This window comes from Sinohyriopsis cumingii, unplaced genomic scaffold, assembly GCF_028554795.1.
Source record: "Sinohyriopsis cumingii isolate HCF-2022 unplaced genomic scaffold, ASM2855479v2 utg002301l, whole genome shotgun sequence".
NCBI lineage: Eukaryota > Metazoa > Mollusca > Bivalvia > Unionida > Unionidae > Sinohyriopsis > Sinohyriopsis cumingii.
Window position 1 is genome coordinate 57,705 of NW_028316181.1, and position 72,089 is coordinate 129,793.

Genomic DNA, 72,089 nt, shown 5'->3' on the forward strand with positions numbered 1-72,089 from the left:
TACCATGATATCATCGTCTCTGACAACTCGTTGAGGTAAATATTACTTTACCATGATATCATCGTCTATGACAAGTCGTTGTGGCAAATATTACTTTACCATGACATCATCATCTATGATAACTCGTTGTGGCAAATATTAATTTCCTATGATATCATCGTCTATGACAACTCGTTGTGGCAAATATTACTGTACCATGACAGCATCGTCTATGACAACTCGTTGTGGTAAATATTACTTTACCAAAGTTCGATAAACAATGTGTACAGTGTGTCCCCATAACATGTCAAAGTTTGATACACAATATGTACAGTGTCCCCGTAACATGTTACAGTTTGATGCACAAGATGTACAGTGTCCCCATAACATATCAAAGTTTGATACGCAGTGTGTACAGTGTCCCCATAGCATGTCAAAGTTTGATAATAATGTGTACAGTGTGTCCTCATAACATGTCAAAGTTTGATACACATTATGTACAGTGTCCCCATAACATGGCAAAGCTTGATACGCAATGTGTACAGTGTCCCCATAACATGTCGAAGTTTGATAACCAATATGTATAGTGTGTCCCCATAACATGTCAAAGTTTGATGCACAATATGTACAATGGGTACATAACATGTCAAAGTTTGATACACAATGTGTTCCGTGTGTCCTTATAAAAAGTAAAAGTATTATACACAAAATGTACAGTGTCCCCATAACATGTGAAAGTTTGATGTACAATGTGAACAGTGTCCCCCATAACACTTTAGTTTGATACACAATGTATAGTGTCTACATAACATGTCAAACTTGGATACACAATGTGTACAGTGTATCCTCATATCAAAGTTTGACACACAGTATGTACAGTGTCCCAATAACATGTCAAGGTTTGATACACAGTATGTACAGAGTGTTCCCCTAAGATATCGGGTCGGATGATTCGAAATCTAATACTATGTATCAATTGATAATTTGCGGTGGGAAAAAGATGACCACAATAACATCAGTTTCTTTGTCTCATAGTGATAAAGCAGATTTATTGGTTCAATTTGTTAGATACCATTTGATACTTTGCTTATCATTTTAGTGATTTTTTGCTTTTGTCTCAGTCTGTTTAATCTTAATCCTTTGTGTAAAGTTTATATCTGCTCGAACAAAGAAAAAAATAAGACAAAAGAAAGAATGAATACTAAAAATATTTGTTTTACTTGATTAGATAATTATTGTTAAGCGAAATTGTTTCGAAAAGAAAACGAAAGTGTGGAAAATGATCCTAAGCAAACAAAGCTGTCTATTCATGGTAAAATGGCGATAAAGCAAAGATCAAAAACGCTCAAGGACCCATTAAGTTTTATTTACTTATACACACAAAGAAACACAAATATAGTTACAAATGTCTGAACGAGAACAAAAGACACTGTAATAAAATCGATCTTCTCCATGAACTGGTTCAACATTAATATTTTCTAAACTTTACATTTAAAGATATTCCGGGCTAGATGGTCGATAAAAGAGACACTGATTACATAATAGATATTTTATAATGTGAAAGCTAGCATGATCTGCCCAAAACCTGCTAGGACCAGTTGGAATAGTTATGTAGAGGCATTTTCAAGGCCATTACAATCTTTTCGAGTTCTGAACTTTATTTCCATTAACAAAAGATCGTACATATTGATTAAGATATAAGATGAAAATATTAATTTAAGAAACACTCAGCCCAAAAACCTGATATCAATAACAGGATACGAAAATTGAAAAAGATAGAATTGTATTTATTCGATAACCAGCAAAAAGATAAAATGATAAAATATATATATATATATTACGCTTACGCCTGACAGCGGTGTAGACAGCGACCGGGCTTTTTCGTTTGCAAATGCGATGAATTCAAGTTCACCACGAATTGGTATTGTACCTGAGTGTGGTTTCAACGGTTGTGTTCTATCTTTCCAAAGCATAGGTTCAGTTTCTGTATACAAAAATACGTTTAGTTTCTGTTCTTGGAAAAAGGAAAGTAAACGTTTTTATATTTATATTTGCATTTAAAAGGTTTTTGCTGTCCAGTACCGTAATATAGATCATAAAATTTGGTATCTCAAAATTATCATCTGAAACAATGAAAACAAAATTTTCTTGTTTACCAACATTTGTGTGCTTTGAATGTTCGAGGATTATTTTTAAGCAAATTCTATTCCTGACAGATTCCATATTAATCATTAAAACTCCATAGCAAACAGGTACAAAATAAATGTTTTCACGTTTCCCACCCCCTCCAAGAACCCACTGGTAATATTTTTATCAAAGAACTGGATGAAATATTTATTAAGTCAAAATCTACAAACAAGTTGGAGCATTATGGTCCCCAGGACAGCCAGGTGAGTATTATGGTCCCTAGGACAGCCAGGTGAGTATTATGGTCCCCAAGACAGCCAGGTGAGAGACATGATGTTCACATCTTCAAAACCACTTCATTTAATATTGTCGAATTTTCAAGAAATGTTTAAGGGAGAGAGAGAGAGATTTGATTATACAACATACAATTTCAATTTATAACACTTTGATATGACCCTCATGATCCAATTACACGTCTAACGGCATACAAAAACTGCGGTATTCTTAATGGAGAGCACATTATCAGGCATTAGAACTATTTCATCCCATCCGCGATATCAGACTCTTAGTATCGCATAAAATAACGTGAAAGCATCAACATCAACTCTCACGCCATAGATTCTTCTTTTGAGTTGTCACGTGATCATATTAGCATTTTGAAGCTCTACTTATAACGAGTAAACCCCTACGTTCTTCGAAGTTTGGCGATCTTTAAATGCGATTTTCAGCCTGATTAGATTGAACAGGAGCATGTGCATCTTTTCACACACGCAATCAACACCTGGTTTGTTCTGGTACACCTGATTTAAATTCTAATGTTCTTTCCTTTTTCAGAATTTTTACAAGCATCAGTTGCAGAGTCGGCCGTACTTATTGGGAACATTTAATGTGAATCTTTTCAAACGCATAATCACCGCATAGTTTGATTGGGAAAATCCCGATTTGGGTTCTGAAGGCTTTCAAAATCCCCAATACAAAAGTCGCTGTATGTACTAAGGTGAACTCAATATTAATTCTTATGCGCTCTTTTTGTTCATTACATTATGTCTTTTGGTCATTTGGCTTCGCAAAACAGAGCAAAATCTTTGTATTAGAATTAATTTAACTGATATGAATTCGTAGATTACAATAATGTACGTTTAAATGGGTAGAACTGTTTAATCAACCATCCACTAAATGAAACAATTTAGTTTCTATATTTTCACCAGAAAATTGACAAAGTCGAGAACATTTGAAAACCATTTCGAAACAACCCTTGGATATATACATGAGCGTACATGAAAGGTCACCCCACTGTCCATCTGTTTAAACCATAGTGGTCATCTATTCAAACCATACTGGTCACTGATATTACTGATGAGTGACATGAACTTAAGAACTGCATCTTGAAGGTGCACTGTAAGTGTTAATCATTTGGTCAATATTTGGTGACACTCTGAAGAAACAAAATTGTTTGTTGTAGAGGTAGTTGATTAAGTATATGTACCTATGTGATATGACATTGGTGTAATCTTCGTGTTCCTTTCAGATTTTGTGAGATACATTCAGTAAAACATGATGGAGTATGTCTTAATCCATGTACAGCAACTGGTGGTTTTGATACTCATCATACAGCAACGAAACGTAATGGGCTTAAAATTTATAAAACTAGCACTTAATGATGAAACTGGAAATCGAAACCTGCATGATTAAACAAATACAGCACATTATCATGCTTCAATTCCCGATACTTATCCCACTCCATTTCCCGATGCTTATCCCACTCCAATTCCCGATACTTATTCCACTCCAATTCCCGATACTTATCCCACTCCAATTCCCGATACTTATTCCACTCCAATTCCCGATGCTTATCCTACTCCAATTCCCGATACTTATTCCACTCCAATTCCCGATACATATCCCACTCCATTTCCCGATGCTTATCCCACTCCAATTCCCGATACTTATTCCACTCCAATTCCCGATGCTTATCCCACTCCATTTCCCGATGCTTATCCTACTCCAATTCCCGATACTTATCCCACTCCATTTCCCGATACTTATCCCACTCCAATTCCCGATGCTTATCCTACTCCAATTCCCGATACTTATTCCACTCCAATTCCCGATACATATCCCACTCCATTTCCCGATGCTTATCCCACTCCAATTCCCGATACTTATTCCACTCCAATTCCCGATGCTTATCCCACTCCATTTCCCGATGCTTATCCTACTCCAATTCCCGATACTTATCCCACTCCATTTCCCGATACTTATCCCACTCCAATTCCCGATACTTATTCCACTCCAATTCCCGATACATATCCCACTCCAATTCCCGATGCTTATCCTACTCCAATTCCCGATACTTATTCCACTCCAATTCCCGATACATATCCCACTCCATTTCCCGATGCTTATCCTACTCCAATTCCCGATACTTATATCACTCCATTTCCCGATACTTATCCCACTCCAATGACTGCTTCAATTCCCGATGCTTATCCCACTCCAATTCCCGATACTTATTCCACTCCAATTCCCGATGCTTATCCCACTCCAATTCCCGATACTTATTCCACTCCAATTCCCGATACATATCCCACTCCATTTCCCGATGCTTATCCCACTCCAATTCCCGATACTTATTCCACTCCAATTCCCGATGCTTATCCCACTCCATTTCCCGATGCTTATCCTACTCCAATTCCCGATACTTATCCCACTCCATTTCCCGATACTTATCCCACTCCAATTCCCGATGCTTATCCTACTCCAATTCCCGATACTTATTCCACTCCAATTCCCGATACATATCCCACTCCATTTCCCGATGCTTATCCCACTCCAATTCCCGATACTTATTCCACTCCAATTCCCGATGCTTATCCCACTCCATTTCCCGATGCTTATCCTACTCCAATTCCCGATACTTATCCCATTCCATTTCCCGATACTTATCCCACTCCAATGACTGCTTCAATTCCCGATGCTTATCCCACTCCAATGACTGTTCCTTATCCCATTCCAATGACTGCTCCTTATCCCACTCCAAGGACTTCTCCTTATCCCACTCCAATGGCTCCTTCTTATCATTCGAATCATCTCCCTCCAATGACTGCTTCTAATCCTACTACAATGATTGCTCTTCATCCCACTCCAATGTTTCTTTTCCCACACCTGATGCTTCTTTATTATCTGCTTCTTCTCGTATACCTTAATCTCCTCCAACGCCTGTTCCTTATCCTCATCCAAGACTTCTTCTTATCCCACTAACAAAACAACCCCAGTGGTTGCATATTATCCTCCTCCAATGATTGATTCTTATCCCAATAGTAGTGAAAAGGGTGAGATTAGCGTCAATGGGAATTAGCATTACAAACACCCCCTGGGCGAGATTAGCGTCAATGGAAATTTAACATTAACCACCCTGGGCGAGATTAGCGTCAATGGAAATTTAACATGGGCAAAAAACCCTGGTAAGATTAGCGTCAATGGAATTTAACATTGGAGAAAGGAAAAAAAAGGAAATATTGAGATTAGCGTCAAAGGCATTCGAACAATGGAAAAAAAAATATCGATTCTAGGGACAAAGGCAATTGAACATGGGGAATAGAGTTTGGGTCTGTCTAGGGACAAGGGGAATTGAACATGGGAATAAAGTGTGGGTTTGTCTAGGGCCAAAGGGGAATTGAACATGTTAGAAAAAAAAACTACTTTAGGGACAAGGGGAATTGAACATGGGATTTTTTTTCTTTTTTAAATTTTTTATAAAGGGGTAGGCAATCGAAAGGCTATCTCTTTTCGAGAAATGTGGGTGGCCCTGAAAAGGGCCTTTGGGTTTATGTTAATATTAATAATAACATAGACGGCATCTTTCACATCTTCTTCTTCTTCTTAAACTCCTTCTAACTGCAGGTCCATACACAAGTACCCTCTTGAGGCATTCTTGTCTTTCTATGTAAACTCTTCTCATCCACAGACTAGTATCTGTCCTATCAACAACAGTCCACTTGGACCGGACATACATGAGCTTATCCGTCCTAAACATCATGGAAGACACAAGGGTGGATGATTCAACTGTGGTCCACATCGTGAGGCGACGAGAACAGGTGAATCAATGCAGTGAACTGTGCTTATTTATAGGTAGAGGAAGGATTGAAACGGATTGAGTCCATTCACCAATCCGAACACGCGTTACAAAATTCAGTCAGTCCGCATCCAATCCGAAGAGAGCAGTCTGTGACGTCATGTGGTCTATATAGATTCGCTAGCGCCTGTGTGCTGTCAATCTATGCGACAGTGATTCAACATGACGGAAACTCAGAAAAAGATCCATTGGGGTGCACCAGCAGTGGAGACCACCCAAGGGAACCCGGACTTACTTTCAGAAGAGGTACATTGGGATTTTGTGGATTTTCTTACCTCGCAAGAATTTGTTCCGGAACCTTCGTCTCATTCTTCATTACCGCAAGTGGAGAATTTTAGACAGAGACAGAAAGAAGAATTGGAGAAATTTATGCAACGACAAAAGGAAGCGGAACAAGCTTTTCTCCTACAGAAACAGCAACAGCAACAAGAAGAGGTAAGAAAAAAACAACAACAAGAAGAAGTAGCAGCAAAGAAACAAGAGGGTGAAAATCAAACGGCTACGGTACTGTTGGACATTTTAGCGGAGTTAAGAAGTCTGAAACAAATGTATCAGACTTCTTTATCACGACCGAAGAGAATACGACCTTCCCGAGCTAAACATGCCAACCCTGTGACTAAGCCTATCGTACCACCCTTAGTGATTTCAACCCAATCATCAGAAGTAGGCCTCGGCCGTGGCAAAGGCTTAAGGCAGTTAAAGTTGATTGCTTAAACTCACCCCCTACACCAAAATAAAAAGGCCCTTTTCAGGGCCACCCACTTCTCCGAAAAGTGATAGCCTTTCAATTTGCCAATAACTCAAAAATCAACAACAAAAAAAAAAACATTTTACCCTTATAGTACATGTCTGTGTATGAGTGCGTGAGTGTAGCTTCTTATTTTAAAATCAAAACTCAAAGACACTTACCTTATATAATTAATGTATTCTTTTCTCCATAGTTACAATCCAATTCACAATTCACAACAGAACACTTTATAAATTGCATTCACTTCTTCTGTTTCTTTCTTTTTTACTCTCTCTTTTTTTTCAATTTCTTCACCGTCACAGTCTTTTCCTCCTCTTCCTCCTCACTTTCTTCCCTTCTTCTTTTCTTCTCCTGTTTCTTTTTCTTCACCTGGCTGCTTTCTTCCTCTGAAGAATCTCTCTCTTCTTCTGAAGAATCCCTCTTTTCTTCCGACTCCTCTTGTTTCTTTTTTGGGCAATCTTGAGACCAATGTCCTTTTTCTTGACAATAATAACAGGTATCTTGACTTTTGTCTTTTCTAGCCCCTTTTTTTTTTTTTTGACGGTCTGGACACTCTGAAGACCAATGCCCTTTCTTCTGACAGATATAGCAAGTATCTTCACTTTTATCTCGAAAGGAAGGAGAGTAGTCCGTCGGCTGGTCTGAAGAGAATTTTCTAATGACCCCTCGCAAAGCTCTGATGAAACGTTCCATCTGGGTAGTCTCTTCCATCGTTGTGCTCGGTTTGAGAGTGAAATGAATACTGAAAGGACAAGACACACACCCTTTTTATATACGCTGGTTTGTCATGACTATAAATTAGTCTATGGTGTTTAAACTTGAGTCATTTGACGTTTTGCACTCAGGATGAAACGATCCTATTCATTCGAGAAGAAAGAAGAAGAAGAAAGTAAGAGGCAGAAACGTGATCTATCGCCTCGTACCAGAGCTGAAGTCTTGGCACAAATTCATGCCAGTGATTTTGAAGAGGACATGAGTGAACCAGAATCCGAACCCTCTAAACAAAGTTCACCACCCTTAGTTAACCCTGAAAAGTACTATTCCATTCGAGAGACGGAAAAGCGCTCCTCTAGAAAATTTAGAACCACGGCTTACACCTACACAGTGAAGTTTAAAGATTTCAAGTCCGACGTACCATTGGAGAAAGCAGAAGGGTTTATCACCGAGATGTGGGATTCTTTGCTCACCGCACTCAAGCGACAATGTCAACCCAAAGAAGACGATCGCTTGACACTATCCATAGATCACGACAGCTTGAAATCCCCTGTTTGGATCGAGTTTAGCAGACCCGCAGAACTAACCCCTTCTAAAGTCATGGACAAGATTCAACACGTACAACAATCTAATGACCAGTTTGACATCACCGATGGTAAAGCCACACTGAAAATGGCCCACGTCTCTCCTCCTCAAGGGACCGGACAACGCAATAAGGTGTTATTGGTGAACGACCTTCGCAGCACCAAAAAGAGTCTCGTCCAAATTAACAACCCTCAAGACCAGATGTGCTTAGCCCGAGCCATCGTGGTGGGACGAACCTATGCCAACAAGAACGACACGGCAGAATGGAAAAGAACCTGGAAAACTATTCAACAATCGGACCGAGCCAAACAACGAAACGAAGCAGAACTCCTGTTGAAACAAGCTGGCCTGTCCAAAGACACACCCTGTGGCATTCCTGAAATGCAAAACTTGCAAGATGTCCTAGCTCCACGCTACACCTTGAAAGTGCACCCTCAAGAAGTGCGTGGGCCTCTGTTGTTTCGAGGGAAAGACTTTAAGGACGGAAAATACATTCATGTCTATTATCACGATGACCATTTCGATACCATTACCACTGTCACTGGATTCCTGGGATACAGTTATTACTGTGAGAAATGTGACTATGGCTATAACAATCGAGAGCAACACAAACATTGCGGATGGAAATGCCCAGGATGTTTGGCCTCTCCACCCTGTCTGAGCGAAGGACAAGAAAGAGTACATTGTCCTGCTTGTCTGCGCACGTTTGTCAGCCCTGCCTGTTACCAACAACATCTGAAGACGCAAGGTTCACAGCAGAAATGTGCTTGTCAACTGCTGAGACTGTGCCCTACGTGTCGACAAGGCCTACGTACCAATAATGCCAAGGCACACGTATGTTCAGGAAAGAAAAAATGTCACATTTGTCACCACATCGTGGACTTGAAACACGAATGCTACGTGCAAAAATACCAACCCCCACCAGAGAAAGAGGACGGTCACAAGAAGAAAGGCAATTTCATCTTTTTCGATTTCGAATGCATGCAAGAGACTGGCATTCACATTCCTAATTTCTGCGTGGCTCATCGAGCGTGCGAGAAGTGCATTCAAGAACCTATCTTCAGTCATTGCCCTCACTGCAGCAAGATTCCCGGAGGGCGTGAAAAAATCTTTCGAGGACCGAACACGTTAGCCGATTTTGCCCAATGGGTCTTAGATCCCATCGACAAGACGTGGAGCCAAGAGGACATCGAACGTTACGGAGATTGTCATCGTCATGCCACAGTGATGGCTCACAATTTCTCCGGATACGATGGACAGTTTCTTCTCAGATACTATACGGAACAAGGCACCGAACGTCCTAAAGTCACTTTGAACGGAGCCAAAATCATTTTCATGCAAGTGGGACAAGTGCAGTTTAAAGATTCGATGAGCTATTTGGCCATGCCTTTGAGTCGAATGCCTAAAACGTTTGGAATGACAGAAATGACTAAAGGGTACTTTCCACACTTTTTCAATACGGAAGCCAATCAACACGCCGTTCTACCCCATTTGCCTGAGGCTCACTATTACGACCCCGACAACATGCGTACCGAACAACGAGAAGCTTTCTACGCTTGGTACCAGACTCGCGCCTCCGACCCTTTCGACTTTCAGGAAGAAATGCTAAAGTATTGTCGTTCCGACGTGGACATTTTACGGCGTTGCTGTGGAAAATTTCGAGAACTGTTCAGGGAACACGGAGGGGTCGATCCTTTGAAAGAAGCTTGCACCATTGCCAGAGCGTGTTCCTTAGTGTATCGACAACGATTCATGCCTGAAAACACCGTGGCTGTCATCAGTCCTCAAACGACCCACTATTTCAAATGTCAATACTCGGTAAAAGCCCTACGTTGGTTACATTACTTGTGCGACAAGGAAGACAAATGGATTCAGCATGCCCGCAACGGAGGAGGCGAAAAGACCATCGGAACGTATTCGGTCGATGGCTGGGACTTAGAAAACCCCAAGATCGTGTACGAGTTTAAAGGTTGCTTATTTCACGGATGTCCCGTCTGTTACCCTGATCGTAGCACTAAAAATCAGTTTTTACAACGAACCATGGAAGACTTGTACCAGGACACTTGTCAGCGACGCCTAAAGTTAGAACAGCAAGGATACCAAGTGGTGGAAATGTGGCAACACGAGTACGATCACCGTATGAAAACCGATCCCGAGTTTAAACGTGCCGTGGAAAGTTACAAGCTGATGCACCCCCTGAACCCGAGGGATAGTTTGTACGGAGGAAGGACCAATGCCACCTGTTTGCTGTACCAAGCCGACGAAGAGAAAGGAGAAGAAATCAAATACTTGGACGTGTGTTCGTTGTGTGCAAATATTGTCCCTTTCCTGCAGGGCACCCACAATTGTTCACGGAACACATCGACCTGAAAAACATTCGACAATACGAAGGCTTGATCAAGTGTAAAGTTTTGCCTCCCACGAACCTATACCATCCCGTCTTACCTCACCATTGTCAAGGCAAACTGATGTTTCCATTGTGTCGTACTTGTGCCGAAACGTGCAACCAAGACCAACCTTGTCAGCACACCCAGGAAGAACGGGCCTTGACGGGAACCTGGGTCAGCGTAGAATTGTTCAAAGCTCTGGACATGGGATACCAACTGTTAGAAGTGTACGAAATTTGCCACTTTCCCAAGACACAACAATACCACAAGGGTGACCCCAGTCAGAAAGGCATTTTCGCCGACTACGTGGATGCCTTTTTGAAACTGAAGCAAGAAGCCAGCGGCTATCCTTCCTGGTGTCACACTTCCGAAGACGAAAAGACATTCAAAGAGAAATACTATGAACAAGAAGGCATCTTTTTAGACCACATCGAGAAAAACGAAGGCAGGCGGTCGTTTGCCAAAGTGATGTTAAATTGCTTGTGGGGTAAAATGGCACAACGACCGTGTTTACCCAAGACGGAATATTTGACAGAACCTTCCCGCTACTTTCAGATGATTCACGACAAAACCAAATACATGAAACACGTGGACGTCGTTCGAGAGGATTTGATCTTGGTCAATTACGAAGAAGATCTGGACTTTGTACAAGACGACCCCTTTGGAAATGTCATCATTGCGGATTACGTGACAGCTCATGCTCGCTTAAAATTGTACGAAGCTTTAGAACTGTTAGGGGAACGTGTCCTGTACTTTGACACGGACAGTTGCATTTACATCCATCACGCGAGTCAACAGCACCCTGACATCGAAGGAGACCGTTTAGGAGCCTGGACAGACGAACACCCCGACGATAAGATTCTAAGTTTCGTCAGTGGTGGTCCCAAAAATTACGGCTACGAATACCGGGACCCACAAGGAGAATTGCACACGACGTGTAAAGTGAAAGGATTGACTCTGAATTATCGTACCAGTCGTGTGGTGAACTTTGGGGTATTGAAAGAAGCCTTGCAATCGGGAGAGGATGCAAACTTTAAAGTGACCACCTATCAACCGAACAAAATTGTACGTTTACCCACTAACCACATCGTCAGTCGACCCATGGAAAAAGTCTATCAAATCGTGTACCAGAAGCGAGTGCGACTTCCCAATCATTTCACCTTACCGTATGGACACGTCGGTATTGGTCTGTGTATAAAAAGGAACCCTAGGCAAGATCGATAGTTCATTGTGACTACCAAGACCGAGCGAACAAGATGAATACTTTCAGAGAGACACAAAACAAGTTTAGACAGGCACAATTCAAGAGTGGGGCTTCTGAAGTGGAATGCGATTGTGAGCCTTGCGACTTTTCAACCTGTGTTAGTGACGGTGCCAGAAGAACCCGTCACCCAGGACGGGACTGTCGTGGACAGGCCTGAAAGACCCTTTCGGGAGGACACTTGTGTGACCTTACCCCCCTACTATAGAACTGGTTAGAACATTACCCAAAACATGTTGTACAGACACTTGTGTTTATTCCACATTGATGGTTATCATGTGCCTTTTATCCTTATACTTAAGCCTTTGACTTTTATGTATTTTTGTCTTTCGTATTCATGTTTGAAACATTCAATAAACGTGTTCTGAAAAAAAGTATATAAACTCTTGTCTTGTTTGTTTTCGTGTCACAAGTGACATTTCTCACACTATGGCTACCTCTGCTGTCTCTGCTACCTCTTCCTCCACTGTCAAAGTCATCGACGAACACTTAGATCGTGCCAGTTGGGAGGCCCCCGAGGATTTGCGATTTCGTACCCACTTGTTTCACCACTGGTGCCAAGACGGAGGGCCTGTCCTGTACACGTCTCCGTCCTCGACTTCATTTCACTCCACATAAAAAAATCTATAAAAACCTCAGACTCTTTTTCGTCTGTCTCACTCACAGTGCGAACATGACGTCCCTTCAGTCTCATCTTACCGTCAAATTGATTCGTACCTTGTATGGCATCAGTCGAGAAAAAAATCCACAAATACGAGCTCGTGTCTTAGAAGCTAGTCTCAAAGAAGTCTTACGATGGTTCACGGTGACGGCACGTCAAATACTCCAAGGAATCATTCAGATTCCTCGTCAAACCAAACGCTTTTTCGATCAAAACAAAGTCGCTTTGGTCCAACTGGCCGATCCCCGCATCGACACTCAAACCAAAAAACAAATCATTTTGAAACCTGGAGGGAGTGGTACTCTAGGAGGGGTCATCATTCGCTCACTCTTAAGATGGGATCCTAATGCCCCCAAAGTTATCCCCAAGAAAAAAGTCCAACGAAGCCCCAAGAAGAAAAAGAAAAAGACCAGGTCCCCAAGAAGAACTTCTCCAGTGGCGGGACCCTCCTCTTACAAGACACCACCCCGGGAAAAGAAAAGAAGCCCCCAGAAAAAGAAAAGTCCACAGAAGAAAACTAGTCGCAAGAGAGGCACTTCAGTCAGGACGCAACCTTACACCCGCAAACCACGACCTGCCACGGCGGTTACCGCATCTCCGGCAGCCTCACGTTCATCCACTTCTCCGTTGATGACACCAAGAACTGAAGAGTACTTGGAGACGTTGATCACACCAAGAACTTCTCCGTTGATGACCCCAAAAAGAACTTCCCCAGTGGCAGGACCCTCCAATTTAGTGGCAGTGGCTGCTGCTCACAAAGTACCTTCTCCCAATATCAAAGTCCATGAAAGATCGGGTATGTTACAAAGTTTACTGGATTTGTCTAAGCAAGAACTGGCTCGATTTAGTACCTTCTCCCAATATCAAAGTCCATGAAAGATCGGGTATGTTACAAAGTTTACTGGATTTGTCTAAGCAAGAACTGGCTCGATTTAGTCCGTTGCGTACCCCTCCACGACGTGTCATGCCTGTCCTCAAACTGATACGCCGTAAAGACAATCAGTGGAGACGCGTTCCAGTATAAAAAAGACCTGTGACCAAGTCGGGGGTATCAGTGGTTTTTTCTGGTGCTCCTGAAGACTCAAAGATGTCACCCTCCAGAAAACCCCAAGGAAAGAAAAGAAAAGGACTACCACCACGTTTAGTCAAACATGGGGACATGTTATCTGTCCTGTACAAAGCTTCTTCACCTCTACGAAAAAAACTCATTCAATCGGCCTCCAAAGAGGCCATCGGTACCGTCTGCGAATGTTGTTTGAACGTTTTGAAAGGCACGATCCCTTTGACCAAACACCAGAAACAATGTTTAAGCAAACATCGTCACGTTCTTCGCCAAATGGTTCGAAAGAAAATTCCCATTCGTCTAAAGAAGAAGATGTTGGTCCAACGTGGAGGCATTTTGCCTCTCTTGTTAGGCCCCATACTGAAAGGAGTCTTGGGAACCATGTTGGGAGGACTGGTGGGAGCAAGATAAAAAGGCCCTCGGAAGTCCCAAGATCTCAGAATCGACCCCTGACAACCCTATGGAAGGACGAAAACTAGCTTTAGTGCCTTACAAACGATGGATGGAATACCATCGGTGGCAAGAACAACGCACCCCGCATTTACCCCCCAATTCCCATTTGAGCGAGATGTCCCAGTTACAACACGAATTGCAAGATTTGTCCGAAACAGAAAAATCGCAAAAGTACGGTCAACTCTTGCAACGACTGCAACTCTTTCACCAGAAAGCTTTAGACGAAACAGCTCTACCCACTCTGAAAGATTTTAAGACCTTGATGAAAAGTCCAGCACCATCACCAGTACCAGTACCAGTACCACCACTACCAGTGACCAAGACAGAAAAAGGAGAAGAAGAAGAAGGGTTTCAAACTCCACCAGAAAAAGTACGCAAGTTAACAACACCACCTACCTCCAGAATTGGATGGATTAAAAAGATGATGGCCACCCCTTCTTCATCACAAGAGAAAAAGAAAGTGAAGACAGAAGTGAAGACAGAAGTGAAACAAGAACCGATATCCCCCGCTCAGATATCCTCCTCTTCAACACCTATTGCTGGTCGCACACGCAAAGCATTGCAATCCAAGAAAGTACCCCAAGAGATAAAGAGTAGCATCTTCCAAGAGTGGGTGCCTTATTAACACACCAACCAACATAAAAAATGGAAAAAGTCAGCATTTACTACGATCCCTCGCATCCTGCAGGTTACGCAGGAGTTCAAAAATTGTATCGTGCTGCCAAAACGCGACTGAAAAGTCTCCGTTTACCTCAAGTGCAACGATGGTTACAAGAACAAGCTACCTACACTTTACACAAACCCATTCGACGCAAGTTTTCCAGAAGTCGCACCCAAGTGGAAGGCATCGATCATCAATAGCAAGCCGATTTAGTCGATGTCTCTCATTTGGTCAGCTACAATCGTGGCTACAAATATTTGTTTTGTGTCATCGACGTCTTTTCCAAATTTGCCTGGGTCGTGCCCTTGACTTCCAAATCGAGCAGCGAGTTAGTGCGAGCCCTGCAACGGGTGTTGAAACAAAGCGGTCGTCACCCTCTTCGATGGCAAACGGACAAAGGCACCGAATTTCTGAACTAAGCTTTCCAAAAAGAATTAAAGAAACGTGACATTCATTTTTTTACCACCGAGAATCCCGAAACCAAAGCCAGCATCGTGGAACGTTTTCAACGCACTTTGAAAGAACGCATGTGGAAATATTTTACGCATCACCACACTCTGAAGTACATCGACATCTTACCGCACCTGGTGCAAGCGTACAACCAATCTTACCATCGAAGCATCGGACGTGCCCCGCAAGACGTGACTCCCGACAACGAAGTGTTGGTGTTTGAGCGTCTGTTCGGTACGTCCCCGACGAGGGCTGTCCCCAAGAAAAGTGGAGAGTTGGCCGTAGGAGATTGGGTGCGCATTGGCAAAACCAAACGCACTTTCGACAAAGGTTACTTACCTAACTGGACGACCGAATTGTTTCGCGTCACTGGACGAGTGCATGGCCGTCATCCTGCCGTCTATAAATTGGAAGACATGAACGGAGAAGTGCTCAAAGGAACGTTTTATTTGCCCGAGTTACAACGTGTGACCAAAAAAGAAGACGACGTGTACGACATCGAAAGCATTCTCGAACGCAGAACCCGTAAAGTGGGCAAACGACGTGTCAAAGAAGTCAAAGTACGTTGGAAAGGATATCCGCCCAGTTTTGATTCTTGGATCGACGCTTCGCAAGTCATCGACTATAAAAAGAAGTGACCATCATGCCCTTTCACACAGACGCAGCTACGTCGACCACTCCTCCTTCACCTAATTCTTCTGTGCAAGATTTACAAAAACAACCCTTGTGGGTGTGGTGTGGAGAACGTGTGCCTAAAACGCAAATCGTCTTTTTCTGCCAAATCTTCGTGGTGTATTGTGTCATCGGGGCAGCCATTGCCAATTTGAGTTTGCAACAAGGAGACAAACAATTGTGGACCATTTTATTGAGCAGCTGCATCGGTTACCTGCTTCCCAATCCCTCCCTGAAATTCTCCTCGAACGGGAACCACGGGAACCTTGTATCCAGTGCCAGTGCCAGTCACCACTCCAACAACAACCACAACCAGAACCCCATTTTGGGCGGAGACACGCCTCTGACATCCACTAACCCCTCTGACAGCCACAGAACTCTGGAATTATGAGTCACGAAAACCAATTTTACTTAACCTTACCCAGTGACAGTTCCATGGAGGTGTTTCCCCACAACACGTTGTGCTGTTACACGGCTAAATTACCTCAAGCCATCCAGTTAGATCACGAAGCCCATTGGGAAGTGGCTTTAGTAGAAATGATTCACCCTACACAAATCCAAAACATCACCGAAAAGCAAAACACTTTTGAGGTCGAAATCATGAACCAACAATTACAAGAAACCATGAATGACATCGGGTTTTCAGGGGACACAAGACCATCCAACAATTCACCCTTCAATATCTACACCTTGAAAATTCCGGCAGGGTTTTATTTTAGTGGCCAACATTTGGTGGATACCATTACTTCCAGGTTCGAGTTCGCCTTTGGCAAAGCCCTGAACAGAGTCATAAAAAGTGTCACCCTCGAGTACCATAAAGTGGCTCGTCGCTTACTGATGAAATTTCAGGATACCCAAACGTTGTCCATCAGTTTTAATCGTGACTTGTTTGATATTTTAGGTGGAGACACAAAAATGGCTCCAAATTTTAAACCGAAGATCAACAGCAATACGGAATTTTACAAGTTTTTTCGACTCCCTGTAGAACTGAACCAAGGACTGAATTTGATGTTCGTGTACTCCGATGTGGTGGAGTATAACGTGGTGGGACACACCTCTGTACCGTTACTGCGTGTCATTCCTTTCAAAGTGGATAGTACCACGACCAGTGACCAGGAAGGTGGGAACACCTATCACGTCCACCGGGAATTTGTGCATCCTCATTATTTGCCTGTCAGCAAGTCGTATTTGGACACGGTCAACATTGCTATAAAAGGAGATTTGGGACAAAATATTCCATTCACCAAAGGAAAAGTCACGGTGAAACTCCATTTTCGAAAACGGTTCTCTCACGACTCGTAAGTCATGTATCCAGTGTATCGAGGGGTTGCACGACAGCGAGGACACGGTTTAGGAGATATGTTAAAATCGGCCTTTCGTTCGGTGGCCCCGGTGTTGAAACCGATGGTGACACGCGGATTGCACGCCTTGAAAGATGCGGCACTGACACGAGGCAAAGAATTTCTCCAAAATGTCATCATCGACAAATAAAACCCTAAAGAAGCCTTCATGAGGGCAGGCAAAAATGTCTTGCTGAAAACGGGTAAAGACCTTTTGGGCCGACAAGACACACCTATAAATGCCCTGCACGCTACCGAGTCAATCATTCAGCAAGGACAAGGCAGAAAGACACGACGAAGAAAACACCCTTTCACCAGACTTCAAGCTAGAAAGGCCAAGAAAAGAAGAACCGTTCGAGACTTAGACGTTTTCGATTATTGAGACACTGCAACAAAAAAATGATGCACCGAGAGTCTTGCGCCTGTTCCAAGACGGAACTGGATCTGTTTGCCATGCCCCCCACCATGATGACCATGCAAGAATCCCAATGGGTGGAATTTCATCCCGTCTCCTCATTGACCGATTCCGCTCCCATCGAGTTTGAAATCAAGGGACAGACCGAAGATTACATCGATCTGAATAGCAGTTACTTGTACCTGAAAGTAAAAGTTCTAGATAAGGATGGAAATGCTATAGACACTGAGCCAGTAGCTCCCGTCAACAATTTCATGCATTCCTTGTTCAGCTCAGTGGACTTGTACTTGAACAACAAACTGGTTAGCAGCAGCATGGATACTTACCCTTACCGTGCCTACCTGGAAAATCTCTTGACGTACGGAATAGACGCCAAGAACACTCATCTCAATGCCTGCGTGCTATGGGAACCTGACGAAGCGGGCGAATTTGATAAAACAGGTCTTGAAGCTGACCCCAAATCAAAAACAACCACCAATGAGGGATTTGTAGAACGAAGAAAGAGAATCATAGGACCCAACCAAAGTTTAGAACTGATGGATCGTTTGCATTTGGACATGTGGTTGCAAGAAAAATATTTGCTGAACGGGGTGGATGTCCGCCTGAGACTGAATCGGAGCAGTACCGCTTTCCATTTATTGGCTGATGCTGGCGAGTACAAAACCAAAATCCAAGAAGCCAGACTCTACGTACGTCGTGTGGAAGTGTTACCTAAAGTAGGTAACGACATCAGTCAGACGTTGAGCAGAACGACCGCCAAGTATCCGATCCGACGCGTAGAAGTGAAAACTTTCACCATTCCTAGGGGACAGCGATCCATGATCGAAGATCATCTGTTCCAAGGACAGCTACCCAAACGTTTGATCCTTGGTATGGTCTCGAATGAAGCCTTCAACGGAGCTATCACTAAAAATCCTTTCAACTTTCATCACTTCAACGTGTCCAAGATTGAAGTCAGTCGCGATGGCAAGACCTTGTGTACCCGACCTTTCGAACCTGACTTTGAGAAGAAGAATTACTTGAGATCGTACTTGTCCTTGTACGAAGCCACGGGACAGTTAGGAACCAACACCAGTCACGGCATTACGTACGACGATTATGACGGAGGCTATGTTTTGTGGGCTTTTGATTTCACTCCAGACCAAGGCAGCGACTAGGGACATTTCCACCCTATAAAATCCGGCCAGATTCGTGTGGAAATTCAGTTCGGAAACAGAATCGGTGATGATGATGTAACGTTGAACGTCATCCTGTATGCAGAATTCGATAATACCATAGAAATCAACAGTTTGAGAGAAGTCATTCTAGATTACTAGAAACCATGGAAGACTGTTATCCCTCTTTACCTAGTGGAGAAGCTTTGAAGATGGAATGTGAGGAGACCGTGGAAGGAGAATCCCAACACAAAGACGAAAAGGACATCGTGATCAAGTCGAGATGGCCAGAACAAGAACAGCAATTGGTCTCCTACTGTGCTACATACCTGGCAGACACAATTACGACATGGATGAAGCATGATTACTATGGATGTCAAAACATCAGTCAAGAAGAAAAATTCAACGAATATCTGGACGAAGCTTGGAGTCTGTTTAAAAAAGACGTGTTACGTTGGTGGTATAAAGACTTGCGTGAACATTTCTGTCCTCCATTAACGACTCGAGACATCCATTACATCAAAACCCTCCTTGACAAATTCAAAGAGAAAGTCGAGATCGAAATTGATCACTTATTATCAGCAAAAGAACATTTAGTGACTTATTTTGATCGTGATTTTTCTAGAAACGATGAGAAAGTAAATCGTTGATTTTTTGACTAGTATGCTTATTTTGTTGTCTTAAGCTAGGAAACGTAGTATCCATCCATGACTCAATGACTTGCAACAGTGGAAATCACAATTTCATTACAACTTTGCCAACCCTGTTTAAAGTAGAGTGTAAATTGAAAAAAATGTTTGATGTTATATTGTTGGATTATTGTTAAAAAATGTTAGAGTTGTTGGTTAGTGTTAAGTGATTTTTGAATAAAAAATGATGTGTTTTGAAAAAAATGCCTTTGTGATTTGTTTGGCTATAAGAATGTTTGATTCATGCTCTTTGACTTCTTACTATCCCTCTCATGACACTCATTGAACATTGATGTTTTCCTTCACGTCCGCGCCTTGAACCGGGTTGTTTCCAGTCTAACCATCCGTTGTCGACTCATCCTTCTACGAAGATGTGCTCCAAACTAGCTAAGCTAAACGAAGCCTACGTGAATTTGCATAGGGTCAGACACAGTCTGATACCGAAGCCAGAAGAGATAGAGAATGTGAGAATGCTAAAAGTCACTGAAGACTTGATAGAAGAACTCTTCAGAGAAAAAGTGAACAGGGAGAAAGAAGAATGGACAGAGAAGTACAGACTTCAGAGACAGCAGCAACAACAACAACAGCAGCAGCAACAGCAGCAGGAACCTGAACCTGAGAGAGGCTTTGTCGATTGTCGTATCGACACCAAAGAGTTCTTCTTCTCTTTCCGAAGAAGCAGACCTATCGCCAGAAAGTCTATCCTCACAGGACATCGCATTCTTAGAAACAAAAAGATTGCCATAGCAAACAAAAAAAACAGCCCTTTTCAGGGCTACCCCAATACTCTAGAAAAGAAATAACAATCAATTTGCCAATGTGTGTAGGTAGAGTAGTGTGAATATAAACACTAACTCTTTTTTATAGTGTGAGGGTATGTGTTTGTGTGTTTGTGTTTGTAACATCTCACGTACGTTGGTATGGATAGTAGATTAAGATCATGTTTTTTTGGCTGTTTGAGGTGTGGGGAGAGTAGATTTGGGGGGTTTGATTGAATTTCTTTGCGTATGTGAATAGTATATTGGAGTGATTAATGAAAAAATTTTTTAGAATAGGAATGGGTAGTATAAAAAAGGGAGTGAGTGTTTCTTTTAGGTCCGCGCGTTGTTTTTTGGTCATGATCTAGGTAAGATCAATTTTATGTTTTTTAGGGGGATGTTTTCCTTCACGTCCGCAGTTTTAGTATAAATTGAAACTCGTTCGGCAGTCCAGCTACCCTTGTTGATTGATCAACACCAGAATGAACACGAGACTGGCGAAACTGTTGGAACTTCATGTTCATCTGGAATATGCCAGGCGCCTGTTGAACGAACTGGCCGCGGAGGCCATTGTGGAAGAAGGAAGGATGAGAGAGGAGGAGGAAAGAAGAAATAAAGAAGAGGAGGAGAGAAGATGCAAAGAAGAGGAGGAAAGAAGATACAAAGAAGAGGAGAGAAGATACAAAGAAGAGGAGGAGAGAAGATACAAAGAAGAGGAGGAGGAAAAGGAGAAAAGAAGAAGAAATTTCAGAATCCCAGAAACCGAAAATTGGGATTCTGAAGCCACATATCCTGCCTCTGCTCTCTCCCCCAAAAAAGTAAAAAGCAACTGGGGAACAAGATGTGTATGTGGCGCCAGGCCTGGAAGGTGCCACCATTAACCAGGTGTCCATGAAGTTCCAAAAAAAACAGCCCTTTTCAGGGCTACCCAATACTCTAGAAAAGAAATAACCATCAATTTGCCAATGTGTGTGTGTGTGTGTGTGTGTGTGTGTGTGTGTGTGTAGGTAGAGTAGTGTGAATATAAACACTAACTCTTTTTTCATAGTGCGAGGGTATGTGTTTGTGTGTTTGTGTTTGTAACTGCTCACGTAAGTTTGTGTGAATGGTAGATTATGGGTTTTTTTATTGTTTCTTAGCGTATGTGAAGAGTATAGTTTGGGTTTTGTAACGGCTCACGTACGATTGTGTGGATAGTAGATTATGGATTTTGTTTATTGTTTCTTAGCGTATGTGGAGAGTATAGTTTGGGTTTTGTAACCGCTCACGTACGATTGTGTGGATAGTAGATTATGGATTTTGTTTATTGTTTCTTAGCGTATGTGGAGAGTATAGTTTGGGTTTTGTAACCGCTCACGTACGATTGTGTGGATAGTAGATTATGGATTTTGTTTATTGTTTCTTAGCGTATGTGGAGAGTATAGTTTGGGTTTTGTAACCGCTCACGTACGATTGTGTGGATAGTAGATTATGGATTTTGTTTATTGTTTCTTAGCGTATGTGGAGAGTATAGTTTGGGTTTTGTAACCGCTCACGTACGATTGTGTGGATAGTAGATTATGGATTTTGTTTTAATGATTTGCGTGTGTAAATAGTAGATTTGGGGTTTGTTTATTGTTGCTTCACTTATGTGGATAGTATATTATATGAAATGAGAAAAGTAGGGGATGTTTTCTTTCACGTCCGCACGATGTTAGGTCATGATCTAGGTAATATCAATTTTATGTTTTAGGGAGATGTTTTCCTTCACGTCCACGCTTTTCGTATAAGAACCCACAGTATTCGTCGTTCAAACCATTCTACAGAGAAGATGGCTTCGAACCACCTCGATAAATTTCAAACATTGCAAGACGTCCTTGACAATTTGGGCATGATAGAACAAATGCTAGTACGACTCAATGAAGACCACTATTCTTATAGTCCGCGTAGAGTAAAAATGGAGATTAACAACTTAAGAAAAGCAAAGGACATGATAAGTGGTGTGATGAAGGAAATAAAGGAGGAGAAGAAGGATGAAGAGGAAAGGATAAGAATACGAAAATGGAATGAAAAAATTGAAAAAGAAGAAGAAAATGAGAAGAGGAAGAAAGAAGTTGAGGAGGAAGAGAAGAAAGAAGAGGAGGAGAAAAAAAAGAAGAAAAAGAGTGTAGGTGAGAAAATAAGAAGTTGGTGGAGAAAAAGAAGAAATTAGAAGCAGAAGAAGAAGAAACCAAAGGCCCTTTTCAGGGCCAGCCATATTTCTCGAAAAGAGAATGACTTTTCAATTGCCTACCCCTTTATAAAAAATTTTTAAAAAAAAAAATCCCATGTTCAATTCCCCTTGTCCCTAAAGTAGTTTTTTTTTTCTAACATGTTCAATTCCCCTTTGGCCCTAGACAAACCCACACTTTATTCCCATGTTCAATTCCCCTTGTCCCTAGACAGACCCAAACTCTATTCCCCATGTTCAATTGCCTTTGTCCCTAGAATCGATATTTTTTTTTCCATTGTTCGAATGCCTTTGACGCTAATCTCAATATTTCCTTTTTTTTTCCTTTCTCCAATGTTAAATTCCATTGACGCTAATCTTACCCAGGGTTTTTTGCCCATGTTAAATTTCCATTGACGCTAATCTCGCCCAGGGTGGTTAATGTTAAATTTCCATTGACGCTAATCTCGCCCAGGGGGTGTTTGTAATGCTAATTCCCATTGACGCTAATCTCACCCCTTTCACTACTCCCAATAATAATGCTACAGCAATTCCCGTTCTTTATCCTACTCCAATACATGTTTCTTATCCCGCTACAGTGCATGTTCCTTGTCTCCCTCCGGTGTCTGTTCCAAATCCCAATCCAATGCATGTTCCTTATTCCGCTACGGTGCCTATTCCTGAACTCACTCCAATGATTGTCTCTCATACCACTCCAATGACTGCATTTATTTCACTGTGGATGCTTCTCCAATGACTTGGGACCGATGTCATTGGTCGTTTAGCCGTAGTTATTAATATTTCAATTGCAAAGGTCAAAGGTGTTATGTAAAAGGCAAAGATTATTTGCGAATAGCACTGCCATGATCTTTTTCAGCCCTGTGGCTATCTAATTGTCAACCCACCAACCCTAACTCTCCTGTCCAGCCTTGCCACTGTTTGCTGTCGGGTTTTTCTGTAGGCCACAAAAAGTTTTCCGACTTTGACCAATTGACGAAAATATAATACTGCAATGTTTACCATTTGAAAAATAGCAACTGTCGCCAGGACATTCTGATCAAAATAATACTAATTTTTGACACACTAGATACCAACCCTGTGTTTTCATGACTCGCTATATATCGGCCTATTCTGCGCATGTCTTTGAAAAGGTGTAATGTTTGTGCGCCGGCCATAGAAATTAAATGTATTACTTTGGACTTTCTGTCATCATTTCAGCCAAGGAACTGGGTCAGGTTTATATCTTGTTTCAAACAATTAACGTAACAATGCCATTAAATTGCATGAGATACTAAGCAAACTAAACATATCTTGTAAAAAGAATATTTAGTAAATGTTCAACATTTTATAGAAATAAGCTATTATTTGAAAAGAAGCAGCAATGAATATGATGACATGTGTTTACAACGCCTCGTTAATAGAAAGAAAAATTCCTTAAGAATTTAGAAACGAATATACGCACGGTAATTTCTTGAGAATTCGTTCGAGCTGCAACTTGACAAGTATAATAGCGGACGATAAAGTAGGTATTGGACAACTTCTTGGAAAATTAGGTGGTTTGCAATATTGTGGACAGTTAAATCCAAATATATATATATATATATATATATATATATATATATATATATATATATATATATATATATATATATATATATATATATATATATCTGGATTTAACTGTCCACAATATTGCAAACCACCTCCCAAATATACGACAGAAACTCCTCATGTGAAAATGTGGATGACTTTAAATATTAACGCATCGCGTTCGTACCTAAAAGCCATTTATCGAAGTGTATATATCAATAATCATTTATGATACTTTACGAATAATGTGTAATTTATTTTACTGGCAAAAACGGTTATTTGAGCAAGGCACGTACAAAAGTTATCTTGACAGAAGGATACAGGGTCGGACATATGTTAATGCAACATGATGTTCTGCCATATCGTGCATTATCTAGCCATTCACACAAAAACAAATCCAACACAAACAAAATGCATACACCCACAACTTGACAGCCATTCATATATACAATCATACATATGCACATTTAATCATACATACACACATACATATATTCACGCACGCGCACACACACGCATATATATATATATATATATATATATATATATATATATATATATATATATATATATATATATGGAGAGAAATGGATAGATAGATAGCATTACCAGAGAGAATGAAATATTTCGAGACGTAAAGCTTGTCTGTGTTAGGAAATTATATGCAGGTAAAACGAATGTAGACACCAATGTAGACTGATAGAAAACTCAAACAAACGGCTGGCTTCTACAAGTTTGTTTTATTAGTTGTTTATCAACATGATGATTGCAAGATTTTAAAAAAAGACATTTCTATACTGCAGTTCAAAGTTATTGAAAGATAATGAATCTTTTCAACTTGTACCTACATAACAATAGTGGCAGAAGTATACAAATTTGCCTCTTTCAAATTCGAATGTGCCGAAGGACGCAGCCATGAATTTTGTCATTGATTTAACAAAGCTAAATGCACGTGAAGTTTGACTATCATCACAGCAGACCGCTTCTACTGTGAATGAAACTATGGTATTTGTTAAAAGCCAAAGCCACAATAGAAACGTTTAGTCAAACCTAAATTTTGGACAATCATATCGCTGGATTCGAAGCATATATTTAAGCCAAAACATCCGCTTTGTTGATGAAATGTATACTCCGAGACTGGAACATAGTCTGCAGCTATACGCAAAGTAAATATATCATAAAAACTGTAAAGTCAAATGAAATTTGTTTCTAATCGGGATTCCTCCGTTAATATGCCTATTTTTACTGAGCATCTCGACTAAATGAAGATTCCTATTTTCCAAAGTCAGAATGTACACAGTACTAATTACTGCATCAAGGTCTCTTCTTAAAATGAATGGGAAGATTAGGAAGATCGTATCAAGAAATGTCAAAACGTTTCGACCTCTGCAATTATATCGGAAGACATAATATTAGGTCAAATACAGAACTAGTATTTACATTTTTAAAGCGATCGAGACATAATCAAGATAAATAAATATCATTGTGACTGGGGTTTAATGTATATAGTCCATAGAACTATGTTAGTTTAACAGGTGATGATTTGTACGAAAATGTTCGTTATAATTTTCAGTAGACGTAATGAAATATTCAAGTAGTAAATTTGTGAACATTGTGACGTTTATGCATGATATCATCGTCTATGACAACTCGCAGTGGTAACTATTACTTTACCATGATATCATCGTCTCTGACAACTCGTTGAGGTAAATATTACTTTACCATGATACCGTCGTCTATGACATCTCGTTGTGGCAAATATTACTTTACCATGATATCATCGTCCATGACAACTCGTTGTGGCAAATATTACTTTACCGTGATATCATCGTCTATGACAACTCGTTGTGGTAAATATTACTTAACCAAAGTTCGATAAACAATATGTACAGAGGGTCCTCAAAACATGTCAAAGTCTGATACACAATGTGTACGTTGTGTACCCATAACATGTCAAAGTTTGATACACAGTATGTACAGTGTCCCCATAACATGTCAAAGTTTGATACACAATATGTATAGTGTCCCCATAACATGTCAAAGTTTGATACACAATGTGTACAGTGTGTCCCCATAACATGTCAAAGTTTGATACACAGTATGTATTGTGTCCCCATAACATGTCAAAGTTTGATAACAATATTTATAGTGTCCCCATAACATGTCAAAGTTTGATACGCAATGTGTACAGTGTCGCCATAGCATGTCAAAGTTTGGTATCCAATATGTATAGTGTTTCCCTATAACATGTCAAAGTTTGATACACAGTATGTACAGAGTGTCCCCATAACATGTCAAAGTTTCATGCACAATATGTACAATGTCTACATAACATGTCAAAGTTTGATACACAATGTGTACTGTGTGTCCTTATAAAAAGTAAAAGTATGATACACAGAATGTACAGAGTGTCCCCATAACATGTCAAAGTTTGATGCGCAATGTGTACAGTGTCCCCATAATATTTCAGTTTGATAAATAATGTAGAGTGTCTACATAACATGTCAAACTTGGATATACAATGTGAACAGTGTGTCCCCATAACATATCAAAGTTTGACACACAGTATGTACAGTCTCCCAATAACATGTCAAGGTTTGATACACATTATGTACAGAGTGTCCCCATAAGATTTCTAGTCGGATGATTAGAAATCAAATACTATGTATTAATATGTAACTTGACGTTCTCCTTCTCCTTTACAGAATTACAGTGGCATACCTCTTTCTTCCCTGATTCAAAATATATGCTGATGAGTAAAACCTCTCCGAAACAGAAAGTTATTCTAACAATTTTAATATACACTCACAGCATCGACGAGGGTGAGTTCTGAACGAGTTTCGTCCATTTAGTCCAAATGAAAAAATTCTACAACTATTCTATGATTGCACCTTCATAAATCTGTAACCATTTTCATATAAGAAACCTGATATATTCGCCTTGTTGACATTTTTTACTATCCGATATAGTTCTATGTTTAGTTTCGGATTAAAATGTATCAGGGTCCTAGGTATATTGCTGTTGCGTTCTATAATCATAACCTTGTCAGATCGTTTATATCAACTAGTCTCTTTCAAATGATGTTCGAATTCAACCATGAATCTCTGTTGTTGAAGTCAAGATACGTGGCTATAGTCTCAGTCACACTATCCACAATAAGCTTGCTTCCAGCGTTGAGACCAAAACCTCTCAGAAATTTCTCTCTCCGTTTAGTAATACTATAACGTTAAAAAGTATCTTTATAAAAACCCAACACATTTGTAAGCCTTTTCCCACAATGACAGTATTAGGCAGATAATTTGCAAGTAAGACGTGTACAAATTTATTTTGTTCTCCAAATACAAGGAAATAGCGAAAACATCTTTTGTTTTTATTTCCAATTGTGATTTCGAACGGAAAAATAACAAAATAAATATCGCTGTCTGACGTAGCATATTCAACCGTTTCTCCACACAGGAAGCAACGTTAACAGAAAAACATAGCGAAAACATCTTTTGTTTTTATTTCCAATTGTGATTTCGAACGGAAAAATAACAAAATAAATATCGCTGTCTGACGTAGCATATTCAACCGTATCTCCACACAGGAAGCAACGTTAACAGAAAAACATTGCACCTTATTTTCAAAGAAAATATCCTATTCAAGAACATCATTCAAATTTGCACATTTATTCCTGAATATTATGTGAAAACGGTCATCAGCATTTAGCATGAAAACGTTCCAAGTAAATCAAATAATGGCTTCGTACGAAAGTACACGCACGAAGTTGGACTGTTGAAAAAGAAGCCTGCGAGCTATCTCGGGATGATTTATCTGTATTGCACTAACAAAAGCTCCTACCCACTTATGATACATTTTATAAAGTTCATTTAAACGCTTGTAGCACTAAATGGTTGTATTCAGTGCCGTACCATTTAGCCCTTGCCGAACTGGAAAGAATTATATGCTTAATTCCTCGGAGGCTACGTCTGCTACTCAAATAATTCCGAATCGCTCCAGATGTTTCCGAATGATCAAGTTCCTGCATCCATTCAAAACATGCTGTATGTTGTTTGTGTCAACGGCACAAGTGTAGAAATATTCACACGTATGATGCTGATGCCAGTCTTTTGAAACATGCTGAATGTCAGGCCGAAGGCTTATCTCTCCTTTCACAATTTTCTGTAAAATATAAAATAAAAAAATATCTCGACATTGTTATCTCTGTCTATGGCTAACACAAATCTACTAATCTATATTGCGGTATACGTTCCAATTTTCTCACAGTACGCACATCGAGTTGTCAAATGAGTGATTTATAATTGGCACAAATCCCAGATTTTAGCCTAGAGAAATGCTCCGAGACATAGGCCCCTCCAATTTCATTTAAAGGCCTATTAAATCTTGCCAGCATGGCAAATTAGAGATAATACATTTGTTAAAAATGACACAATTTGTAATGACATCAGAGTTTTAATCAATGATTCATACAGTACATACTATGACAAAGAAACTATAAAAAGATAATTATGTTCCTGTGTGTAATAAACAAGAGAAACGAGGTCAAAAAAGAGGAGGAAATTTGAATTTTATACAAATAATTTTTATACTCACAATAAATAAATGTTTTATGTACACTGCCGTTTTTATTATGTCTGGGTTAACATCCGGTCGTGATCCGGACCTTGAACCCCTCCTTCGCTTTGAATCACCATCTCGTTTCAGAAACGAGTCGAGGAATTCAAGTTTCTCAGTGTCTGAAAAAAGTCAGTAAATCAAATATTCGAGTGATCAATCAATCAGTTAGTGAACTGGGCCAAATTAAATTAATACAGTTATCACTTTTTCATGGATTCGTCGAACCATCCATACGGAACAAATTCAAAAAACAACAAGCAAACCGATATTTCTATGGCATAATAACATAAAATAACCACATCATAAAAGTTATGAAAATAGTTTGAGATCTCTAAACATTTCTGACATTTTTCTGAGATAATCGAATATTATAAATAAGACAATTAATTCTGTTGTAGAAAGTTAGACTTTATGACAGGAAGCAAAACTCAATAATGCTATTGTTATATATGCATATAAAATTGACATCGAATCTCTTAGACATACTTTGATATTTTGATATGTCAAATCTTTGCAAAATGTCTGAGACAAGTCTTGTAAAACTCGGAGATAACAAAATATAATAAAAGAAATGAAACTGGCCGAAAGAAAAAGAAAGCGAAGAGAAGAAATAAAACAAAGACAAATAAATGAAATTGAAAGCTGTGCCACTCCTACATAAAAATACGAGAACTCCCTCTAACCCACTCCAAAAGTTTCTAAACTATAACCACCTTTAATGTCTAAATATCATTTTAAACGTACGTTGAAATTGTCGTAGCAGTAAATGAAAGAGTAAAAAGAACAGACAATTATGTCATTTACTTGATGGATTAAATGTATTGTAGTCAGGAAAGATGTCTGGATGCTTTTCAACCAACTCATGGATGGATCGTCCCCGACACACCTTTTCTGAGAGAATATCAATCTTGTTGATGAACAAGAGAATGGACACATTTCGTAGAAATCTGTAAATACATTAATACTTTGGTGAAAACATTACACGACACTTTGACATCTATAATAACTTCTGGACTGGCATATTAATCGCTAATCGAAATATGTCGATTTTTCGTGTGCACATTCAGGGACAGACTTAGCGTCAGACTGAAAGTTCACCTTCAGTGATGGATTTGGCGTCAAATTGAAAGTTCACTTTCCGTGACGGATTTAGCGTCAGATGGAAAGTTCACCTTTCGTGACGGACTTGGCGTCACAATTGAAAGTTCACTTTCCATAACTGACTTAGCGTCAGATTGAAAGTCTGCCTTCAAAGACGGACTTAACGTCATAATGAAAGTTCGCTTTCTTGACAGATTTAGTGTCATATTATAACTGTACATTCAGGAAACATGCTTAGCGTCAAGTTATAAATGTACATTCAGGAACAGACGTAGTGTCAGGTTATAAGTGTACATTCGGGAACAGACTTAGCGTCAGGTTATAAGTGTACAATCAGGAAAAGACTTAGCGTCAGATTTTAAGTGTACATTTAGGAACAGACTTAGCGTCAGGTTATAAGTGTACATTCAGGAAAAGACTTAGCGTCAGCTTATAAGTGTACATTCAGGAACAGACTTAGCGTCAGGTTATAAGTGTACATTCGGGAACAGACTTAGCGTCAGAATGAAAGTTCGCTTTTCGTAACAGACTTAGCGTCAGGTTATAAGTGTACATTCAGGAACAGACTTAGCGTCAAGTTATAAGTGTACATTCAGGAAAAGACTTAGCGTCAGGTTATAAGTGTACATTCAGGAACAGACTTAGCGTCAGGTTATAAGTGTACATTCAGGAACAGACTTAGCGTCAGGTTATAAATGTACATTCAGGAACAGACTTAGCGTCAGGTTATACGTGTACATTCAGGAAAAGACTTAGCGTCATGTTATAAGTGTACATTCGGGAACAGACGTAGCGTCAGAATGAAAATTCGCTTTTCGTGACAGACTTAGCGTCAGGTTATAAGTGTACATTCAGGAAAAGACTTAGCGTCAGGTTATAAATGTACATTCAGGAACAGACTTAGCGTCAGGTTATAAGTGTACATTCGGGAACAGACTTAGCGTCAGAATGAAAATTCGCTTTTCGTGACAGATTTAGCGTCAGGTTATAGTATACAATCAGGAAAAGACTTAGCGTCAGGTTATAAATGTACATTCAGGAACAGGCTTAGCGTCAGGTTATAAATGTACATTCAGGAAAAGACTTAGCGTCAGGTTATACGTGTACATTCAGGAAAAGACTTAGCGTCATGTTATAAGTGTACATTCGGGAACAGACGTAGCGTCAGAATGAAAATTCGCTTTTCGTGACAGACTTAGCGTCAGGTTATAAGTGTACATTCAGGAAAAGACTTAGCGTCAGGTTATAAATGTACATTCAGGAACAGACTTAGCGTCAGGTTATAAGTGTACATTCGGGAACAGACTTAGCGTCAGAATGAAAATTCGCTTTTCGTGACAGATTTAGCGTCAGGTTATAGTATACAATCAGGAAAAGACTTAGCGTCAGGTTATAAATGTACATTCAGGAACAGGCTTAGCGTCAGGTTATAAATGTACATTCAGGAAAAGACTTAGCGTCAGATTATAAGTGTACATATGGGAACAGACTTAGCGTCTATTTTATGCTAACTTTGAATAGAAAGATAAATGGAAGATAACAGTTGAGCATATCTGTCACATGAGAATTTTGTCTAAACAAGTGAAGCAAAAATGCATTGTTCAAAATAAATACTTAAACACAATATCTCTCTCTCTCTCTCTCTCTCTCTCTCTCTATATATATATATATATATATATATATATATATATATATATATATATATATATAGAAATCATAGTTACCGGTTTTTCCATACTTGTTCGAAAATTTCAAGCGCCTCAAGAAGTCTGTTTTTGGAAGAATCCTCTCTGAGATTTTGATCGAAGCTGCTACAGTCAGCCAAAAACAAGATGGCGACCACGCTGTCAAACATCTGTATCCACTTTTTCCTTTCTCCCCTCTGACCACCAACATCATACACGCTAACAATATGAAGATATGAAATTCAGATTCTTAAGGTGCTTATACTGCTAGAAGAGACTTTAGTTCATCGCTTCCGACTTAAAAGTAAACAATAAATTCAAAGCCTATAATAGGAAGACATATCGTTAATCAACAGGAAAAGCGTATGAATTTCGAACAGAGTATCTCCTGGTTTATATTCTAAGTACTTACTTACTTTCTTAATTACTTACTTGCTTTTACTTATACATACATACATGCATACATACATACATACATACATACATACACACACACACACATATACATACATACATACATACATACATACATACATACATACATACATACATACACAGGGCCGACAATGGGGTGGACAACCGAGGAGATATCCCCAGGGCCCGGGTCCGTAAAGGAGCCCGTGCCGAACAACACTTTAATTTTATACACGAAAAATTTTGTTTGAACAAGAATTATGAGAGGTCCGGGTGTTTCTTACCCCGGGGCCCGTGATCCCTCTCTACGGCCTGCATATGCATACATCATGCTTGCTTACTTGCACAATTACGCACTTATATTTCGGGCGTACCTAAATTTGACTTGTTGTCCAGCATCCGGGACATCAAATTCAATATGTTGTATAGAAGTTGTTGTCACTCGACACCGAAGGATATCCTGAACAAGAAAAAGCCATAATTTCTTCATTAAAAGAACGATTGGAACACTAACAAGGTAAAAACAACATGACTTACAAAAATGAATATGCAACGAAGGAGCTTTGAAAAAATGCAGACACGTTTACTTTCTCAAGAAATGATTGAAATGCATGTAACACCATCAAGAACTCGAAATTTTGTATAGAAATCAATCTCTCTCTCTCTCTCTCTCTCTCTCTCTCTCTCTCTCTCTCTATCTCTCTCTCTCTCTATCTCTCTCTATCTCTCTCTCTCTCTCTCTCTCTCTCGTCCATTATTCTAATATTAAACGTTTCTTCTGCTGCTGTGCGATTGAAAACCATCCAACGAATCAAGCGACCAAGCAGCCAAGCAAACAATCATGTCGCTATTCCAGTATTTGTATACACCAATCAAATTAACCTTCAGCTGCTTAAACCAATCCTATCATCATCAAAAGGATACACTTTCCAAACTTTAACAAGAAAAATAGATTAATACCTCCGTGGTAAGTTCTAATTATCTGCTATGAAAATCGCATATGTAATTAATGCGTAAAAAAAAACTCAACAGCAAACTTCTATAACCATTTTTATAAAAGGACACTATAAATTCAAATTCAATTTAGTAGTAGTAGTAGTAATAATAATAATAATAATAAGAAGAAGAAGAAGAACAGCAACAACAACAACAACAAGAAAAAGCACAAGAAGAATAAGAACAAGAATACAAACCTGATCTGTAGGGATATAGTCCTTTTGCCGTATGTCCCCGATTCGATCGAGAAAGCTAGTTAAGAAAGAAATAAAGTTAAAATGTTGACAAGTATCTGAGGCAAAAAGCACAATATCTGAATTAACAACACTAATTAAATTAAAACTTAATATCTTATCTTTGCAGGTTTGGATAACTTAAAAACTGTCAAAGACAATGTAACAGAATACATTTAAACGCTTGCAACGTAAGCTGGTAGAAAATCGTGCCAACTTAAAAATATAAATCTAAGCGAAATGTTCATAAATGAGAGAGAGAGTGTGTGTGAGTGTGTGCTTGACTTAGATTGTCAACGTAGCTTTAACAATTTCTCAGTCATATCTCTACGATGTCTGCAGTATGGCAGTTTATATTGATGTCTAGCACTGGGGCATCATGCCGCAGACATGTAGCATGATATCCCACACAGTCACATTATCCTGACACCGTGCCGACCAGTCTTAACACTAACCTCTTAATGCTGAGCGCCAAGCGAGGCAGTTGTTAGTACCATTTTTGTAAGTCTTTGGTATGACTTGGCCGGTGATCAAACCCACGACCTCCCGCATCCGAGGCGCACGCTTTAACCACTAAACCACCAGAGAGAGAGAGAGAGAGAGAGAGAGAGTTTTAAAATTAAGAAAGAAAAAAAGATACAGCTTGTCGGATTGACAGTAGATAAGACGTGTCGTTACTTACTATTTTGCCGAATCTAATAGCTGATACTCATGCGATCGTGAATAACATTCTTGTACGCCTCTATCTTCCCACAATCTGGCCGTGTACTCCATAAATTCCTGCAAGAGCATGTATTTTTTAATTGTGCTCTCAAATATAAGACCATAGTAGTATAAAATAGCTACAAAGTGGGAGACAACAATGGAGTACAATATTGTATGATTTAAAGCCAATACACTGTCTAAGGTCTATACCGCCAACACATTGGATAGATATGTTTGAAACGAATTCAGTCTGGTTTATTGGAATTACCTTTACAATCCTGTATATGCAGAAAATATGTGCTCAAGAAAAAAAAATGGCTTTTTATGAGATACGGTACATTTATTGGTTCCATGACTTGTTGTTCGTCTTTCTTGCTTTAGAAACATTCCATTCTGATATTTCATCCTTTTTCACAAATTTAAAGTTTAGAGCAAGGGCAAAAAAAAGACACAAACTTAAAACCGAATCCGCGCAGTAAACATTTTTCTTTTTTCGTGAGTATGTTAGTAATTTCTGCAAAATTGATTCGTTAAAAAAAAACTAAATTGTTGACAAAGATTGTCAGCAAAACAATTGTCCATTCATCGCAGGAGATCGAAAATACAGATATCAAAGAAGCTCTAAAACGATAAAGTTTTATTTACTCGCACAAAATAAATAGTTCGACATGTTCTACCTATAATAAAATGCATTGTGATCTGGTCCAATAAAATGTTCAACCGAAAAGTTTTTTTTTTCTCTTAAACTCACTGATGAATATATTCCGGGCGCGATAGTCGATAAAAGGGAGACATTGATTCCAAAATAGATATTTTATAATTGTAGAGAACAATTGACAGTTCTGTTCAAAACTGGCTGATACCAGTCTGAATATTTATACTGAGTCATTCTCGTGGCCATTACCGGTATCTAGGTCCTAATTTTATTTACCTTCACAAAAGATCGTAAATATCGATTAAGGTTAAGATGAAAAGATTAAAATACTTAGCCCATAAACCCAAAATGTATTATTAATAACAGGAAATTAAACAAAAAGAAATAAAATTAAAAAAGTAGAATTTATTTATTCGATAACTAATCTACCAATAAAATTGACCGCATTACGCAAGATTATATATTTTACCTGACAATTCGAATAATAAAATATGACGTGATTTTCATCCAAACACACCTTGCTTTTCTGTTTGTAAGTATAGATATGAGAACTTATATCATTTTCATTGTTCATTTATTATATCCGGACTCTTTTTATTTATAGATTCAATGGTGTATGTTTACATCAAGCATGTAGCTTAAATCACTTGAAAGCTATTATGTTATTACGATCTTTTGTTCTTGGTTTCTCATATATATATATATATATATATATATATATATATATATATATATATATATATAAGATTCATTTGGGCTCAAAACGCATATTGTGTACCGATGCTTGTTCGCACTTCGAGCACTTTGTTGTAATATAAATTCCCTTTTTAACCATAAATTTTGTCGTAATATAAATTCCTTTTTTAACCGTAAATTGGTTGTATAAGCGTTTTGTACTATACAATATCGCCTGATTTTCCGCATCACGCATATCACGTCACTACAGGTGCACTTTTGCACTACTATACATGTACGTATCATATTGTAATTTGATGCATTAATAGACTGGTACTTGTGTATATACTGCCACACTTTGTGCGGTATGAGTGAGCTACCTTTGTATTGTGAACGTCATCGTCACCAGCTTTTCTCAGAATAAAATTCATTTCTTCTTGGTTCTCGGCGTGCTCCAGAGAAATTCCAAGCTGTTGCATTGCCAGAAGAATCATCTGAAATTTGATTTGAAAGTGCGTAAATAAGAAAGCAACCTTGAAATACCTTAAAGAAGACAAGCTGATTCAAATTAACGAAACGAATTAAATGCTCATCTCTGATTATTACTGTACTTCCGTACTTACCATGACCACGCACAACATCACAACAGACACCTAACTGTCACTTCTTGGATTCCTTCGTAGAATTCAGACAGAAATGATAATAATAATAATAATAATAATAATAATAAGAAGAAGAAGAAGAAGAAGAAGAAGAAGAAGAAGAAGAAAAATAATACCAGGCCTAGACAGTATTAACAATAATAAAGCACACTTGCACTGACGATATATTTTTATAATTTGTTAATTTAATACTCTATTACACGACAAATATAACATTTGTTGACTGCGTGACTGCGTATGCTACAACTCAGATAAATAAAATTTTCCAGAACTTTATGCTGCTCGGTATGTTTTAAGTGAATTTAAAAAAAAGAAAGTAATAGATACAGGCTTAATTGTTTTAAGTAGCGCCTTTATAAAACAGTGCAATAAAATAGTTCAACACATTAAGGGACTAAAGATGCTAAATAGGCTGTGACCTAATTCTCTTTCTAAACGGAAAGATGTAATGGTCTTTATTTCACAAGTCAGCATGCAAACCATCAACACAAAAGGAAAGTGTGTGGCGAACGTGTGATCAAATAATAGACACGTGCTTGCCTGGGTAACCAAATAAGGAACTGAAGCACACAAAAAGTATAACGTAAAGTAAGTCTTTCACTAAACACTTTACAATATTAGCTAACATATAAAAACATATACACCGACAATATTACATAAACAAACACCATAAAATTAAAAAACATAAACCTGCTGACATAGTTACGAATGTAAACCTTATTAAGTCTTTAAATATGTTCTTGTAGTTGAAATAGTTGAGTTTTAAGATCACTCTTCAATGAGATCACAGTGTCATTGCATCTGAGATCTATGGCGAATTCGTTCCGCGTAGCTGGGCCCTGGTACGCAAAAGACCATTGTCCGTAAAACTTCGTTTAAACAGATAGAACAATAAGAATGCGAGTATCGAAAGAGGAGCGCAAGTTTCTAGGTGGGGTATACACATAGGTGAGGCACATAGGTATATATTTGTTTTGTTTCTGGACGGATCGGTTAGCCAGTGAAAGTTACAGAGCAGTGGGATGTGTTCCCAAATTCTTTGCACTCTAAGGATCGTCCGAGCACCTGTGTTTTGAGCAATTTTGAAAACATGTAGTAAATTCTGAGACGAATCAAACAGAATGAATTACAATCGTCCAGTCTTGAAAGTACTAAGGGTGGGTAGGTGGATAGATGGATGGATGAGTAAGTTTGTAGTTTCTGAGTAAGGGTGGATTTGTATCCTTTGATTGCATGCTATCAATCTATGTTTGCTTTTGTATCCTCAAAGATATTATAAGGTCGACATTTGTTGACATAATTCCACCTGAAGACTGCCTTTTACGGATTGTATTGTAACGGATGTATATGAACACTGACATTTTAAATTATTTTATAATATTGACCACAAAACTGTTGTCATAATTGAAAATAAAATCTAAAGACTTACAACAATTGACTCTTTGATATTTCTTCTGATGTCCGTAATCTTCCTTATCCGTTCTCTGAATTAAAAATTGACCAAGTTAAATAAATAAATAGGTTTCATAGTACACGAATCGATTTATAGGTTGGAACGTACTTTTTTAAGTATGTGTTATTTTTCATCGTTGAAAAAAATATGAATTATAGGATTTGACATAATATTGGGAACATTAAGGCAGATATTGGTGATAATCTTATTTAATTTTAAATCGTTAAGAATAAGCTATATCCCTTTTAAATCAATACAACCCTTTTTGCATCCGATCTGTGGAATTTAAAAGAATATTTAATTTTCATTTTCGGAAAAGAGGAGATTAAAATATGCAAGTAAAACTTACTGTGTATCGAATCCATTAATGTGGATTATCCGCATTTGCTTCGTTATTGTGCTTTTTCCAGATTCCCCAGTACCTATATATACATACATATATATATATATATATATATATATATATATATATATATATATATATATATATATATATATATAGAGAGAGAGAGAGAGAGAGAGAGAGAGAGAGAGGTGGGGGGGAAGGCCTGTCAAGATAATTTTTGTTCACCATGGCAAAACATTTTAGGCAGTGGTGGTGGTGAAAAGAAGAAACGACGAAACGAATGAGAAGATGGAGCAGGAGAAACATCATTATATTAATTAGGAGCTGGTAAAAATGGAATGATAATATTTTTTTAATGATCACTGATTAATTAAAAAATATACAAATAAGTAGAGACAGTACACTGGAACTTTATCTTTCCTTAAGACTGCACCATCTCTCTCTCTCTCTCTCTCTCTCTCTCTCGTGTGTGCCTAAGTATGCTGAAGTGTTATTAGAAACAAATTTAAACAAACAAGATATTTATCGAGCTGATTAGTGTAATTAATTATTTTCGAATAAGCTGATATAGAAACCAATCTTATTTATTGTAGTCGTCGTTATCATAGTTTAGATAAAGAATGTGTGTGTGTGTGTGTGTGTGTGTGCGTGCGTTTATTGAGAGAGAGAGCATCCTGCGAGTAAACTGACCCTGCTAGATGATGTTGTAATAACCGATTTTGTTGCAAGATGTGTGTCGAAAATGACGTCGATACAAAGAAATATGCAAAGAACTTGGAGAGGGGTTCCTTATTTCTACTTCGACAGTACAAGCTTGGTGTTATGAGGCTTGAGTGAGATATTGCTTTGAAGTGAAATATTGATTTTGCTTTGAAGAGAGATATCGCTTGGAAGTGAGATATTGCTTGAAGTGAGATATCGCTTTGAAGAAAACAATAATTTATAACATCATATTTACAGTATTTGATATTTACTTAATATTTTTAAATGATTTTATGATTCTTCGTGTATTTTTGTGAGTTTAGGTTGGTGTGTGGTTATTGCTTATGAGTCCATATCAGTTTTTCCCGACATATCTTAGAAAAACGAACTCATATTTAATCAAACTAAAATAAGTTTGAAACCGTTGACAAGTAAATAACTAAATAAATACCTAAAAGCAAAAGTTTCAGCCGCTTCAAATCATCTTTGTAATGTTCTTTTAGAAGTTTGCTCAGTTCCTTGTCACGACAGTGCGCTCGTTTGGCTTCTTCATGTGTGGCGTAGTGTAAAAGCTCCCCCTTCAAACAGTTCCGTCCCATGCATGACATAACACCGTCTTTCATTTGGGTAGGTGAACAACTCTTGTACATACGCTAATATTGTTCTATACCGACTGTGACGAAACTCTAAAGCATTGCAAACAGAGTTTAACCAATGTTAACGTTATTAAATATTTACTCCAAAAGTCTCAGCTAAAAGGTTATATCATATAGAATCCAAGCGTGTCACTTTTGTTTTAAACAGACTCGTCAACTGTACAGGCTTCAAAAGACAGAGGACTGTTAGGTCCGTACTGCGTCTGAATAGTGCGATGCAACCATGTCTGTCTCGTTTGGAAAGTAGTGATTATTGTCAACCCATGTAACTATGGCATACTTAATTCAATATCATATAACACGATGAAAACATTCATGTCAGGTAAAGAGGTGCAGTCATGAAGTAATAATTTGTTTATCTTTCATGAACTTGTGGTCTTCGCTTCTTTCACATAACTTGGCCCTGAAACTGATAACAAAAATAATTCTTACAGCTACAGCCAGGCCTACATGTCTATGATCCTGATAAATCTAAACAAAGTGAAAAATTATTTCATGCAGTTGTAGAGGCAGCAAAAAGGTAGCTGACAAAAAGAAGCTAAACTCAAATAGCTCCTTCCATTTTGCCCTCATTTCAGTAGATAATTTTCAAATTGTCTTACTCGTTTCGCTTGATACAAATGTTTTGTATTTTCTTATCTAGAACAAACACCTCTCAAATTATAATTGTTAGGTCCTTACATGACTAATTAGCTTGTCTTACTCTTTCTACATGAATGTTGCCTTTCAACCGACTCAGTCCTTGTCCACTGATCCTTCTCTTGGCTTCGATGTTTCAAAAATATTATTCCAGGTTAGAATTCAGTATAAATTACAGTGAATATCTTTATCCAAGAATTTTGTCAGAGCACTTTTGTATTTCCACACCTATGCTTAAGTCTCAATCATATATGAACCTCTGGTATTGATGCAGTTTTCTGGGCATGTTCAAAGTTAAATATATCGAGTATAGGCTAGTGCTTTGATCAATGTGCTGTGAGCAATGGAGAAAACATCGATGGAAAACGTTAAACATTATGTATAATTATCAATGACTAAAAAAGACTAAAAATGTCATTGTTATACATATTTTAACCATGTGTCAAGCGTTTAATAACTACAGGCAAACATAGATGGATGGTTGAAGCTTTCTCGGTTACTAAAGCAACAATGAATATCAATAATATATTATCTGTAGCTAAAATAATTCTTAAATCCAAAGTTTGCAAAAAATTACAAATATTGCTCATACTCAAATCGGTTTAATTAATTATAGTATTTTGTAAACGTATTTATTTACGTATGGATAGACGATAGATAGATAGATAGATAGATAGACAGACAGACAGACAGACAGAGATATTTGGAAACCTTAATGCTTCGGTATTCATTTCAACACACTCATTCTCATACTCAAATCGGTATAATTAATTATAGTATTTTGCAAACGGATTTATTTACGTATGGATAGACGATGGATGGATAGATAGACAGACAGAGAGAGAGAGAGAGAGAGAGAGAGAGAGAGAGAGAGAGAGAGAGAGAAGATAGATAGATAGATAGATAGGTATGGACGGACAGTTGGATGGATGGAAGGACAGAAAGGTAAATAGATGGATGAATTGATGGATATATTGTCGGAAAGATATATATATATATATATATATATATATATATATATATATATATATATATATATATATATATATATATTCTATTGCCAACCAATCGTTACGACTTGTCTGTTACAATTGTGGGGCTTCAATTTTTTAAAGAAGTGTGAACGGCACAACAAAAGACAAGCTCTTCAGACTCAGATAACCTGCTTTCCTTATATTACTTTGGGATCAATGCTTAGCTATGCGCTATTGTTGGCATTTTATAAGGTTTACCTCTCCACATACAACTCAAAAGGTGAACTCAAAGTTGTCGCCTAGGTAAACTGTTATCTCAGTGCTGGGTTATATTTTGACATTTTATCACAACCACGTTTCTATATTTGGAAACCTTAATGCTTCGGTATTCATTTCAACACACTCATTCCGATAAAAGGTTGATATAGTTGATTTATACATTTGGTCGGCAGTGTGAACAGTACACTCGGTTGCGAAAGTATGACAGAATACTTACGTTGTATTCATTCTTATCGAGAATATTCATATTTTATACTTATTCTCGCCAAATTCGCTCATTTTTACTAATAACAATATTAATACTAATAAACCAACTACTACTACTACTAAAACAACCGCTACAACAACAACAACTACTACTACTACAACTAATAATAATAATAATAATAATTCTTGAACTAGTACATAACGCAGCGTTTAAATCATTCATAATCTACAACTGTATATATTAATGGTTAATACCTCATCAGTACTAATGGCGAGATAACTGTTAGCAAGACTCAGTCTGAACTTAACTGTTGTGAAGGACAATTGCTCCTCCTCAGGACCTAATTGGCTGGTATCGTTGATACTTAACTGATTCATATAGGCAACACGTGATTGACATGACATGAAAGGTAGTTAATTTGAAGAAAATATTAAATTACTAGTTATATTTTTTTAACAATAATCATAGCAAAAAAAAATTTATTTGAGTCAATAGTTGTTTGTTTTTTTGCGATAACATTATCGGATAAATCAGCACCTAAACCTATGCTGATGGACATCTGTCGGTATGATTCACTTATTTATTAAATTGTGCAGGCAAAATGTCACCGCAGTGCATCAGAGTGCATCTTATACACTTTCCGGTATTTCTCGCGGCTTTTGATATGCGGTTGGTTGAATGGTCGTCTCGGGGATCTCTACAAAATATTTCGAGATCAAATGCTATGTTTAACAGCTTGTAAATTCCCGTGGAATAACACAAACATACCTCCTGTGGCAATTTCAGATTTCTTCGCCACACACGGCTGTTAATAAAAAAAACAAAAATCAATCATATGCAACTAAAGCTCATTCAGTTATTTGAAAGTTTCAAGTGGAAAAATCGAGGAACGCTCAAGTCAAGTCACGTGACCAAACAAATAAAATGTTCAAATTTTCGAATGAGCGGAAGGCGCATTGGATTGGTGGCTGTAACTGCTGAATAAAAGGAAGAGGCAAAAACAAAAAGTAAGAGGAAAATACAAATAATTCGTAAAGATAAAGCGTCAGTTGTATAAAAGGATCATTGAATAATCAATTTATAAGGAAGATAGATGGCATACAAATTAGTAATATTATTATTATTATTATTGAATTATATATGTACCCGACCACATCAAAACGATTCTGCATTCTGTCTCCGGTAGTAGTTCCTCTCCGTCGTGTCTGTCCCCAATGTGGGTCTCACTCGGTGGCATGTAACTGTTGATTTATTGTGTGATCTATTGTGCGGTGTCATTAACGTACGACAAAACATGAAAATCATTTATTTATTAGCTAGTTTTTTTTAACTCCAGTAAACTCCAGTTTATGGACATGTTGTCTGTATGTGACAGGCTCATTATGGTTTGTTTGAATCAATCAGACCAGCTACATTGTGTGATTGTAACTGGAGCATAATAAATGTAGGCCAAGGAAAACAATTTTCAATGGAAATGTTTGGCCCGTTACAGTTTTGATTGATAGAGACGGCTTTAGATATGGGTTACTTTTATCTAATGATCCGAGCCAAGAGGTACCAAATATTGTATGTACCCTTTTAAAGACTATCGAGTAGGTTGAGACGCTTTGCATTTTGGTTTGTTTGCATTTTCCTGTGGAACTGACCAATCGCTCACTCATTAGAATACCACACCGTATTAAAACAAATTTGATTGATTGTTAATCAAGCCAATACGAACTAGTGTGAACACCTTGTACATGCTGTCAATTTCATAACACTTGGTTGAAAATTGATGTTATAATGATTTCTATTTATAGTTGGTTCATAGTGCCAATCAGCTACGTGCTGGACATAGACATCTTATCATTGTGCTTGTGATAACGTATTGCCTGATACGAATTCTCGGGTCATAATTGGTGAGCGGCACATGAATGATAGCTGCATACTGTTTTTAACTATAATTGAACTATCTCCAGAGGAAATAGAACCAGTCGTCTCATCAGCGTAGCAAATCATATAAAATCAATGTAAATTAGTGTTCATTTTTAGTACACAAGAAAATATCTATTAAAAAATGGCGAGAAAATTGTTACTTTAGAACGATTTGAATTTTTATATGGTATAGAACGGCAGCCATATAGGTGACGCAGAATAAGGCTCAAACTCCGACAAGCTGTCTTTGTGCCCGTATATCACGTGATATTCACATCTATAGCAGTTGAAATTTCGATGTTGTATGTCGAGAAATCCAATATCACGTGTTGGATCAAGTTGGATAAAGTTCCGGTTGCTAAATCGAGATTTTAGATTTTATATGTTGCATTATACAGTCGTGATTAAAAGTTATATTTCCTATATCGACCTTTTATAGTGGAAATTTTGAATTTCACAGCGGTGGTTGAAATTTCAATATCATATGTCGAGAATCCATAATTCACACGTTGAATGTAACTGTTTGTGATGAAAGGTCCAATTCATATGACGAGTATTTAGATTTCAGCTTCTGAAGTGTATAGTAACGATTAGCAGCCTCCCTGTTTAAAAACAACGCGGTCCGTTCACAAGAGCGACCTCTAGCGAAGAAATTCTTAGTAATTTATCGATGTGTGAATGATAACTTTCAAACTGTAAATGCATGCCATGCAATGGCGCCTCATAGTTGAATACACGAAGGATGTATAACACTCGATATTATTTTGAATTGTTAAAGTGGACATTGTGTAATTTTTACTTTTAACACCAACACATCATTTCACCATACAAAAATATCAATTCTGACAAGCAAAATAAAATGACCAATCACCGTTGTGTAATTCAACAGATACAATCTAAAAAGTCAACATACGAAATGACACTTTCAGCACAATCAATGTGATTCAACATGTTCAGTTGATACTCTCGACAGATGACATTACAATTTCAACAACCGCCATGTAATTCAGAAGATGCGGTCCGAAAACTCGACATTGGACATCGAATTTTCAACCAGCGTTGTGTAATTCAACAGATGAAATCTAAATACTTAATATGTAAAACGGAACTTTCAACATAAACTCTATGAACCAATACGTTAATTAGGAATTATCGACGTATAACATTTAAATTTCAACCACTGCCGTGAAATGCAAACGACACACACTAAAACCTCGACATAGAAAATATAACTTTCAACCACTACTGTTTGATTCAATAGATAAAATCTAAAATCTCGACCTAGAAAATGGAACTTCAAGGACAACCATTTTTGATACAGCACGTGAAACTGGAATTTTGGACATGTGACATTAAAATTTCAACGGGAGCGATCTGATTGCACCAGATTTTGTCCGTTACGGCGCCTCAAAGTTTCAGCCGTCCGTCTTGTCAATTGACTGTCGATAAATGGCTCGTATTCCTTGCACGAGGAAATTAAGCAAATTTCATTCGGATTTCCACAGCTTGTTTGATAAGGGAAGACACAAAAAATATGCCTTTTAAATCACAGCTAGTTTGCAATACGTGTTAACTATACATGGATAAGCTACATATACTTTCAAGGGAAACCGAGCGGTTTTCATCCTAGACCTAAAAAAGGTAGATTCATGTTTCAGTATTGTTGTCATCGTTGTCGTCTTTATCGTCAAAATTGTAACCATTTCCATCAATTATTATTATAATTATTATTATTAGTAGTAGTAGTAGTAGTAGTATTCACAGAGGTACTAGCTAGTACAAGGTGATGAGAATGTAAAGTTGTTTTGTCTGTAATTGGAGACACTAATGTAGGACAACTTGATTTGTTGAGAGAGCTACATTTTGGACACCATTCTCCACCAAGAATCGTTTTAAAACTATTTGACACTAAGAACAAATATGAGAAGGTATTGGAACCGTTACCTTTTCTTAGTTCCTTTTTGTGACTAAATACCAGCTATGTGCCAAGATATTTGAGCCACAATGAACAAAGCACAAAAGCACGTCGAATATAGGTTGTCCTTTGAAATTATATTTTGAAATAGAACAGAAGGCTCTCTGTGTCAGAGTAAATTTTTAGTCCAAGAATAAATGTAGGTAAAAATACATTGTCTTTGAAAATCCGATGTCGTGCTAATCGTTGTAGATAGTATTATGTTAAAACAGTGTCGCAACGTCCTATTTAGCAGTCTTTGCAATTCGCATAATAACCTGACACTGATGGTTTGATAAACGTCTTTTATAATAGAACTTAATCGTACATGCCGAATAATTGCAACTGGTTGTTGAATCCTTACTTATTAAATATAATTCCAGAAATATTATTTATTTAATTATTAATTCATTCAAAGAAATAATTTGTTTTTTCCTTTGCGATTTTCAATAAAAATTTACTTATGAAACTTATGCCAGTATAAGTTGCAATTCATTCATGGAAGAAAATTTTCCAAATTTTCGTTATATCAATTTACAATCTATGCTCGCAATTAAGCTGGGTCTTATTATAAAAATAGACCTAGATCTACCGACGAGAACGTAGATCTGGATATGCGCGGTTTGCAGTTTGATCCGACTTACACGCGATTATATACGGTAATTAAAAATTACTATATATATATATATATATATATATATATATATATATATATATATATATATATATATATATATATATATATATATTGATTTTCATTTTTCATACATATAGAATCTTCCGGAATGTTCAATTAGTCTTTTGCTGCCTTATCATTGATATTATAATTAACTAAAATCCAGCATGACCTCAAGTCAAAAACTAGCATTTTCTAAAAATAACCATTATCTAATGGAAAATATTTCTTGCATAATTTAAAGAGCCTTTTTAATTTAAATCATAATTGCCTATAAAATTAACTTTGGCTTCTCCAAAAACCTGACTCAAATCATTATGTTTACATAAATGAAATATAACAAAAATTAAAAAAGTAAATCAGGTCAAACAAACTTGAACTCAATTTTGGACAAGGCCAAGTCCAGTAAACAATGTTACATTACAATAGTATTTAATGGAAACAAACTTTGTTAAATCTAACAGACACAGTTAAATTAAATATATAAGACTTCCCCTCAGAAAGAAAAAAATACAATAAAGCTTTCTTTTTACTACAAGTCAAATATGCATTTAGTAAAAAATAAAACATGAGATGAAATCTTATGAATGACACAAAGTATACATTAAACAATACATTTCTAAACAAATGAAAGTGAATCTGCTATTAAATTGTATTTTCCTTTGATGTGCCTGAAATCAATATTATATTCCTGTAAGAATAAAATCCACCTTAATAATCTCTGATTTTTGTTTGTCATCTTGCCGATGACAGTAAGAGGGTTGTGATCACTAAACACAATAATCGGAGAAGGAGCTAAACTAATGAAAACTTCAAAGTGTTGTAATGCCAATATAAAAGCCAAACATTCCTTCTCGATTGCGAAATACTTTATATGGTGCTTATTTAATTCCTTAGACAAATGGATGATCAACACCATTTTCATCTTCTTTAATCAATACTCCTCCAACCCCAACAACACTTGCATCAACAGACAGCTTAATTGATTGGCTGAAATTTGGAGCTGTAAAAACTCGTGCGCTCTTAAGTATGGCTTCGAAATTATCAAAAACCTCCTGCCATAGTTCAGTCCCATTAAAAATTGGATTTTTTGCTTAATAAATATGTCAAGGTTTCAACAATTATAGAAATGTTGGAACACAATTTCCTATAATATCCAGCCATACCTAAAAAACGCATCAGTTACGTTTTACTGATAGGCACGGAGCATTCAGAGATAACCTTAACCATAGCATCTATAGGTTTAACTAGTCCATGTCCAACGATATGTCCCAGAAAGGTTATACAAGCACGGCAAGCCTCACTTTTGGATAAATTAATTGTCAAACTTGCATTAGTGAGTCTGTCAAAAAGTTTCCCAAGTGTCGCTAAATGTTCTTTCCAGGTTTCATTGTAGATGATGATATCATCAATGTAAGCATCACAATTATCTTGACCATAGGTAATCATGTTCGTCAAACGTTGAAAAGAACCTGGCGAACCTTTCATTCCAAACGACATCAATCTATATTGATAAAGTCCATCTGGAGTCACAATGCCGAAACTTCCTTCGCTCTTTCCGTCAGTGGAATTTGCCAAAATTATTTCAGAAGGTCAAATTCTTTGACATACTTTGCATTTCCAATTTTATAAATTCAGTCATCGATTCCTGGTAATGGAAATGAATGTGTTTTAGTCATACCATTCACCCTTCTATAAGCAGAGCAGATGCGGAAAGTATTGTCTGGTTTCGGAACAAGTATATGGTGAACTATTGTCATTTTTGCTCGGCTCAATGAAATCATTCTCCAGCAAATACTGAATTTCTCTTTGCAAGTATTCCTATTTGAGAGGCTTCATCCTGTACCGGCGCTGTTTCACAGGTGTAGAATATACAATTTCACCGTCATGGTAGATATTGTTTGTTCTTGTAGGAACATCTGGAACGAAGTGCTCATATTCAAGTAATAACTGCTTAAGTTCATTCCTTTCTTACTTTTGCAAATGTGAAAGTTTCTGGTCCCGATTATTCCTAATTTCTGGATTCCAGCTTTGTTACTCCAAAATCAACAGAGTCCAATTGCTTTCCTTCGCTTAAATCCTCACTGATTGGGAGAAGTACAACTAAATTAATTGCATGATTAACCTGGCTATCTCTCTCAACAAACTCCTTGAACGTATTTATGTTGCAAATTTGTTTTGTTTTTGCCTCCCATGAGTAATTATGGTGTAATTTAGATCACTTACTTTCATTTTAACTGCATAAGGACGGTAATACTTGGCCTGAAGAGGATTTTTTGGTATGGGTATAAATCAGGGAATTCATTTTCAACAGCATCGACTTTCTGATCCAAACAAGGTTTGTCAGTTACAAGTGGGTTAACAACAACCTTATCTCCAGCTAGGCCAATGCCTCGTAATAAATGAATATCCTCAATTGGTCAAGCATACACTGTTCTGACTGTCACGTGTCCTGAGACTAAGTTTGATGACACATTTACACAATGGAGAGGAACATTAACAAAGCCGCACTCTACACCCTGAATAACACTCTCATTAGAAGAAACTTATCAGACAGAGGCAACGTACCTGACAATAAAATTCTCTGAGAAACTCCTGTGTCCCTTAAAATTTTAATAGGGATGGGATTGGTTGAGTCGCCCATGAGTGATATAAAACCCTTCGACATGAACGGTTCACAATTTTCCATAGTAAAATCAGACTGGTGTTTATTAGACCCATCAAATGTATTATTTTCAATACCTGACAGTGACCTCTTAGAAATATGAGCATTTGGAATTGGTCTGTCTTGATTCTGATGCTTATTTTTTCAATTTGTCGCAATCATAAGTAACGTGTCCGTTTTTATTGTAATAAGTACACGTAGGAAGAGATAATGATTTTTGATCAAGCTTATCAGAAACACGATTTATAAAAGTTGATAATTTTTCACCAGAGAACTGCTGAGTGGAAGACTTGCCTACAAAAGAAACTTTGTGAACAAAGGACTACTTGTCAGCAATACGAGCAGCATTTTCCAAGGTTTCGACCTTATGCACATCAAGATAAGTCTTGATGTCACCATGGACGCAATTCTTGAGCTCTTCAAGTAATACGAGTTGTCTGAGATTTTTGTAATCTTGATCAACTTTCTTGGCTAAGCACCACCTGTCAAATAACTGCTCTTTTTCTCTTGCAAATTCGACAGGAGTTTGTCAAGCTTCATTTTTATAGTTCCTTAACGTTTCCCGATAAGCATCAGGGGCTAACTCATAACCCTGTAAGATGCATTCCTTAACCAGATCATAGTCTGCACATTGTTGTACTGACAGGGATGCATAGATGTCTCGGGCTTTGCCAAATAGTGCACTCTGTAATAATAGAGTTCAATGCTCTCTTGGCCATTTCGAATTTGTAGCAATTTTTCTCAAAATGTGGAAAATATTTGTCTACTCTTTTTCTCTAAAAGCAGGCATTAACCTAAGATTATTTGTAAAATTAAAACCTGAATTTGTATGTAAAGTGGGAACGCGCATTTCACTTGCCAGCTCTAATTCTCTTAATATAACTTGATATTCCCTTTCTCTCTCCTCTTTCTCCAATAGCATTTGTTTTTCTTCTTTCTCTAACTGCATTTGTTTTCCTCTCTCTCGTCTTTCTTCAATGGCATTTCCTCTCTCTTTCCTCCTTATCTAATTGCATATGCTCCTCCTCCTTCTCTAGTTGCATTTGCATTTTTTCCCTCTTTTTGAAGTTCAATCGTTATTAACTAATTCCATCTTGTATTTTAATTTAAATTCCTTTATTTTTATGTTAGATTCTAATACAGACATACTGGTCAAAACCAAAGCACTTTTATCCGAAACATTCTTTTGCACTAAATACTGGACTAAAATATTTTTATTTCTTGCTTTGTTAAAGAAGATCTTGCCTCAGAAATATATTTTCTGGCACGTTGAAGCAATTTATCTTTTTTCAAGAAGTCTAACTGCTCCTGGGTAGGATTTGAAAAAAGATATCCACTTTTGATGACATTGTTTCAAAAGCTTACTGATTTCAATAAAGATTTCTTAAATGTGAAATACTATTTGGGATTTAAAATTACGAAACTAGGGGAAATTAAATTTCAAAAACAATGTTTTCTGAAATATTGTAGCAAAATTCGTATCCCGGATGAGCCCCAAATTTTCTGTTACGAGTCTATGCTCTTAAAATGAGTAACAGAAAAGACAGAAGTCAACAAGCTTTGTAAAATTCAACAAATAATGTATTTCCCTAGAATACTTGTTTACATGAATACAATTTTTGTTTTTTAAAAAGTCAATCAGGTCAAACAAAATTGAACTCAGGTTAGGAAAAGATCAAATCTAGTAAACAATGTTAGATTACAATAGCATGTAATGCAACAGAATAATTAAAAACTAACAGACAAATAATTAAATTAAATATACATAACGGTATTTATAATAACATTAAATTACAATGTTTTACTCCATGTCTGCAAGTTTGTTAGAAAAATGTAGCGCAGGTGGATTACATGTTCTTTTACGAATGATAAGAAGAAGAACAAGAATAAGAAGAACAAGAACAAGGAGAAGAAGAAGAAGAACAAGGAGAAGAAGAAGAAATAATTGGTTAGGCCAGCTTTAAATGGTATGCAGTAGACAAAAACTTACACATGGTCTTTTCAATAAAGTTTTCTTTAACCATATCTCATGTTACACTCATCAACAACATCCAGCTCTTTCTCTCCCACTCACAACCATATTATGTGGATCTCCTAGCCGACTCCGTTTTCAAGAATATTGTCCACTGCATTTCATTATTATTATTATTATTATTATTATTGCTCCCTTTCTTTGAGATTTATAATTTATGTGACATTTAATACATCTCCATTTATTAAAATAATTAAGAGATTTATTTCTTATATTTTATTTATTCAATGACATCGCTTGATTTTTATGCGGGAGGTCGTGGGTTCGATCCCCGGCCGAGTCATACCAAAGACTTAGAAAAATGGTACTAACGGCTACCTCGCTTGGCGCTCAGCATTAAGAGGTTAGTGTTAGGACTGGTCGGCCTGGTGTCAAGATAATGTGACTTTGTGGGACATCATGCTACATGTCTGCGGCATAATGCCCCAGTGCTAGACATCACTATGAACTGTCACAATGCAGACATCGTAGCGATATGACTGAATAATTGTTAAAGCTACGTTAAAAATCCAAATCACACACACACACACACACACACTTGATTTTTCATGTGCACATGTGAATCTTTGATACGAAAGTCACAACCTAATTATAGGTTCCAGATTCTGTCTGTGAACGTGTGTATTTGTGTCTCTTTGGTGTCTATTATTATTTAAACCTCATAGCTCAATTATGTGATACCTTATGCTTACGGTTTCATAGCTATAAACAACTGTATAAGTAAGTCTAGAATGATACTTTTGTGGAAGCCCACTAGAACACACAAAAAAACGAACAGTAATATATAATTAGTACAGATATAATTTCAGAAGTTCTTCGGGTTTCAAAGTGCTAATTGTGACTTGCATACAAGTTTGTCATATTTTCTATCATATCTATCGATATTTGACAACATACATACATACATACATACATACATACATACATACATACGTACGTACGTACGTGCGTGCGTGCGTGCGTAAAAATACATACGACCCGCTAGTTTTGTTGTGTCGGCTCTCGTTGGGGTTTGTAAAAATGTAGCACCCAAAACCCTGCCATTTTGATTTCTGTCTTAAATTATGAAATCTCGATTGATTGATTGACTGATTGATTGATTTATATTATTTCAAATTTAAACAACAAAGTACGTAATATTTTAAATGTACTGTATTGTTATATAACTATTGCAAAACATAATATATCAAAAGTAAATCAAACTCTCTTACAGTCCTTTTAAAGTCACATCACGCACACACAATCATATATATATATATATATATATATATATATATATATATATATATATATATATATATATATATATCTATATATATATATATCCAAATAAATTATATTGCTTTCAAGAGAAACACTTGTACAGTCAATTTATAACATTATCGAAATAAAATTTAATCAAGAATTTTGTAAGGTTTATTTGAGGTCAGTGTACGTTGACGACCCTATATTAGTTTTGCTTGTTTGTTATTTCTGTCTACAATTTGCCTTTTTACCTCAGCAAGAGAAAGTTCGACAAAGCGGGTTACTATTTATTTGTCAACAGACCCATACTACATCAGTTTGATATCTGAATCCTTTTGCTAACTCTTGGCCTCAGTTTATGGTGGATCCCTACATTGGCTTTAAAAAAATACATACATACATACATACATACATACATACATACATACATACCTTTCTCTTAAAGTTTAATTATCCCCTACTCTCAATTTACAATTGTTATTAAATTCTCTTAATGTAAGCATTCGACATTAACATAGAAACCGACAGAGTTCAATATTTTATGTTGGAAAAAATGGAATCTTAACTATGAAGACATCTATTACAAGACAAACAAAGAAATAAAACTAATGGCAGTCAGAAAATGCGGCTTTTATCAAAAACGTATCATGCTTTGTCTCAGAGAAGTTTTACAGTGTACAAGTATTCACGGATAGGTAAAGTACATGCTGAAGGAAGAGACTTGTGAAAATGAATATCGTTTCACTTACCTTATTGAATCTGCACACTGACTGCACACCGTGGATGCAATTCATGCAATTGAAGAACACATAAAGAATTTGCGTAACAAACCCCGCAAGTTTTGACACCGCTACAATTAGCAATTACATGCCGGGTAAATCCGGTATACATCGATTCATTTAAGTGTGCACTGGCTTTAGAATTTCCTCCACGACGCGACATATACAGGTAACGCGTCTATTGTGTACATACTTTGATAGTCCTTCGTCTTTAAAAAGGTAACGTGGAGTGATTCGTGTGATAACTATCAATAGGAACAGTCTATATATAAAGTCTTCGCGTCGACATTTCTTATTTTGGCATCAGGGTCGCCCTGAGTGTGACCAGCTTATACGTGAAGTGATTCGTGTGATAACTATCAATAGGAACAGTGTATTTATAAAGTCTTCGCGTCGACATTTCTTATTTTGGCATCAGGGTTGCCCTGAGTGTGACCAGCTTATCAAAGAAACTGATGTAAATAAAAAAATAAATAAATAAATACAAATTAAATTCGTGTTTTGATGGCGAAGACATACATTCACGTTTACCTGTATCGACAATATGTCCTCAGTGTAATCTCAAAATCGCACCAATAAACGGTGAATACAGTTTGTGTTGTTCTTTTCACGAACCATACATGACTGGATACTGAGCTTTTGAATTAGATGTCTAAATTTACACTCATGCATTTTACCACTCTTTCTTATTGCATTTCGTATAATATTTTAACACTGACATAAACTTACAGGCGCGTGTACACACACACACACACACACATACACACACACACACACACACACACACACACACACACACACACATATATATATATATATATATATATATATATATATATATATATATATATATATATATATATATATATATATATATACACACACACACCGGTGTGTGTGTGTGTGTGAATAACTTTTTTAAAGTTTTATAAAATCATAGAAACTGAATTAAACTAAAAATAATGAACGGATTATATTCAAAGACTAAAACAAAGCTAAAGACTGGCTTATAAACATTTAAGAACATATCAAATGTAAATATTTGATGAAAATTAATCCTGCCCAAATTTAAATCATCAAAAACAATCCTCATTTTCATTGCTTGTTTTGCTTGAATCGTCAGTTAAATAGCAGCTTGTAGTTAAAGCCCATTTCAAATATAATACACTGAGTAGTATCATAACGAGAGGTTTGGATTTCGGTAACAGAAATAGATCACGAGTATATGTGCGATGGGGCACAAACATAAACTAAAATGCAAGCGAGAAAGACTTTTGCGTAGTAAAAGTCTGATAGCATACAAATATGTAGCTGTTATTAATAACTTGGAGATAAAACACTTAATTTTCGAATCTATGATTACTACAACAACGGCGATATCGTCAAAATACCGCTACTGGCGACACAGAAAGTTTGATATTTGTGCATGAATTTGTCGCCATTTACATTTTTAAAAGGATGCTCATCGCTTGTGTAAACGAATTTTGCTCAGCAAAATCGGTTGTGCAAATGATTGTATCCACTGGTCGTGTAAATGATTTGCAAAATCAACTGGCTAACAGTTACACGATTTTCACTGTCTGTAAACCATTCACCTGTTTTTGGGTCACTAACACCAAGGTTTCATACCCGTGCGCGAAGTCGTCGGTGGTATTCCATTTCTACCACCGCCTATTTTAACTCAACCATACTATTTGTTTGCTCTTCAAAAGCCATTGAGCAGAGTCTATTAATTGTATTGAGACTACTTTGCGTTACCGTGGTGAGTTCCGAATAAACACGTAATAGTGAATGCGGCCGAAAAGAAATTATTTTACCAGCCCGCAAGATACACCGGTTTCTATCGATATACTCCCGACATGAAATCTGATTCGTAAACGTATAATTATTGCTTTGGACAAAATTCCAGGAATGCCAAATACCAATACAAACGATGGTGGCGGAACTGATCTGGCAAATAGCATCTACCAAAAATCACACGCGTCTATAATTCACGAGCAACGCGAATCTCTTGGTGATTTCATCTTGCAGTTGTTGATCCACTTCAATTAATTTTTCAAGTCTCTAACTTTGTGGGTCTATCATATTATTTCTATTAATACTGTTATCGCGCAGTATAATCGCTCGACAGTCTTGCTTCATAACGTGCACCACGCAGACTCACCTCTATCAAATTATTCTATTTTGATTGGTATGACTGTCATACAATTGCAAAATATATCTGTCTGGGGAATATTTAAGTCTCCTGTGGCTGCTCATCCAGGAATCTAGCAACACGCTCATATACAAGCATACCGATTACACCATTGAATAGCTGTCGTCTTCGCCCAAAAACTATTACATTGACAAGTGTGTCTATGCTTAAAAGAACCAAAACAATTATATAACAAAACAGTCGAGCGTTTTCACTTCTTGGACGAGACAATTTTTGTGCAAAATAATCGTCGAAGAATGCAACCGGGGTGTATTTGGCGATGAATTTTACTTCATTGTTTCTAAACAATTTCTGAACGTTTTCACATTTGGTGGTGCAATCAGTGACAGAGCGTTTTCTTTCCCCATTTTTATTCTACCAAGATAGCTTCGAGTTGGTACTGCTATATATGGATGATCCCAACTGTTGATTTCTATTGGCCCTATGCAAGATCACATTTCACTTTAAACGAGGGCTTCATAAAACAATTCTGAAGTAAATATTCGTTAAAGTGGATCAAAGTCACCATAAATGTTGACATCACTAGACAATTGTACCTCTGCCCCAATGGCAAATTCTTCTTCACATCGTTTAGAATCCATCGTTTTGATGTAATGATAAATGTAATCTTCAACACAAACGCGGTGATTGATTAAAATAATATTCTCACACAGTTTCTGCCAGAGTCACAATAAAATATGTCTACACAAGGAAAATGAAATATAGCAGCACAAAAAAAACAATATTAGCAGATTATTTTTAGTACTGTAGTATTTTAGTCGCACAATCAATGAATCCCCACATATGCAGATTAATCACAATCAATATCAATATACTTGCCAGACTGCCCGCAAATTGTGCTTTACAGAATCGTTTATGCGACAAATTCGTACATTTATTTACGTTACCAAGTTGTGCTTTGCGAACGTTATTCACGCACTCATTGTGTTTGAGAGGAGCATCCTTGTAGAGATGTAAATACTGACAACATCGTACACTGCATACACAGAGACTGAATTGGCTGCCTAGTTAGTAACAGTGGTTACGTAGAGTATCCGTTGTTGCAATAATCATCTTCTTAAATATTAATAAATGTATTTCCCAAAAGTTAATAACAGATACATATATTTATTGCTCCCAAGGCGCATACTCTCACGTGACTATCGGAGTAAAAGTAGTTAGTCATTGTTCTATCTGAACTACCAATATATTTAAGTACTATTGTGATACATTGCATCTCATTTTTTAAGTATTGTTTTTTTTTTTCTCTGTATAATGCATGATTAATGCATTTGTTTTGGTTATATATTGCATTGACAGAGTTAGAAGAATAGTTCTAAGGACACAAGTCTTTTTGTCATTGATTCAAGTCCTTTATTGGAGATAGTCTTTGTCATTATCGGACCTATATTAATGTTAAAAAAAGCTTTGGCTGTATATATGCACATTATATATGTAGTTAGTTTTAATGAGTTCTAATCCACCGCTGTGGGTATTACATGGTCTAATCATGATAAAAAGTTATAATCATTCAACCATGACATAATAATCCATATAGATAATGCTTTAGTGGCAAACGTATAATGTATTTATCTTTACAAGTATCGGTGCCATTAACGAAACGTAGTCAAGTTTACATGCCGTACATATATCCACAAGAACACAAATACTTGCCTAATTTATACTGCAACATTTTTATGTAAATACGTTTAGAGATCAATAACAATAACAATGGATCAGATGACAAAACACTCGAATTAATGACCTAATTGACCCTTTGTAATAATGATGGCATTGCTGAATAATTAATATTGTTGCAGTTAGGCAGAACAATGCTATTTCTTGCATATCATACTCACCATCCACAATGACGTGTTCGCTTAGAATGTAAGAGAAGGGGTTGAAATCTCACAAAATATACTATCCCTTACACCACAAAACACTATCCATCCAACATCTCAATTCTATTCAACATACCACAAACACATATTATCACAAGAGGACATTATTAGCTTAGAGTTTAAGAGAAGAAGATGAAATCCCACAAAACTACTCTCACATACCTTATATACGACCCAGCATCCCATTATGCGCTCTATCCAAAACGCCATTTGTTAGCTAATAATGTAAGAGAAAGAGAAGAAATCTCACAAACAGCATATCCAAAGCATCACCTATACCATCCCTCACCCCTTACACACACAACACTTTTTGTTAGCTTAGAGTAAAAGAGAAGGAGACTAAAGCAAGCAATATACACACACCTTATATACTATCCAACATCCCAAAAAATACTATACATTATACTATATACACCATCTATCACCTAACATATCATTCAAAATGTACCGAGTTAGCCAAGAGTGTCAGAGAAGGCGATGAAATCTTACCAAATAAATACAATCCCTTAAACCACAAAAATACTTTCCATCACGCCAGCTATATCATCCAGCATATCATATTCACTATCCACAATGCTTTGTGCTCGCGTAGAATGTAAGAGAATGAGGTTAAATCTCACAAAATATCTATTCCTTACACCTCAAAAATACCATCCATTACACCAACTATACCATCCATTACACCAACTATACCATCCAGTATATCATACTAACTATTGAAACGCCCTCTTTTAGCTTAAAATGTAAGAGGAGATAAAATCTTACAAAGATAGTATCCCTTACACTACAAATGATACAATCCATCTCACCAACTATACCATCCAACTATATCACACTTACTATCCATAAATGTCCTGTGTTCACCTAGAATGTAAGAGAAGGAGATGAAATCACACAAATGATACTCTCATATACCTTATATACCATACCTTTCCTCAGACACTGTCCAAAACTACGTCTTGTGTTAGCTTATAGTGTAAGAGACGGGGCTGATAGAAAACAAAAAATATACTATCCCTTAAATCTCACAAATGTTATGTAGCACCTCACCTATACCATAAAACATCCAATTACCTTCCAATGCCAAATATGCACACTTTCACAAGCGTTCTGTGTTAGTTAGAATGTAAGAGAAGGAGATAAAATCTTACAAATTATAATATCTATTGCATTACAAAATATACCATCCATCACACTCACTATACCATCCTACTATATCATACTCACTATCCAAAAACGTACCGTGTTCACTTAGAATGTAAGAGAAGGAGATAAAATCCCACAAACATACTATCACATACCTTTTATACCATCCCTTTCCCCACACACTGTGTCAAACAAAAAAACGTGCTGTCTTAGCTTGTAGTGCAAGAGAAGGAGCTTAAAGAAAACAAAATATGTACTATCCCTTAAACCTAAAAATATGTACTATCCCTTAAACCTAAACATATCATTCATCAAACCACCTATACCAATAAAACATCCCATTACCAGCCAACGCTACATATACACACTGTCACTAGCGTTCTGTGTTAGCTTAGAATGCAAGAGAAGGAGATAAAATCTCACAAAATATAATATCACTTACATTCCAAAAATACCATTCATCACACCATCTATATCATCCACAACTCCACACACGAGCTGAACTGTTAGCTCAAATCCCTGCCAGTGATTCCGAAGACTACATGAGTGATCCTGCATCAATGTCCTCCACTTATGTCACAAAAGAAGAGAGTTCTGATTCAACCCCCAAAAAATTCGTTCGTCTCCTTAAAATTATTGTCACATTTGAGAGACGCAGAAAAGTATTTCCAGAAAACTGATAACGAAGGCTTACACATACACTGTGAAATGTAAAGAGTTCAAGTAGTGTGTAAAACTGAGTCAAATTAAATTTTGTAGTCAATATGAAATGGTGACATCTTTTCAAGGAGAAAGCATACACTGAGTGACAATAGCGATCCGTGTCACACAATACTTTCCATATGTGTTAGACGTTTGTGCTAGCGATCTTGAAGAGGATATGATTATCGCAATATTCAACACAATCTACATCCACTGCACAGAGAGAGAGAGAGACAGAGAGAGAGACAGAGAGAGTGTGGTAAATCTGATACACTGACAGAACCAATAAGACCAGTCAAGTAAGAAATTCGTCTGGTGCCTCATGACGATTATGTTTTACAATCTATTAGCCCAAAAGTGACTTTCAGAGAAACAAAATGAGAACTTTGACATGCACCTACACAGAGAAATTAAACGGTTTACGTCAATGGTTATTATATCTTTGTATGTGATGTCCATATTACATTTTGGTACAAACGAAAGCTAACACACACACATATATACACGCACACACACGCACGCATGTACGCATACGCACACGTGTTACTGCATTGGGTGACAGTACAAAGTGGATTAGTGGTTTGCAGACAGAAGGAGAGACAGACTTAACGTTATATTGCAGAGAGAAAGAAAGAACGAAAATGTAAGACACCATTTTGGGGTTCTGATATTTTTTAAGGTATTATAGGACGATGATAATTAAGACAAATTTTCATGGACAATTGTTTTCATTCTACCATAACATTTGTTGGGTATCCCGATTTAGGAGATGTCATGTTTGGCAGCGCACGCTACAAACAATATGGCAAAGTTTCCAACAAAACTAGATACCTCACCAAAAAAGTTTGATTATACTGCATTCTTAAGCTGCAGAAATAAAACACAGGGCAAACATTGTTACATTTTTCTGAACGCATGTTTTGGTTATAGAATGAGAGTTTACCATAGGTAGGGTCATAGAGTGAAGTAAAACCCCTGTTATTGTTGAAAGCCGTGTGTTGGTTTCCTTTCCAAAAAAATGGGCAGATCTAATGTTAGAAACTTTTTTCCCGTGACATGTGGTAGTGCCAAATATGATACCTGATGAGTACAAGTTCAAATCAATTCAAGATTTTATAGCATTCAACAATTTACTTATGGAACGAAATCGTTCTACAATTTTTAGGGGTGCATGTTTTTGAAGAAAATACAAGACAAACGGAATAGTTCACGTAATTATTGTGACTACTGATCATATCATTGGGGATGTATCTTAAAACGAAAACAGGTACCATCAGGATTTCAAAAAAAAAATTTATAAGAGAGAAAGAGAGAATATATTTTTCCTACTTTTAAAAAAGTATCACGACACTTACGTTTGTGTTTATGGTTTATTTTCCATATGACAGTTTCGAAGAAACAAACATTCCAATTAGAAAATTGCATCAAAAGAAATAGACAATTTTAAAATATCGTAATAATATCATGTAATTAACTTTGTCAATTCGGTTTATTTGGTTAGTCATCGTTAATCTTTAATTCTATTTTGTGATGTATTTCTTTCGATAGATGTAAGAGTTTTAAATACATTGCTTTTTAAATAACAATGAAAATAAATATCCTTCGTAAGAAATTCAACTTGAAAGAAAGTAAAATCATTAGACGTGGAGAGAAAACGGCTGATAAGCGAATGCTGTTAATACCCCAAACCCAATTCTGAATCATAAGATAGAGCAAGAAACGTCGCAAAATAAATGTTTCTACTCCTTTGAACGATACCCAGGCTATACTTGGAGTGTGCAGGTATGGAAGGAGACCGGGAGGGTTCGTCTAGCACTAGTCCATTGCAGGCCGTCTGAAAACAGAGAACATATGGGCAGTATTATAATCTTGCAGTGTCTAAAGATGGCAAACAGAAAGTAAACTGAGCACTCATTGGTGAAATTTCCATTGTCTTGTGGTGGGAGCCATTGCGAAGTAAAGATATCAGACGTTAATTTACCAAACTTCCATAGGTGTTAAGGATCTTCACTCCAAGGAGACAAACGGTCCGAAATTCTATTTTCCACACACACAATGTAGCTTGCTTTGCTTCTGCGTTGAATTTCAACACTGTAAAAAATAGATTTTTTAGAGACAAGATTGTCACAATGCACGTCTATTGTTCCTGAGTGAGTTGACTATACAAATGTTTGATTGTAAGATACATCCAGATTTGTATTACCACTGACAAGTTTCCATAGCTTTTGGTATATAATAATGCTTAATAATTTTTACGCGTTGGTAGGCTGTTTGTTACCAAGGATACTTGCTGGGAATTCGCTTCTGGAAGATATTATCTTTGAAGAAAGCATCCATAAATTTTCATCATTATGGACCCCGATCATAGAAAGGGTACCGTCTTTAGAATCACTCCTGATATAACCAGTGCAACAAACTTGGAATATTTGGACCAATGCATTGTCGGAGCCAAGGTACTATGCGAGATATACAAAATTCGACACAAGACAATAAAAACTAGATTTATCCAAGCATGTAATGAATTTCTTTCCTTGCTGCGTTTTCTTTATTAAACCATAATTGAAGCAGATGCGTAAGCTTGGCCACGTCTTTCTGGACTAGTTTACAATGTTATGCCTGTGTGTTAAATAAGATTCCTACAAATGATATTTTTCTAGCTGGCGGATTATTTTATAGACCCTTCGACTTGACGTATTTGAATAAATATAAGATTTTTTGAGAAAGTTTTCTTTTCATTGGTACGAAAATCTCGAACTGATTTTATGATTAAATGATATATTGTAATTTCCGTCTGGGCTCATAGTTTACATTGCACAGCAGGTTAGCATTTTGATTCAGCTCAAACGTAACGAACGTTAGCAAACATGTCTCAAACTTTTTTGACTTTTCGTACGTTGTGAATCATGCCTGAGGAAATGGAAAATACTGCTGAAAACTCGAGATGTTCCAGCTTTTGTTTTGATTTATGCCAGCAACTTGCACAAATGTGCTGAACCCAACACAATATTCGTTCGAAAATAAATGACCGGTTTTGTGGGGACAATTTTTGTTCTGACAATAGGACAGACAAGCATTTCTCTTGACTGACAGGCTTGACTGGTTTTGGGTGCCATGAAGTTTGGTTTTATTTTTCTGCCCGAGACATGCTGTGCTAAAATAAGTGGTTTCAAATTTAACAGGTGTTCGGATTTACAGTAAAGACGTGTTTACCCAGCAAAAACACCAAGGACCCATCAGTCAGTTTATTACCGATTCGCTAGCAAAACCGACTGAATACATGCACAACTAGTCCATTTCCTTTGGATTTCTCCAGCTCCTAGGTCAATCCACACCCGATAGTGACTATGATGTTGAGACTATGCTGTGAGGATGAAGTTGTATAGACTAACCTGTAGAGACTATGCGAAGGAGACTACGCCGGGGAGACTAGGCTGTAGAGACTATGTTGACGAGACTGTTGTAGAGACTATGCTGTATATGCTATGCTGTGGAGATTAGGCTGTATATACTATGTTGAGGAGACTGTTGTAGAGACTAAGCTGTATATGATATGATGTAGAGACCAGGTGTAGAGACTATGCTGGGGAGACTATGCTATAGAAACTATGCCATAAATATATAGAAAAAATTCTGGCAACAATATTTTTCCTAACGAAAGTGCCAGTTTTTCAGTAAATAGAATGATGTTATCAACCTATAAATGCGCTCGAAAAGCCTGTGCGTTTAACGCATGCTTCAAAAAAATCATAATTTTAGGGATATAACTGGGTACAACAAACAATGAGTACCGCGGCATCTTGCAATTTTTTTATGATTCAATTCATATTACTTTAAGTTATTTTTCTTCTCATTTTTCACTTTGTATTCAAGAGAAATATATTTTTGTTAAATTTTACAAGGCTTGTTAACTTCACTCTTTTCTGCTACTCATTTTAAGAGTATAGACTCGTAACACTGCACTAAACAATTAAGGTAATAAATTAATTAAAATCTGTAGAATCCAAATTACTAAACAAGGAGGGTAATGTTTTATTTGAAGTCTGTAGAACCAACACCTAACTAAATGGTTGATGCGGTGAACAAAAAATATAGGAGCATTCCGATTCCGAAATATTCACGCAACTGACACCTATATACCGTTAATTCGTGCTCCAGTACTGGTGGATTGTTATATTATAACAGACAGACTTTTGTTACTCAAAAAACTACTCATAGATTCACGCTAACTGCGAATATAGACAGGCATTAACGGAAAATAAAATATCGTTTTGGAAGTCAAAATGTACAGAAAAAGTTATTGATTTTGTCATAAACAGTAATCCTGATGATATTGCTCAAATAAATACTGAATAGTACAAGTACAATAAAATATTAATGAAGTATATCAATAAATTGTAAATGACATCACATCCTAACTATTTATTGATTCAGCTGCAAAACACTTTCGAAAATAGTTTGATTTGGTTTTGTGCTTTACGGCACAGCAACACAAGTAGGCTATTTAGTCCCATGACAATTGGAGAAAATTGCCGTGCTCACCACGGTAGCTGACCCAGGTTAGCCCGATGGAAGGATTCGAACCAGCACCCATTGGGTCATGACTCTAGTAAGCTAACACTGACCCATCGCTGGTCTCTCAATAAAACGGGTAAAATTTACGGCACTGGTAATTGTTCCAAATGTACAACATGCTTCACTTTCAATGACATTTTCAAAACATTTGATAATATCACCATGTACAGATGTAATTTTGGTAGGACGGTGCTTCATACACGTTACGGGTTTTGCATCATGGGCCCCGGGGGTTAGAAGGTCAAAACTAGGAGGAATTCAGGATGGACACGTGGGGTGCGGGAAGGAATATTGACAACAGAGCGTGTGGATTGAGGCTGGGTAACGAGTATGACTGTGTCGTACGGTTTAAACTTAATGTTTGAGTTAATTGGATTTTTCAGTACACACTTGATGTGATGACGTAGCATTAAACAGGAAGCATTATGACTTATATAGCATTATGCCCTACCCAGTCACATTATCCTCACACCACGTCAACATGTATTAACACTAACCTCTTAATGCTGAGCGCCAAGCGAGGCAGCTGCTAGGACAAATTTGTTATGTGTTTGGTATGACTCGGCCTGGGCTTGAACCCGCCAGCAACTTTCCGCGTCCAAGGTTGATGCTCTGACCACTTGGCCACCGTAGTAGTCCTTTCCCAAGTCACACATAAACACATAAACACAAACACACACACACGCATATACCACCACCACCACAACCACCACCAAAACCAGGAACAACTGCAACACAAAACAAGCAAATTTCACATTTTCCCTAAATTCGCTCTTCTAACGTGTTCGATGTTCATTTTGTGGTATACCCCGCAGGCGTGGGCAATAGTCACGAAATATACAAACTTTGGAGTAGGTAATATTTGATAGACTGGATGATGCATATCTGGCCTTTTAAGTGTCAATAGCTGTCACGTTCAGCGGTTCAAAAACCCTTGATTCCATTATTATTCATATAAAAAATGAATTCGCAGTCCACGGCTCCTGGGTTTTAAGTACAGTTTACATTCCCAGTTTTTCAAATGCATTTATTCCAAAATAGAAGTAATTACATCAGATAAAAATTTAATGCAGAAAACTATGAACTGTTTAATCAGATTATACCCAGATTGATCTACACCCAGAGCAGTTATTTGTACTCACAAATCATTTTTCCCCCATCTAGGTCATGTACAAATCGACGATAAACACGTGACTGTCAAACAAATCTTTCAGAATGGATATTTTAGTGTGATCTTTCACATAACACAATGACTGCAACCTTACCCTGAACTGCCAAATTCCATGCAAACGTTAGATAAAAATATGTTTAAAAATATACAAAGGAAGGTATACCATGAGATTTTATTTCATTTACTAGCATGCACAGTCTCATTCAGTTAAAATTTATGTCAATTTGAAAGCTCTGTGTGTGTGTGTGTGTGTGTGTGTGTGTGTGTGTGTGTGTGTGTGTGATATTTGGATTTTTTTAACTTATGTTTAACAGTGTTTCAGTCATATCGCTATGATGTATGCAGTGTGGCAGTTTATAGCGATGTCTAGCACTGAAGCGTTGTGCCGCAGACATGTAGCACGATGTCCCACCCAGTCACATTATCATGACACCAGGCACACCACCTGAATACTGATAGCCTAGTGAGGCAGCATTTAGTACTATTTTTATAAGTCTTTGATATGACTAAGCCGGGGCCGAACACGTGACCTCATGTACCCGAGGCGGACGCTCTAACCACAAGGCCATCGGAGTGGTGAAAGCTTGTATATTGCATATATGGAGTATAGCCTGCTCAAATGTCGTTTTCACCTTGTTATTTAAATATTTCAATGCTACAATGATTTGCTTATTTTATTTTCCTCTTAGATATGGTTCATGCCTGAAAATCCTAAGTGGTTAGAGCGTCTGCCTCAGATACCGGAGGTCGCGGGTTCGAACCCCGGCCGACTCATACCAAAGACATAAAAGTGCTACATGTCTGCGGCATGATGCCCCAGTGCTATACATAACTATCAACTGACACACTGCAGACTTTGTAGCGATATAACTGAAAAATTGTGAAAGCTACGTTGAAAATCCCAATCACACAAACGCACTCTCACTCTCCACCCCACCCCACCCCCACCCTAACGTTTTGGTCATTTAATTTAATTACAATATGAATCTTAAAATAATTATTTTTTTTTTTTTGAAGACAAAAACTATTTAGCATGTAGCGTATGGGCTTTCTGTTTTCGTGGGATGAGGACAGCAACAAATGAAATATGGAGCGCTTGGTCCCTCTCCTTAGTATTGATTAACTTTGCTGGTAAATGGACTGCAGGTCAAATAAGAAGGAAACGTATAAATAAATATTTGACCTGTCTGATCGACTTACATCCGTGCAGATACAGCTTTCTTATACAGCTAGTCATTGCATCAAAACCTTGAGTTCGACTGGTCTCACTTTGATTGTTTTTAATTTTTTTATTTAATGTTATCCAACTAATCTTTCATTATTTTCATTATTCATACATACAAACTGCTTCGATATTTAAAACTGGAATCTTACCACGGACTTTATATTTCTCCACATGTCTCCCAAACGAAATGAATAAACCGTCGTCATTGTACTATTTTAAAAGGTTGTTGTTTATTTTGTTGTTTCAAAATAAAAGTAATCAGTTACGTACAACTTTGTAGGACCGGAAGAACTCCTCGTTTTTATCGAAACATTTACCAAAGAAGGATATTATTTTATTTCGTATGTTAAAACATTTTGACATAATTAGTTTAGAAAGTCAGTTTACATATTTTGAAAATTTAGCTACGTAGAGATTTAAAATCCTGGAAAATTTAAGGTATACACAGTCAGTTAAATTGTGTATGAAAACGTCATTAAAGTAAGGTGAATTGCTAACAAAGGTGAATACCCAACTGATCTAGTTGTTATTAAAACAATACACGAATTGACAGGTTATTCTTTGAATATAGGTATGAATTCTATCTACAGCCAAGTTTCTCAACTGCCACAACATTATCTGGCATGATGGTCTTCTGACGTGTAGATTTCGTTTAGATTATCTAGATAAAGATTAAACACTTTTATTCCTATTTCATAATTGGTTGAACAGTAGAAGACCTCACGTAATGCTTTTCAATAACCAGTTACGCAGCTAGCAGGGATATCTATGTACGTAATGGTATGTTTATGTATTGCAGTTACAAAGGAAGGGAAATTTGATTTGATTATATGAAGGTCTTAGTATTGAGTGGGGTTTTTCACATATAATTTGTGGGTGATAAGTAATGGTAAAACATGTACATATAAGTAATTATGATTAGGATAGATACCGTCTTGCTATTGACATGTCACACAAGATAACTATTTTGCTAGCTTTACATTTCTTTCAAGGATAAATGGAAATCTTTGAGGGTGTCCTTCCAGAAGTAGGATCCGCTTGATAAAAAAATGGCTTGCTCGCAAGAAGTAAAACTTTCAAACAGATGCATGTCGCCATGAAAACACAGACAAGTTATATTTTATTTTGAAATAAAAACAAACTGCCCCTGAGTTGTGAAAAGTGAACTGCTTGGCAGATAGAAAAAAAGCTCCACAGCTCCTATCTACAAGTGTTTTTTTTTTTCACAGTCGTAAATGTCATGCCGTCCAAAGAAATCTAGACGAAATAATGTTTCATGCATCCCTATGTATCGGGATAATCAGTTCAAACCCGGTGCAGATAGGTTACTACCTGGAAATATTTAGTAAAGATAGGGAATTACCTTGAAGTGTTTGTGTAGCGGTGCATCAGCCCTTTAAGGACAAGAATGTCGTGTCCTAAACCAGGCTTGTTTCGCTGTTAACACACCCAGGCCTCATACAAGGCCGATAGTATAAACTAAATATAGACTTTGCGTAGACAGTCAAATAACGAAGAATAAATAAATAACTTTCTATAAAATTTAGATGTATCATTTCAGAAAATGAGGATCGATGCTTTGTTGGACTATACTTAAAAATGTCAGGAAAACACATTTTATTGATATTAAATAATTTATAAGATCAGATAATTACCAAACATCTACCAGCCACAAACACAAAGCACATTGGAAATTAAAGTCTCTAAGGAAGAACCCACATCTAGGCATCTCATTATGAGAATACGCTGACACCTTGCATCGTTGAGGACACATACACTACGTTATCAAGGTAATTGTATCCGTATTGTCAGTTCTAAAAGCCATTTGAAATGTATACAGTTTCCCGAAGCGATTTTTTTTACGACAGCTGCATACATGAACGGGCGTTATTTTTTCGGTAAAATAACAAAATACGAGCTTTCTGTACCTTTCATTAAAGAAACAACCATGCTATACTAAAGTACAGTTGGACGTGGCCTTCAATGACATTGGTTCAGATCCCTTAAACGACAGAATTTCATATTAGGCATATGTACTGTTACCGTAAAACATGTGTTTTTCGAACTTGAGCTACAGGAGACTAATTTTGTGTGTGCATGGTCTGAGTGGATTTTGCATGAGTTCATCGATAACTCAAGGAAAGCACATTTAGTATGTACGTCACGGCTCAATGGCCTGAAACTAGGTAACAGAGAGAAGTAAAACCAACAAGTTTAGTACAAGCAACAACTAATTTAATTCTCTAAATCGCAATGTGAAAATTCTAGAGAAACTTACATTATTATTAATTAAATACCAACAACTGTAAATGCTCTATCACAACTCCAAAGTACAACATATTCCAAATGCAGTCAAACTTATCAGTGTGCTGATGTACCCATAGTCTTGATGCATCCCAATGACATAATCCATGATGTCTTTGAATGAATTCACAATAATTTCAAAGTAGTGTTCAAGTCCTAAATGTTCTAAATTGTAAATAAGGCTAGACCTTGAACACAGATATCAGCAAACGACTTGTTTAGAATTTACAAACATTACAAAATCAGGTTCGTACACCAAAACTCTTTCCTCAGTCAGGGACAAGGATCAAGCACACAATATAAATTAAATATACATAACATATATTTCATACTGAACTATTGAACTATACCAGTGATAGAACTCTCCAACGACGAAATCACATTCGGACCTAAGTTCTTTCCCATTTATAAACTGTATTTGACCTTATGTAAATTATTTAAATATGTATTTCCGTATTTAGACCTGTTTCATTTATCTTCTTGTTCTTCTCCCTCAGCTCTTTCTCTCTCAGGATCAATGGATCTTAAAATGGGCCAATATTGAAGACCTTCCAGTATACATGAATGTAATCAATAAGGGGGCACCATCATATGATTCCTAAATATTAACTCCAAACAGCAACAACAGCAACAATACATACTATATGTCGTAACTTGATTCAACTCGGTTGACCACAAGAATCTTGCAAAGTATTAGTGAACTAACTTACACAAACTGTTGCTATTCGATATTCTGTAAAGATTAAATATCTCAATCCTTTTACACTCTACACCAAACAGACAATGTTTAGGAAATACATGTGGTTAAAGATAGCAATGCAATTGTTTTAGTAGCAACTATAACTCTCAGCACAGTATTAATCATGTTTGAAAACGAAGGAGAAATTTACGGAGAAAACGACCCCCTTCTGGCTTTGTTTGTTTTGTGATCCGGCAAATGACAGTGATTATCACGATAAACTCAAGAAAACAACATTAAACCCTTAAATGGGTGGGGGCTGGGAATGATTTATTTATGGTGATCGATATCAATAGAGCTTGCCTTATTCCAGTAACATACTCAACAGGTAATTCTCTTTTCCTTATTCCAATAACATACCAAGATGGTAATTGTCATTGCCTTATTCCAATAACCTACTCAGCAGGTAATTGTCATTGCCTTCTTCCAATAACATGCCAGGCAGGTAATTCTCATTTCCTTATTCCAATCACATACCAAGCAGGTAATTGTCATTGCCTCATTCCAATAACATACCAGACAGCTAATATAGTTTGTTTTATTCCATTAAGACATCAGGCAGGTAATTCTCAGCATCTTCTTCCAGTACATTAGAAACATATACGCACAAAGTGCATTCTATCAATTTTGAACTTACAATGATGCAGCACTTCAGCACATTTATAAAGAGAATTTATTGATGAACACAAATGACGAAAACTGCACTGGTGCACACACTCCTATTCACCAATCTCCTTTATTATAATCTAACATAAGAACTATGATTATTTTGGTACAAACATCGGCAGGTAAAGCACGATCAGTTTGTATTTGATGAACATGGAAGTTCAGGTGGTGTAAAAAGCTGCACCCCTAGATTTAGTTTCGTAACTTTTCGAGTTAAAGAATCAAAGATTGCTATTTAAAGCACTGTTGATATGTTGTTATGCATATTTAATTTGCATTGTTTGTTTGTTAGGTTTCTTATATTTTATTTTAATTATCAACTAATTCTATTTTGACTTGACCTTATCCATATAAAGTTCATTTTCTGCCTGACCTGAATCGTTGATTTCGTTTATTCTGTAAACAACTATTACAAAGCTAATATTTTCTCTATGAGTATGGGATTAATGTTAATAAATGTACACATATTTGTCTTGGTCCGAGTCAAAGACATTATATTTTCCATGTTCTTTATTTTAATGGTAAGAACAGACATTCTAATTAGAACTAAGATTTTGTCTTGTAAATATTTGGAACCTTCTAGAATGAAGCTTACCATAGGTAATAGCTACTTTTTAGAAAATGCTAAGCGTGAACGGAGGTCAGGTAGAGGACTATATAATCTTGTTACTGCAAAACTTATTTATTCATGCTTTAAGATCTGAGCAGAATCAATTGAATTATTGTTGTGTCCAGTGTTTCATTTGGGCTGGAATTTGTTTATTCGAATTATTCAATTCAAGGGATTCATCTGTGTAAATACAAAGTACACACCATTCTTAGAAAAAGAAACTTGGATTCATAGTAAAATTCAAAACAGGATATATTCTTGAAGCGTATAGTTGTGATTCAACAAAAGACTATTAGCACATGACCACGAGATATGCCAGCACAGGCACATCAACACTTCCAGATTAAAGTTTATTCAGAACTTTGATCATTAGGACTTGGGCCAGTATTTCAAGGAATATTTGGGATTTAATTCGCAATACCTTCGTTATACAATTTTCACTTTGTAAGTTAGGAAAATAAATTATTTGTTGAATTTTACAAAGCTTTTTGCTTCTCATTCTTTTCTATTACAGCAATTCATTTTAAGACTATAGATTCGTAATGGTAATTTTAATTCATTCAGAGGAAGACGTTCTTCGTAGTATTAAAGATGAGTCTGTTAGTTGTAGCTCAAGATTTCAATATTATGTCATTCTGATATGCAAAGATATCATTATTATATCATTGCGATATACAAAAGCAATATTATATAATTTTGATTTGCGAATATTTCAATTGTTTGTTGAAGCAGATTATATTATTCATCACAGTTTAAAAGTAACAATTCTCAGTTGTACACTATTCTAAGCAGCAAGGTAAGACAAACTAATGAATACGGTATGCTAAGCAGCAAGGTAAGGCAAACTAATGAATACGGTATTCTAAGCAGCATGGTAAGGCAAATTAATGAATACGGTATTCTAAGCAGCAAGGTAAGACAAACTAATGAATACGGTAGGAAGTTACTGGAACTATGTAAAAGTGTTAGTATTCGTATCTTTAATGGTAGGTTTGGTAGTGATGCAAGCGTATGGAAAGTTATGTCTATTACTGGAAACTTGAAGTATTGTTCATTATTGGGAATCACCTGACGAACGTGGCCGACATATTGGATGTGCCAGTATTGTTGACGAGACTGGACGCTTAATATTAATCCACTATTTCTCTTTTTTATCGTATTGAGTGATAACACTAGAAGTTTTTATACTTGTATACTGAAAAAATAAAGATATTTGAACAAAGGCATTGTTAGGTAGTTTACAGTAATATTGATTATGCAGAACAGTATTGCAAGATATCGTGTTACAGGTAGACGAGAATAGTGTCAGGATATGCCTGAAATCACTACTACCAAAAAAAAAGAAGGATATTAGATGTACCGGCATTGTGGATGATAATGCTTGTAAAACAAGTAATAATATTGTACCTATTAGCATGCAAGTATTTGACTAACACTGGACTATATTAGCTGACCCGTATGGTATGAATTACCAGAGTTAGTCTCTCGATGTACATGTACTCTTACTGTAACAGGCAATACAATACAACTGCACCGTACCTGTAAATTTGAGTACGGATCTTTTTATCGGTCGAATGGACATATTAATAAATAATGCAAACACAGAGATGAAGTATAGAAGAATGCCATTCATTCTCGATTTTAGTTCCTTGTTATACCGATCATTTATCGATATATATATATATATATATATATATATATATATATATATATATATATATATATATATATATATATATATATGCCTTAAATGCAGCCAACAGTGCAAAATCTGTGTTGTTAGCTGTAGATTGCTGGATCCATATACGGACAGCTATAATACCTTAACAACTTCCTAGCCATTCTTCCCCAGACAAATAAATATATATGTGGGGCAAGTAAAATTTGATGCACTAAATCCAATATTTACATGGAAAATAAAGGAAAAAGAAATTGAATTATGATGTCTTCCTTGCTGGGCTAGTCGGTCAGATATATATATATATATATATATATATATATATATATATATATATATATATATATATATAGAGAGAGAGAGAGAGAGAGAGAGAGAGAGAGAGAGAGAGAGAGAGAGAGAACTGGAAACAATAGTTATTTCTAAGTTAGTTGGGTTATTTTTGTGGATCTACAGGATATATACATATTTGCCAATTCTGGTCAATAAATCGATCCATAGATTGTGGATATATAGACAAATACATGGAAAAATATATCTGGTCAGTGGATATATAGACAAATACATGGATAAATATATCTGGTCAGGGGATCAGACTATTATAGTTGCTTAGAAAATTCATTCTCTTCGTTGCGTACTGCAAGTGAGCCATTACTTTATTGGCATCCATGTATTTATTTATATCAATGAATTCGACATTATCTTAAAAAGGTTAGAATCAATACAGTTTTCGGATACCTTTCCGTTGACTCATTGCCGTCTTGGTATTAACAAAAGTATTTATGAAAAGCATGTTTGCTGAAAAAGGTTGTCTTGGTATTTTGAAAGGACGTTTGCATAATATTTTTTTATTAACTCTTGGATATAAGATCAAATTAAACAGTCA

The 72,089-nt window shown here is 36.9% G+C and overlaps 1 protein-coding gene across 2 annotated transcripts; it reads right to left on the minus strand.

Annotated features, from left to right (window-relative positions):
• Window positions 1-24,751: 24,751 nt before the first annotated feature.
• Window positions 24,752-52,489, minus strand: LOC149770811 (guanine nucleotide-binding protein G(s) subunit alpha-like). 2 transcript variants are annotated; one of them, XM_089949088.1, is made up of 13 exons: window positions 52,266-52,489; window positions 41,799-41,835; window positions 38,726-39,339; window positions 37,576-37,648; window positions 37,203-37,257; window positions 35,492-35,605; window positions 33,759-33,856; window positions 33,041-33,095; window positions 32,222-32,307; window positions 31,473-31,652; window positions 29,452-29,594; window positions 28,624-28,766; window positions 24,752-28,191 (listed from the first exon to the last, which is right to left on the minus strand). In XM_089949088.1, the coding sequence occupies exons 3-13, from the start codon at window positions 38,922-38,924 to the stop codon at window positions 28,006-28,008; spliced, it is 1,332 nt and encodes a 443-aa protein (XP_089805214.1). In that variant the 5' UTR covers window positions 38,925-39,339; window positions 41,799-41,835; window positions 52,266-52,489; the 3' UTR covers window positions 24,752-28,005. The 2 variants fall into 2 exon arrangements, with proteins under 2 accessions (XP_089805214.1, XP_089805212.1); XM_089949086.1 differs by lacking the exon at window positions 41,799-41,835.
• Between the last annotated feature and the right edge of the window lie 19,600 nt (window positions 52,490-72,089).

Bases quoted from the DNA above. Each gene is read 5' to 3' on its own strand.
- LOC149770811 (XM_089949086.1), bottom strand. From the start codon at position 38,924: ATGTACAAGAGTTGTTCACCTACCCAAATGAAAGACGGTGTTATGTCA. The intron at 37,258-37,575 runs GTAAGTTTTACT...TTTTTAATTCAG, and splicing joins ATTAATGGATTCGATACACA to AGAACGGATAAGGAAGATTA. The intron at 33,857-35,491 runs GTAGCTCACTCA...ATGCTCTTGCAG, and splicing joins ATGACGTTCACAATACAAAG to GAATTTATGGAGTACACGGC.